The sequence below is a fragment of the Gossypium raimondii genome, chromosome 8, assembly GCF_025698545.1.
Source record: "Gossypium raimondii isolate GPD5lz chromosome 8, ASM2569854v1, whole genome shotgun sequence".
NCBI lineage: Eukaryota > Viridiplantae > Streptophyta > Magnoliopsida > Malvales > Malvaceae > Gossypium > Gossypium raimondii.
In genome coordinates, this window is record NC_068572.1 from 58,253,656 (window position 1) to 58,318,549 (window position 64,894).

Below are 64,894 nucleotides of genomic sequence, written 5' to 3' on the forward strand. Positions count from 1 at the left end.
TACCCATTCATTTGCTATGAAACCTAATAAGATGGTAACCTATTCTCTCCATTTTTTTCTAATTGATACTATTATCACGATCAACAATAGGACCGCCACAATGTCTTATATGGGCAAGATTCCCCCTCATGAAGAATCACCCTTACTAAAAGTCGAGTATATACAATACATGTTATATTCTTTAAGATCAAACAATACTAATGCTACCAGAACCACCATGTTGTAAGTTAACTCACTGCCGCCATAGCAACATCATCATTGCTTCTCTGTGATCTGTTCCTGGATGAATCTGCAGCAGAAAAAGACGGTGTCTTGTATGACCTCCAACTCTCTTCAAAAGGTGAGCCATCTCTTTGATAATCATCTTCCACCTTTGCAGAATTTCGTGCCGAGAGATTCCTCATAGGAGGTGTCTCAGGTGAATACTGAATTTGATTCTTAGAAACCTTCTCTTTATGTTTCTTCCCAGAAACTGGAGGAGGATAGTCCTCGACTTTCCTACTAACAGGCGGCACATCAAAGTCATCACTCTTAGTGTCTCCCCCATACATCTCAGTATCACCACCCAACTTCCTCTTTTTCTTAAGGCTAGCTCTTAATGCAGAATTGGCAGCCCTCCTTTTAGCCTGGATATAATGTTTTTCACAAACAGTTTTATCTGGCATAGACATGGCAGTACACCTCCATTGCTTCCCATCTGACCTTTTGCATCGCAAATCATCAGGTATCCCAACATTATCCTCACCATTCCCAGAACCTGATCTTGGATGCTCCATTCCACTTCTTTGCAATTCAAATCCACTAGTAGTAAAGCATCCCCAAATTCAACCTAAAAAACAGTAAAAAAAAAAAAGTTCCTAAATTCACCTACTAAACCAGTAAAAAGAATATCACCAAAAACAATCAACCAAAAAAAAATCCAAAAAAATAACTACAAACCCTTTATTGGAAATTCAAAAAATTGAACCAAAATCATAAACATAAACAAGATTGGCAAGACAAAAGAACAAAACCCAGATCATTAAACAAAGAATCAATCAGTTAAATTTTCAAAGAGAACCCCAGACTCTTAAACCCAGAAATAACTTTTAAAAAAAAAAGCAAATGTAAAAACAAAACCAAAACCCCCAATAAATTGAGGGGGAAAAAACAAAGAAAGAAGAAGAATGAAAGAACCTGAAGCTAGGGCTTTGATAGAGAGTATGAGACGGAGAAAAAAGGATATATATGGGGCGACCCAGAGTTTTGTAAAGCCAAATAAACAGTGGTTGGATCGAACTGTTACTTGACTTCACGGTTTTTCGCTTCTACTGTGGGTTCCTTTTTTTCTTTTTTTTGTTCTTTTTTTGGTTGCTGGTTATTTCAGACATGTCTTTGTGAAAGTTCGTAATAACTAAAGTACTGAACAACTGTTTAACTTCTGCCGTACCATAAAATCCCCAACATCATCAGCCCAAAACAAAAAAACTCAATATTTTGAATTTACATAAATCATCCCACACATTTTAGATTTATTTATTCCTCTAATTTAACTAACTTTGGATTTACATTTTAAATTTAGATATGTTTATTTCGCGATTTAATTTTTACATAACGAAAGTGTTTTTAACTTTTAATGATATAATGATGACATGGCTCATTTTAGGCTTCGAAATTAATGTGGATAAATTTGAATAAAATTTTGTTTTAGTCACCTAATTAAAAAAGTTATAATTTGACTATTACTATGTTCGAATGGAACTCTTTTAGTCGTTATAATATCAATTTTATTCTTCAAATTTTATATTTTTTAATTTTTATTTTTTAGAACTTTTCAGAATTTTCTAACTTTTAAAAAGAATTTCAATTTTTATTATTTTATATGGAATTAAGGTTAAAGTGACATAAAGTATAAAATTTTAGAATTAAAATTATTATTATACCGATTAAAAAGTGGCATTATTAGTCACTTCACCATAGGATCATAAAAAAAACATTTTCGAAAACATTACTGATCAAATTGTATTTTTTTTAGTTAAATAGCCAAAATGAAAACTTAACTATAACTGAGTGACTGATAAATCTAACTAAACCCCAAATGTAATAATAAAAGCTAACAAATCAAATTCATCAATTCTTTAATATGTTTTTTGTAATGCCCCAAAAATTTAAGAGTTTAATTGTGAGAATTTGAAGTAATTAAATTTTTGTATCTGTGGTTCTGTGCTCTGCTTCTAGGTCTAAGGTCTGGAGTTCGAGTTGTGTTATTAAAAGTTTTGTTATTTTTTAAAACAACCCTTAACCATGTGTTAGGTGGTTAAGTCCAATTCTGGGTAAATCAATGTTAAGAATGAGCATGTTGGTTCATTGGTTAAGTATCTATTTGTATTCTGTCTGGTTCTGAGTTTGAATTCCATCGTACGCATTAGGAAATATTTTTTTGCAAATGTCGGAAGGGGTTGGTTAATTTAAAATATTCTAAGAAAATGTTGTCGTTCTTTTTATTTTTTCTAAAATTTTAGTTATTTGTTTTCCTGTTCTTCCTTCTTTTATTTTCTCTTCTTTCTGCAATTGATTTTTATGTGAATTGGGAAGTCTTGTTGCCTGTATGGTCGATATTGTGTAAGTTCCATTGTGATTTCCTTTCGTTTGCGATTTCCGTTGTGTTAACACTTTTCTGTCGAAATGGGATTTTGCTCGTTTACTTGACGTTCTATTAAACACTCGATTAGTTACTTTGTTTAGGCAAGGATATTTCAAGAGACGTTAATCCAACATGTTACTCTGGTTTCTCCTGTTTCATGCGAAGTGAGTGTGCGAATTGAGTTGGGATTGCGTCGAATCTTCCGACATAATCTTAGCGGTGGGTTGATTTTGCTAAATATTGAAATTGGTGGTGTAATTGGTTGTTGAATGATTAATTAGGTTCCGGGTAGTCTCCATGTTATTTCCCCGTCAAAACAAAATCAAGTGCGTACCAGAAACTTTAATTTCGCAAGTTACGGATCACCGGAAATGGTGGCTGTCGACGCCACACTGTAACACCCCTAACCCACATCCGTCGTTGGAATAGGGTTTTAAAGCATTACCGATCAAACAGATATAATTTCAAAACATTTCATATCATATAATATTCAAGTCAAAACCAATCAAACGCATCCAAAACATGTCGTAACAATTATCCTAGGTGCCTAACCAATGTACCCTCATAGGTACCACAAGTATATCAATAAAATATATCAATAGAACGTCATTCAAATCCAACTTGTAAAAATGCCAAATTTAATCTATTTTACCTAAATCATGTTCATTTTAGCATTAACTTAAAATATGTCATAATATGACCTCAAACATAAACACATATTATATGTATATAACCAACCAATATTAAACTTATAAGCCCATTTACTTTACAATCAAACCACAAAATAATTATTATTTAGACACCCTAGGTACATGCCGACACAAAAGGATAAAACACCACCACGTTTAAGCTCGGGACCATTGTTGGATGCTGAATCGACGATCAAAATTAAGTATCTAACCTGCGCAAGGAAAACAAAACCATACGCTAAGTAAAAACTCAGTGGTATTTCTATAATCCGAATATTTAAAGGTAAAAAAATTATAAATATACGATTGAAATATTAACACATATTAATATTTAATCATTACAACAACTATATCATATTTCATTTGTTTCACAAATATTTCAATTCTTATACTTGCTATGTAAATAGCTTTTCACATTTCATTATACAATTGCATTATCCATTCCATAATTATTTCATGAGTATATAACTCATATATTCCATATATTTGCAACATATTTCACATTCTATTTTCAATTCACTATTTCACTTCCATTTCTCAGACCATGCCATTTCAATATCAATCATAAAACTTTATTTCATTTACCCCTATTAACATGACTCGATTTCAGACGGATACACGGATCCAACCAAACACACCAGTTTGGCACCCAGTGCCTCATCGGATAATTCAAAGTAATAAATTGACACCCAGTGTCTCATCGGTTAAACCGAAGTGAATTGGCGCCCAGTGCCTCATCGAATTAATCTGAAGTAATAAATTGACACCCAATGTCTCATCGACTCGAAGTCAAAGAAATCTCTGAACTCTTCCAATCCTATGGCATGCCATCTATATCCGACTCAGCCCGATACAATTGATAGGGTTTAAATTTCACAATTCAACAACAATCAATATCCAATATCAATTTTTCATATAATCACTTAATTACACATATAATTATTTCAATTCAAAAATCAATCCATTCTAAATATATATTTATCTACCAATTCAATTCATTCAATCAATTATCAAAATATCAATTACTCACATCAACACTTACCATATACATTAAATAAAAATTTCAACAATTAATAACTAGCTTCAAATTATAGAAATACAAACCAGAAATTTCGAGCTATTCGTCGTCGACTTTATCTTTCCCTTTTTAGTCGAGGATTCTGGCACGACATTAGCTACGAAATCAAAACAATTAAAATTTATCAATACAACACAATTCAATCTCATATTTAATATTTCAATTTTTACTCAATATTTGCCTAAATTCTAATTTAGCCCCTAAATCGAGACTAACTTTATTTCTTCACAATTAATCTTATATTTTCATACAAATTCTACTTTAAACTAAATTTAACTCCCTAATTTCACTTAAATTTCAAAATTTTCACAACTTTGTCCCTATTACTCAAAATTTACAATTTGTTATACAACTCAATCCTTTTGATTTCTAACTTAAAATCTATCAATTTAGTCCCTAATACTAAAATTATTCAACATAAACAAAACTTAAAAATTTAATAATTTCTAAAATTTTGACATGGGTCGGGTAGTATTTAATACCGAGATTCTAAAAATATAAAAATTACAAAAAAAGGGGACTAAAGTAACTAACCAATTGAGCTTTGAACAATTGAAAACCCTAAGCCTTCGTCTCCTTCTTTCTTTCTTTCTTTTTTTCTTTCTTTCCCTTTCTGTTTCGTTTTTGCTTATGTTTCTTTCTAATTCTTTTTCTTTATTTCTTTATTTCTTTATTATAATATAATATATAATATATAATATATATACTTAACATTTAAGTTTTGATATTATAATATTATAATATATATTTTAACTTTAAAATTTTATAATAATATACTTATGCTGCCTCATTTATGAGCAATGACATAATTGCTTTTTTAGTCCTTTTAGTTTTTTTTAATCTATAATTCAATTTTCACCCTTTATACAATTTAATCCTTTTACCTAACTACTATTAATTCATGTAATTTCGCCTAACCAAAACCTAATTAACTACACAACTAACGAGTCTAATTTACAAAAACGAAGTCTCGAAAATACATTTTTCGACACCTATGACTATCGGGTTGTTACACACACGGCCAGGCAGACGGGCGTGTGACTAGGCCGTGTGGGCCACAAGGGCATGTGGCAAGCCGTGTGATCGGTCGTGTAACTCACTGTTTACTGAATTGGGGCCACATGGGCGTGTGTCTAGGTCGTGTGTGGTCATGCTAGTGCAGAGTTCACACGGGCAACGAACACGGACGTTTGTTTGGGCCGTGTAACTCACTATTTATGGAACGGGACCACACGACCAAGGACATGAGCGTGTGCCTAAGCCGTGTAATTCACTATTTGTGGTATAAAAGCCTCACGGACAGGGATATGGGCGTGTACTCAGGCAGTGTGAGTCACACGGGCAAAGACACGGACGTGTATCAAAGCTGTGTAACTCACTGTTTATGCTTAAAAACCACACGGCCAAGGCACATGGGCGTGTGACCAGGCCGTGTGGTAGGTTATTGGGCCCGAGAACTATCTTTTGAGGCCGAGAATGTTACTTAACCTTGATATTGGTTTCCTCAATGTACGAATAATTGAGTTTGATTACATAAGAACTGTCTAATACACTGAGACTGATCAGTGAACAACATAATTATATGTGCACTATAATACATACTCTGTTATTGAACTGTCTTACGTAATTGTATAATGAGTTAGAATGACTGAACATATGTTACGGGCATTTGTGTTTTGCATTGGCGTGTGCTGGGATGTTGTGAAAGGGGAAGGAGTCTGTTCTGAAATCGTGGCTATGCCACAATGAGTATTACTCTGATTCTAATGCTTGTCACATATTAATCTAGCAGCTAAGCTGCGTTTCTGTGAAAGTGTCAATGAACACTCAAAAGGTGTGCAGGGTTGGGTGGGCATTAAATGTCCATAGTGGTGTGTTGGGATGGCCGAAGATGGTGTGTAGCAGATGGAAATAGGAATATTGCATCTGAATCTGATCTGAACCATATTTGAATTGAAATCGTATATATATACATATATATAACTCATCTGCTCTGAATCTGGACTGAAATTACTCCTATATCAACCGAATCTCTGAATTTGAAATTTCTTTATGAGCGAATATTATTGAATTAAATTCCTTTTACGCACTGAGTTCACAACTCACTTTGTTATTGATTGGATTTCAGGTGGTCCCCAATCATAATCGGGTCAGTGTTGTGGAAGCTCGGTCAAGCTTTTATTTTTCCTTTTAAGCATTACTACCAGGGATTGATGTTCTATGATGTTATGGTATTTATGAAGATTATATGTTTAAATAATTGTTGTGATGGATGTTATGTAATGAATGGTTCAATTCGACTGTGTTATGGTAGTAGGAATTTTAGTATGGATGACGTAACTCTCCAAACTCGGTCTGGACATCTAGGCTGGGTTTAGGGTGTTACATTTTTCAACTAAAATTTCAACTTTATTTATTATAACTTAAGAAAAATTAACAAATAAATATTTTTTGTTTATTTTGAAAAAGTTTTATTCTTTACAAGAAATTTTATTTTTATTTCTAATTTCAAGTTTAAATTTATATAGATTATCTAGCTATTTTAATACATATATAATAAATAAACATTTTTATAACGTTATTACACTAGTAACCAACTGACGCATTAATATGTTATATTACATTTTGCATATTACATTCTATCTGCATTAACAATTTTACCATTCTTTTTATCATTTAGATCAATTTTCCTTTAACCGTAATACATTTCATGTTTTAATAATAATAAAATTTCTTAGCTACTTATATCACCTATGCAACTTCAGTTTATTTATTCGAGAAAGGAGATGAATTTAATTTAGTAGAGAAATACATAAAATAAAATATTTTAATAAAATATGTTTTAGATAATCCTGAATTCCGTTAATAGAAAAATTACATTTTAATCAAATCAAAGATAGCGTAACATATTAATAACTTCAAATAATTTTACATTCTATTAATCTTATTACCAAAAATAATCATTCAATTAACTAAATGCTTCTAATAAAATATTAGAAATAATAAGTGTAACTTTTATGTGTGTTTTAAATTTTATCAATTTAATTATAGAATTTTTATATTTCAAAATTAAATATCAATAAAACATTTTTAAAAATTACAATTGAAAATATAGATAGGTCTATTGTTTTTTTGGTAAATAAAACAAAATTTAGAGAACTAAACTACACCGATTAGTTCAAGAAGCCTTTAGCCTTATCATTATTAAGGTCTTTGATTAAATTAAAAGAGTTTGTGTTAATACGTTGATACCTCTAAATCACTTTGTATCATCTTGACAATCCGATCTACAACCTAATTAATCTCCCTAACAACATGTATATGTATCAAGGTCTATTGTTTAAGTACTTTATTATTCATCTAAACATTGTTAATATCTCTTAATGTATGTATGACATTTATATTTAAAATTCTGACACTTTAATAATCAATGTTAGATTTACATCGTACAATTAATTTTAGAATAATTAATACACACGCATACTTTTGTGAATTAAGTTCTCTTTGATTTCCTCTTGTGCCAAAATGGTTTTCTTTGGAGTTATCTATGACCGGATCGGGTCAAGTAAAAAGTTTAGGTATAGGTTTAATCCGGCTCGAAAAATAAGCCTAAATTTTTGTCGAAGTCCGACCCTAATGAAAATGATAAAACTCGAATCTAGCCGGTCTGTATTAATTTAAAATAAATTTAAAAAATATAATACATCAAATACACTAAAACATTAAAATAACATTAATAGTGCAACTTCTAATATCTAAAGTCCATCCACCATAAAAGTCAAGCACAAAAGTGAAGAATGAAATCACGGCAATATGATATGAACAAATTGATTCACATTCACAAGTGTTAATCTTTACACTATCTGTAAAACATTTCAGGTCAATATTAATTTATTAGATCGTAAGATAAGATCCAAATAAGGTAGAAGTTGATATATTTGCAGAAAAGCCTTTACTCACCATTTCTGTAAGAAGTTGGGTTGCTTTCGAGGTATAGTTGTTTCGAAGAAATCCCTGGATCATTATATTATAACAGAATCTATCAAGTAAACAATCATTATCTCTCATACTCCTAAACAACTAGTATGCTTCATCAGGGAGTCTCTCTCTACAAAACCCATTAATCAATATAGAGTTTGTATAAACATCTGAGAGCTCATGAAATAATTCCTTTCCAGTTTCAATATTCCTATCTTTGCACAAGCCATCAATTAAGATATTATAAAGGACAATATTAGGTTCAAACCTACTGTCCGCATTGCTGGAAAAAGTTTCAATGCCTCTTCAAGTTTACATGTCACTAGATTTGAAACTTGTCCTGAAGTAGGGGTGTTCATTCGGTTAACCGACCCGAAATAACATTAACCGAATTAACCGACCTTTCAAAATCTTTAACCGTTAACCAAACCGAAATTTTTTTCAAAAAAATTAACCGAACCTAATTTTTTCGGTTAATTCTATCGGTTAACCGAATTAACCGAAAATTATATGTTTTTTTATTTTTGGTTAAAATTTAACCAAATTAACCGAATTAACCGAATTACCCGAATTACCCGAATTAATCGAATTACCCGAATTAACCAAATTAACCAAATTGAATCACTACATAATTAAATTATTTTTAGACTTTGAGACTTTAGTTTTAGTCTTAGTTTTAAAATTTTATTTTTATTTATTAAATTATTTGTAATTTAATTTTATGATTGGGTTGGATTGGGTAATTGGGTTGGGTTGAATACTTGGGTTTAGATTGAGTTTAGATGAATAGTGGGCCTATTTATATATTATAATTTTATTTATTAATTTTTTCGGTTAACCGACCAGTTTCGAACCGAATTAACCGTTAACCGAAAAATTAAAAAATAATTAACCGACCCCCGACCGAAAAAATTAGGTTAACCGACCGATTAACCGAATTCGGTCGGTTAACCGAATTTTTTCGGTTTTACCCGAATTTTGCACACCCCTATCCTGAAGCACACATCTTGACCAGAAGTTCAAATGCAGTAGAAACTCTCCCTAATTGACACATACTTTGCATAAGAGTGTTGTATGTCACTGTATCAGGAATTGGCCCGTCTTGAGTTATTTCATCAAAGAGTTCCATTGCTTTATCCATCCTCTTAGCTTTGCAATATCCGTTGATAATGATGTTGTGACTACGTATATCAAGTGCACAACCTTTTTCAACTGAATACTCTTTTAGCTTTACCCATTTGGTTTTGCAAGCAATCCCCGTCTATTAACGCACTATAGATAACAACATCAGGCTCAATGTCTTGCATTATCATTGTGTCAACAATATATTTAGCTTGAGAAAGCATCCCTTCTTTGTAACATGCATCGATACATATATTGTACGTGATAACATTAGGCTGCATCGATACATATATTGTACGTGATAACATTAGGCTCCATGCCATGCTTTCTCATTGTGTCAACAATTTCTACAGCTTCCGAAATCATACCCTCCTTGCAATGTGCATCAATCATTGTACTATACGTGAAGATATTAAGTGAAATATTGTTATCAATCATCTCATTCAAAAGCCTTGTTGTCTCCTTCTGGACTAATTACTCATAGCGTGAATTAAGCAAGTAAAGATATCTTGTCTAATGCCCTTAACCTTCACTTCGGAGAAGAGATTGAGAGCCTCATTTAGTAACCCGTTTTTACAAAGAGTCAATGACTGTATTATATGCTATAATATCGGGTTCAAAACCTCTTTCTTTAAACAATTAAATTAGGTCGATACCCATGTCCAATCATTTTATCAAACAAACTCACAGCCTCACAGATCTTACTTTGATTACAAAGTCCATTAATCAAAGTGAATAAAGTTACAACATCGGGTCCAACACCTAACTTCATCATTTTCCCCAAAACAGAAAATCGCCCGATCAATTTGACCTAAGTGTTCAGAGTACAAACATCAGGGGAAACTCCTAAGAATTCCATCTGCTTACACATAGAAACAGCAACGGCATAACGTTCCATTCGAAACAATGGCTCCTAATAATTTGGTAAATTCCACGACAGAAGGCATTGGGTACTTGTGAATCATCTTATTAAACAAAAACAAAGCATCATCAACATTATCCAAACTATCATACTTTTTTGGCTTTCCCCTTGCAGGCATGGAATTCTTACTTAAAGCATTGATATGGGTAGCAACAGAGTTAGAAGAAGAAGAGTGGAAATTAGAAAGATTACTTCCACCATTAACAATTGAACGGAAAATTAAAGAAGAATAAAGCTTACCCATATCTGGAAATGAAGCAAAATGGAAAAGCAGGAACTGAACTAGAAATGAAAGCAGAAATGGCGACGGCACTACCAGTACCAGAACAGGTTACTATGTCCTCAGTGTTCAAAAAGTGATACTCCTTATGGGCCTAATAACTGTGGCTGGTGATTGCCACTGGAAGATCACACCGAAGGAAACCAACTTTTTTTTTCCCTTTAGTTTGGACTTTGATTTTCAAAACTATTGGCTTTATGAGGTTTAAGAATACAAGCATCTGAAAGATAAAAAAAAGATTATATTTCATCACTCACACCAACTTTTAATATATGTATGATAGTTATGTTATATGTTCAGTCACAATAATTTTAATAATATAAATAGGTAAATTTTTAACATAAATGATTAAATTACTCTTTAATCTAATGTACGATAAATAATTTACTCCTTTTTCAAATAAAAAGACAAAAAAAATTTTGACTCTTTATACAACGGCATCTATAGTACTTTTATTATTTTAAAACCGTAAAATTTAACCATTTATTGCTAACATAAATTATTCTTAGATTTCAATTTTATTTTAATTTAGATTTAAATATATTTTAATTTTCACTCTCTTGTATTTTATGATGAATTTGTACTCCAAAAACTCCCAAAATATTTACTTTGCTGTATTCACTTATGATTGTAGAAATGACATAAGTTGGAAAAAAAATAATCATAAAATTTGATGATTAATTATAAGGAATCCAGTGTTGAGAGCATATTATGAGAGTCTCTTCTTGTCCTCCAACCTGCAGACCAGAATTACTTAAGGCAAGAGAGGGGCCAACACCCATTTTAATCATAATCATTTTTTTACATTATGCTTCATGATAGCCCACACCATTTCCTTCAAGTTTTGTCAACTAAATGTTTTGTATACATGGTTTAATATTTAATTTACGATTCGAATTTTTAATATAATATATGTGTTTTTTTAATACGATATTCAAATTTGACAAATAATATTTTGATATTTAAAGTTAATGTTATTAATTGTGATCACATGTCAATTTTTTTAAAAAAATGAATGATATAGTTATGCATAGCACATCTGTTGCATGTAATAAATGATTGTATGAAACAGAGACGCCACATCATTCTGTATCTCTTACCAAATTATTTAATGTTATTTCAACATTTTTTTCATGACACATTATTTTGGCATTTTTTTAACTTGAAATTAAACCTTAGACCTTAGACCTTAGACCCTAAACCTTTGATTCTGTACCTTGAAACCCTAGACCATGGACCTAGGGTTCATGTTAAAAAATTACCAAAATAATATGTCAATGACATGAAAAAAGACGTTGAAATGACATTAAATAATTGGTAAAATATATTGGATGATGTGGCGTTTTTGTTTAATACAATTCTTTCCTCGTTGCATTAATAGTTAATTTGTTGACGCCACGTCAATGTGCATTTAAAATTATATAAAATATTTATATATTTAATATTTTTTTAAATATTAGAAATTAGAAATTATTTATTTTATCTAAGTTTAGAGTTAGGGGTTACCTTTAAAAGTATACATCATATAATAAAATAAAATATATAGAAAATTTAGAAATACAAAATATATTATAAAAAATTTAAAAATTTAAATATATAAAACACTATAAGAAGGGAACATGCACTGTTGATTAGAGGTGATTATGGGCTGTGTCGAGTCTAAACAAAAATTTAGGCCCATTTACTAGGCTCGGGCTTGACTCGAAAAATGCTAAAATTTGGGCCCAATCCGGCCCACCCATATTAATTTTTTATATTATATTATTTTTACATACTTTTTAAATATATATAATACATCAAAAATACTAAAAATATTAAAATAAATATTTTCGAGCAAATTGATAATAAATTTTAAAAAATATGTATACTTAAATAATACTAAAATAAATGTAACTTAACAATAAAATGTCTCTAAAATAATAACAAAATTAACAATAAAACAAATATTATGTAATATATAAACAATAACAACAAAACAGTGGCAAAATAATAGTGAAATTGTAGCAAAATATGGAGAAAACAACAAGATATATTAAAATAACCAAAAAAATAGCAATTTTTTTTTGTCATTTAGTGAATTCGGGCCAGGCTCAAGCCAAAAATGTATTACACAAGTTTGTCCAAACCCTCATACTTTTTGAACGGATATTCAAGTCGGGCCGGGAGGCTCGGCCCATGAGCAGGTCTACTGTAGATGTACCCATCTTTATTTATTTATTTTTGGTTGGGTAATAAAAAAAAGAAGCAGGAGAACAATTAAAGAATTTTTTTTAATACTTAAATTTTATTATTATAAGTTTTTATGAATTTTTTGTGTTAAGATTTTCATATATTTATATTATGTTTGTGTAATTTTTTATTTTATTTCATCTTTATTTATTTTCTCCTATCTCATTTCGGCATATATTTTTGTATTGTTTGTTATTTTAGTTTAATTTTATAAATTCATTCACTTAAAATATTAAAATTCTTATTATTTAATATAATACACTTTAATTTTATAACTAAATAAATAAAAATCAAGACCCCGGCATTAGGGGGTTGATGAATGCTAGTATATATAAATTCAATACAAAATATAAAAAAATTATTTTATGGACCTTTCTCACTACATCATCCACTATTCTTTTTCAATTATTTAATAAATTTTTAACAAATTTTCATGTTATTAATACATAATTTTGGTAAATTTTTTACCCTGAATCCTGAATTCGAAACTCTAAACGTTGAACCTCGAACCTCGAATCCAGAATCTTGAACCATAAACTCGAACCCCCAGAGTTCACGTTTAGATTCGAGATTTAGAGTTTGGGATTTAAAATTTTGAGTTTCGAATTCGAGGTTCATGATTTATGATTTGAGGTTTAAGGTTATTGGTTTGAGATTTAGGGTACATGGTAAAAAATTACCAAAATTATGTATAATGACATGAAATGTCATTAAATAATTGAAAAGGGACAGTAAATAATATAGTGATAACGAGAAAGGTCCATAAAATAATTTCTCAATATTTCGACATTGATGATGTTAAGTATGTAAATTCTAATCCACAATTAATATTGGTCAACTTAGGTTAATTTTTGTTTTTGAATTTTATTTTATTTTTAGATATTTTGAAAAAATATGTTTTCTTTTAATTTTAAGTTTTTTTAGTTTTAATGATTTTTGGATTTTTAATTTTTTAAAAAAAGGTACAATTGGTTAGATTTTAATCAAGCCAAATTAGAATTAAGAAAAGTATATATATAATTAATAGGAAATATTGCAAGCCATGATTTGATTTGATTACATAACTAAATAATTAGTTGTGATTAAGACCCGTTTAATTAAAAATAATTATTGAAGGGGGAAAACTACAGTTTTGGACTTGGGAATTTTATGAAGCTCTACAGCGTCATCTCTCTTCCCATGGTGGAGGAGCTGCCCACCGATTGTTGCCCCACACCTATTATTATTCGGCTCCACTTTTCGATTTGACATTTCTTTTCATTTTTTTTTATGTCTTTTACTTATAATTAAGATATTATATATACGGTTAATAATTTATTACCAAAAGATATAATGATTTATTATATTTATGTTTTTTTAAAGATATAATGATTTATTTCTCCTTCAAAATTTATTAACAAAAGTCATTTTAGAATCGTGTGTATTGATATGATGATTAAGGTGTTCACTGTCTTAAGTGTAACCTGAGTTTGAGTCGTGCTAGTCGTGTTGTTATTAGGGCTTTGCCCTCATTGTAATTCACAAAAAGAAAAAAAAAACATCATTTTAACCCTCATTTAATTTTCTCCATCTATTAACCATTAAATTTGTATTATTTGTCAAATCATCCAAATTTGATGAAAAATTTAACTTTGCTGATGTGATATACACGCGGATATCGTGTTAGCATTTAAACAAATGTTTAAATATAAAAAAATTAAAAATATACAAATTATTAAAAATTATATAAAAAAATAATTATTTGCTAAGGTAGCATAGATATGGACTTCCATGTACATGTCACATCAGTAAAGTTAATAAAGGGTAATTTTTTGATCATGTTGAGGTGTTTTGACAAACAATACAAATTTAAGAACTAAAAGAGCATTAAAGGTCAAATTTTACTATTAATCAATGGTAGCGATTAAATGTGTTTGATTAAATTATGTTTTACTTTTCTATTATAAAAAAGTTGTAAATTTAGACCACGTTTCCCAATTGGGTCATTTTAGTAGCTATATATATATATATATATTAATTTCAAAATTTTAGTCTTAATGCAAACAACCATTATTAAATCTATTAATTAATTTTTTGTGTGAATAATATGTAAAATAACAAAACAAATATAGCATTACACATGTGATAATATATTTGACACATCAAATTTAAATTTTATAGAACTTAAATTAATAAATTTAATAATTATTATTTGGCTAGAACTAAAATTTTCAAATTCTAAAAATATTAGAATTAAAAATAATTAAATTAAAGTATAAATGTTAAATCTACAACTTATGCAAAATACAACGTGTAACATAAAACCCTAAATCCCAAATTTGACGAATATTAAAAGTATTAATTCTCTAAAGAATATAATTTTCTTTGAGGAATTACATTCCCTCAAATCCGGGAAAGTGATTTATCTGGGTAATGTTGGGAGGCATTTGGTATTACACGACATCTTGACTTTTTCTGAAAATGTAATTTTCATTTAACAAATACTTTTTTAAATATGGAATTTTTATATATCATTAGAAAGTGGAGACAAAGTTCACTTTTTTCTTAGTTATTTATATTCATTATTTTATGCAATGTCTTTTAGGGATAGATTTTAAAATTACATAAACTTTAATTTAATTTAATGTGTAAATTGATATATGAATTTTAATTCATGTAGTTATATATATAAAACTTTGATTATAGTTGAAATGTATATATGAATATTTTATTTTGATTCAATTGCACGCATTTAAAAAAATACATCGATTTATTTATATATTAGGTAAATATAATTATTTGTGCGTGCGATATGCAAATGTAAAATAGCTATATGTTGATGATTATGTTAGTAATTTGTGAAAATTGAATCAAATGAAAATTCCAGTACAAAATCAAAATTTATGTGTAATATTAGCATTTGATCAAAATTTATAAATAATTTTAAGATTTATTTGTTTAACCATCAAATCTTAAAAATATTTAATATTGATTATATAATAATTTTGAAAATAAATGTATTTTTATTAAATGAGGTTTGTGTTTTCTTCTTCGCTTTTTTTAAGAATTCATTATCACGTTTTAAAATAGGAAGATAAACGCACTTCATCGCACTAGAACTTGTGAATTCTTACACTAACAATAATAACAATGCCAACCGAACTAAGATTGAATCAACTTCATTATTACATTTTTAATTAAGTGTTTATTACACCAAACATATAAATCAAAATTTCTTCTAAATGTATTGAAGAATCATATTCTTTTAGAATATTGAGATGAGAAAGCATCTTAAATATTTCAAACTTAATTTTAATTAATCATACATTAACTTTGAGGCAAGTTTATTAAATTATTTAATTTTAAATAAAATGTATATTAAACATTTATGCATCATCTTTTTTTTGGTTATGAATAAAAAACTTTTATCTTTTTTTTGTTAATTTGTTGGCCAATTATCTTTTGTTATTCTTTCAAAACTTAAAGAGTTTGAATTAATTTTTAAAATATATTCTATAATATTTTTAACAAATTCATTATAAGTTTTGATAATATTTGTTATTTTTACATAATTTTTAGAATTCTTGGAGTCTCACTCTAATAATAATAATGACTTCAAGACACTCGAACCCATACATATCAATTTTCAATGAATATTTCCATAGCTAAATACATAATCAGCAAATAAAAAAGAGAGGAAAATAAGTCTAAAAAGTAAAAACTTTTCTACCAAAAAAAAGTAAAACTTTCAGCATCAAAGTTTTCTACTGCAGTTGTAATCGTATTTGTTATTAATATTATATTTTAAAGTTATTTATTATTTATTATGTGTATGTATATATATATATAAATTTGTTCCGTTTTCCCCATTTTCTTTATTCATCATCAGATTCTTCACTGATAGGTCACAAAACTTGTAGAAGATCCAATCAATGCTAACTTCGTTGTAAACTTTCTCTATCAAAGTTTGGGTTTTTCTCATATTTCAAGCTCTCCTTTTTAACCCTTCAATTTCCTTCCGAAATTGCTTACTAAAAGTCCCACTCTTTTATCTTCTCAAAGGTTTCAGTTTGTTAGGGTTTATTGGGTTCGATCCAGGGTTAAATTCTTGCTTTTGAGGTCAGATCAGAGCTCAAATTGTTTTTTTTATGGTCCTCTTTTCTTTTCATTTTTCGGGTAGGATTTTGGAGTCTGTTGGTAGCTGTTTGATTTATTGACTTTCGGGATTGAATTTGTTGATTTAAGGTGGTTTAGATTGGGTTTTGGGGTGCCACATGTAGGCTTATTGAAACTAGGTTAAATTTTAGAGGGTTCCCATTTTAAGAATTCGGGGGTTTTATGTCATAATCAGAGAAAAAAAAAGTGATCTTATTTTTCTGGGTATGGTTTTGATTTGGTGGCTTTTAATGTATAACCGTTAAGGGGTCCTCTGCTTTTCGTTGTAGAGGATCCCTATTTGAAAATTTCATGTATTTTAAGTTATCAATCTCGGAAAGGTCAGGTGAAACTTAGCAAGTACTTCCAATTGCTTGAATTTAGTGCTTTTGTGGTGGAAAAAGGAGGAAAAAAAAATCAAGTGGGAAAATTGTTGTATTTGTATTTGGCATCTCTGAAAAATTGTGGAGGAGATGTTCGGTTCTGGTCCAGATACCGGCCATGGCAATAGTGGAGTTTCAGGGCCCCTTTTGATTCCAATGCGGTTCGTTTGGCCTTATGGGGGAAGAAGGGTGTTTCTTAGTGGCTCCTTTACTAGGTGAGAGGCTGATTTTTGTTTTGTCCATCACTTCCTAGACTTAATTGTTAGATTTAAGGGTTCCACTAATTTAGGTTGGGCATTGCAATTGTTTGTTTCATGTTGTGCACAGGTGGTTAGAGCATATACCTATGTCTCCAATGGAGGGTTGCCCTACTGTATTCCAAGTTATTTGTAGCTTAAGTCCTGGATATCATCAGGTTATTTGTGTTTTTATGATCATTATCAGTACTTTATTTGTGTTTTGGCGGGAAAGTGTTAGTGAACAATTTGATTACCATTTTAGCTGCATGCCAAGAACCTAGTAGCCAAAGTGCTATAAGTATGGATGGCATTCTCCCACCACTTATATGATATTGTTTTGTCCTTTTGTCCAGCCTATTTTATATGGAAGGATTGTGCTTGTCGCTTAAATAGCTCTTGTGCTTCGTTATAATATGTGTTGAGATTTTGTTATCAAATGTAACCATTCCGTAATAGTTTCTCTTTGAAATATTTTGAGTGATGAATCCAAGAGTAGAGAATGCATGTCCATATCTGGTATCACGTGGATGTATGTATAGTCCTGACTCTGACATGCAAACATTTTCCTAAATTGGACACTTATATTAATGTTTTATTTCCTTTTACTGGCAGTTTAAGTTCTTTGTTGATGGTGAATGGCGGCACGATGAGCACCAGCCCTTTGTAAACGATAATTATGGTATAGTTAACACCATCTTTATAGCTAGGGAACCAAATTTGGTTGCTCCTAGTTTTAATCCTGAGACCCCGGGCAGATCCAACATGGATGTTGATGATGCTTTTGTTAGTTCGGTATGCTTCTTTTTCTTTTTGAACACTTAAATCTTATTCTCCTATGATTTTTGCCTGAGTCCTTTATTCACTTGTGTTTTAGCAGTCCTTTTTAAGGTGCTCTTTGCAAAGGGATCAAGCCTTTGTTAGAGTTTAGTTGGATAAGCACTTATGTTCATTTTTGGGGTGACTTGTAGGAACCAGTTCCAACCGTATCTGATGCTGATTTAGAGGCCTCTCGTAATCGTGTATCCGCTTTCTTGTCTGGACACACTGCGTATGAGTTGCTTGCGGAGTCAGGCAAGGTTTGAATATGGATTACCTTTCTCTGCGAGCTGTTTCTGTGTCAACTTATTCTGGTGCCTTGAGACTGGTTGTATCTGACTCTGGCCGCTGTTGCAGGTTATTGCCTTGGATGTTAATATAGCTGTGAAGCAAGCATTCCATATTCTGTATGAACAGGTGAATCTCATTTCTAAACTCAGGAACATGTAGAAAGGCAAGATATGCACAATCACTCCTCATAAAAGCCCCACTTCATGTATTTCCTGATTTTTGGCATCTGTCATCTAGAGAGAAGATAACCTTGTACTGCATTTGTTTTATTTTTTGTTTTTCCCTTTTACTGCCTCCTCTTTTTATGTTTTAACTTTATGCATCCTATTTGAAGTAATTATTCCGTCTGTAGTTTCTTCTTCTTTTTCTTTCTCTTTATTTTTTTATGTATCAATTTCTTTTTGTTTAGACTTTTTCCTTGCTACAAGCATGTGCAATTTATCTAGGCTTTAATATTCACCTTGCTGATTTTGAGTTCAAATATCATCTTTGTTGATTTATACAACTTTCAGGGAATTCCTGTGGCTCCTCTCTGGGATTCTTGCAAGGGCCAGTTTGTTGGAGTTCTTAGTGCATTGGACTTCATTCTTATCTTAAGAGAGGTGAGCTTGGAAGAAAAATTACGGTTTTCTTCAAATTCTATCTAAGCTGTGATAAGTTTATGTTTAAGGAAATATTTATCTGTGTTTGGAATAAAAAATTGCAACTTCAGTAAAGCCGAGGCCCTTCTAGAGACCCAAAAATTTGTGAATTAGGGAAGTAAATTTTCATGGAATAAATTGTGGCTGTTACTTTAATGGGACTTTTGGCCTGGAAACTAACCATGCTTCTTTTATGCTGACTTAGAGGTTCATGGTTGTCAAGAGAGAGAAAGAGAGAGATGTTTAGGAAAGGAACACCGGAATATGCCTAGCAATGGGTAGCCTTCTGGTACTTGTACTAAGAGGTTAAACATAAATAATACAGTTAGTGTATATCTGCTTACTTAATACACCCTATAAGAGTGATGGCTAAGATGTATCTGTCTGATAGATGATAGTTTGAGAAACAATTTGAAGTTGTTCTTCATTTTAAAAATATTGGTTAACTTTTAAATATTTAGCTATTTAATAATGATTACAAGTTCTGTGAGTAAACAACTCTTTCTGTTCTCTGTGGCTAACTGTATGTCGCAAAACTGTAAAGCAATAGTTAACATAACATATTTGTATAGTTGTAATAATGAGGCGTTCTTAAATTTTCTCATACATGATACAAGTTGAGATGTGGAAATGTATGTTAATTTCTCCTTATCTGCAACAATGTTCCTTGAGTATGTTTAACATATTTAATCCTTTGAAGGACAGCTTGGGAATCATGGTTCAAATTTGACTGAGGAAGAACTAGAGACACACACGATATCAGCTTGGAAGGAGGGAAAGGTGTATCTTGGCAGACAGATTGATGGCAATGCTAGGTCATATCCTAGATGTCTTGTTCAAGTAAGTGCTTCAATTTCCAGGATTATCTAGCATCTCTATTTCATCAGTCATGTCTCAGCCTCTGATTTGACTCATAAGGTGGTTAAATTTCCTCACTACTGACTTCATGCTCTGTGTGTTAAATGAAACTGTTAAAGTTCATCTAATGTTTTTGGCTAGAATGATGAGTTGTAACTATTGAGATTATTAGGATGAGTTGTTTTGACCATATGATCTTGAACCTAGAGTTTTTTACTAGAGTTGTTGAAGTTCATCTAATGATGAGTTGTTACTAGAGTTTTCTTGAACCTATTCATGAAATAGAGAATGATTTCTTAGTCTTCGTTGCAATTCTACATTTTGGAAGGATGATCATTTGGAATCTCTCAATACTGAGGTTATTCAATCTTGATGCCTCTCCCAAAATTTAGAATAGAATAAATGCCTTTCCTTTTAAGCTCTCAGAGTCTTTCTTTCATGGCCCATGCTTCTAAACAATCTTCATAGTACTTTCACAGCCCATGCAATCATGCCTTCAGTCAAACTTGCTTGTTTAAGTTAGGTAATATATACTTCTTTTGCTAATATTTGATCAGTGTCGGACTTCACTGAAGTTGAAGCTACCTTTTATAAGGCTTGGCCTACCTTTGCATCAGTTCTGTAACATTTATGACCATTGTTTGTAGGCTGGGCCATATGATTCTTTGAAGGATGTTGCTCTGAAGATTTTGAAAAGTAAGGTAGCTACTGTTCCTATCATGCATTCTACGTCACAGGATGGTTCATTTCACAGCTGCTACATCTTGCCACCTTGTCTGAAATACTAAAATGTAAGCTTTTCCTTCTGTCGTTGAAGATACTTGATTTCTTTCTCGTTTGATGAGGGCGCATGAGGTCTCACTAACCAGAACCTTATTTTCAGGTATTTGCAGACATTTTAAGCATTCTGCTAGCTCCTTGCCTATCCTTCAACAACCAATTTGTTCAATTCCGTTGGGAACTTGGGTACCAAACATTGGGGAACCAAATGGTCGGCCATTGGCAATGCTGCGACCAACTGCCACTCTTGGTGCTGCCTTATCATTGTTAATTCAAGGTAACCCTTAGCTTTTGTGCCACTCTTTGCATAAGCTGTCCTGTTCTTTCACCATTGTCTATTTGCCTTCCCCACCTTTCTTGTTGTTAATCATCTCATGATTTCACACCTTGTTTTGCAGCTGAGGTAAGTTCGATACCAATAGTGGATGAGAATGACTCGTTGCTTGACATATATTCACGAAGGTAATGCCTTTTCTTATCTTCAAATGAAAATTGACAGAAGAGGTTGTAGGATGCCTGACTTAATTATTTTTGTTCTGTAACTAAAGTTCTTTTCTGTTTGTTTGCTTGACAGTGATATAACTGCTTTGGCTAAGGATAAAGCTTATGCACAAATTCATCTTGATGAAATGAGTGTTCATCAGGTAATTGTGAAATTTCGTTTATGTGCATCTATTATGTTAAATGCAAGTAGCGAAAAGGCTTTTCTTACTAGCCAAAATTACCATGCCCTTAAAATAAAAATGGTGATACTCGACTCTTGCAGGCCTTGCAACTGGGTCAAGATGCAAATTTTTTCAATGGACAAAGATGTCAGATGTGTCTAGGATCGGATACTTTGCACAAAGTGATGGAGCGGCTGGCAAATCCAGGTATCATTTTTAGTATCATATAATGCAGTTAGTTCTCTTATGGTTATTTCGTCAATGTGATTTACTCTATTGCTTTGTTGCCTGTGTGGTCTGGCAGGGGTTAGGAGACTTGTGATTGTGGAAGCCGGCACCAAGCGTGTAGAAGGAATAGTTTCGTTGAGTGATGTCTTTAGGTTCTTGCTTGGTGTTTAGCTCAAAAAACCCTTTGAGGGTCACTACATTGGACATCGTGGAATATCCATTAATGCCATCGACTTTGGTTTTCCTCATCCATCCATCCATCCATCTCTCATATGGTGTCTTCTTATCTGTTACTCTTTACAGTCTTTTGATTGGCAGGGCTTCATCACTCTGAGCCCAATCCTTTTTTTCTTTCTTCTTTAGGATAGAAAGTTTCAAAAAGCAAGAAGTGAATTTGTAAATTGTGAGAAGTCAAAAATTTTTCCTTTCATTTTAACTCAACCATGCTGCCAAAACCGCAGCTCTCATGTCTATGCTAACAGAAAAGATTGAAACCCCAAAGTGAGGGAAAGAAAAAAATAGTGAAAGGGGGGGGGGGGTTAAAATTGAATGGTGGTGGTACCCTGTGGTGGTGTTGTGATGTAGCTAAAAAAGTGGGGAGTTGCTTTTAGCTTTCTGATCTCCTTTGCTTCTATACAGTCTTCCCTGAAAACATTCGACATCTAAGGTAATGGTTGCATTTTCATGTTTATGTTGGTTCAAGGCCATTTCTATACTTGATAATTTTGGATAAATACAATTACAAAATAGTTAAAAATGATGCAAAACGTTAAACTTGAATAAATTTAAGTAAATTGTCAACTTATCCATTTCATCAAATATGTATATATCAATTATATAAAACCTTGTAACAAGATGACAAAAGTAAAAGCAGAACAATGTCTAGATATATCGATTAGCAGGTGAAATAAACATGTAAAATTTCATTCCTTTAAAGTTTGGCTGAATCATCAGTCTCTTGCGTTTTATCCAAATTGCTAGCGTAAGATCATTTAGAAGATACGTAATTAATCTTATCCCTAAATGCCTACTCATAATCTTTCGTCTTCTAAGTTAAGAATCATCTTTCCCATTGAAAAAAGAAAACTAAGCAATATATTAAAGGGTAAAATACACTATAGTCACCTAACTATTAGTAACCGTTTTTTGGTTATCTAACTATGAAAAGTTAGGAAATTATCACTCAACTATTTGATTTTTATTTTTGTTTGGTAAACAGAGTTTTAGGCCTTTTTTAGCTGATGGGCCCTATAAACTTGTTGAGCTAAAACATTCAAAATAAAAAAAGCTGGGCACAACTAATTGAGAATATGTGAAATGACATATTTAAATATGCTTATTCAAAAATTACTTGATAAGTATATACTATTTGAAATATGTTACTTAATAAATTTATTCAGAGTATGACATAATTATCATTAATTTACGAACAGCACATCATCATTTTTGACCTTTTTTTACCGTTATTACCACTGTTCATCATCTTATTCCCCTCCACACCACTCCTGCTTCCACTATTCGTCTTCTTCCTTTGCACCCTACTTCTAGCCATCGCACTGGACTCAGCAGCGAGGGGAGGGATGAACTCAGTGGAAGGTTTAGTGACTCAAATCCAGGGATTATCAAGCACTGCTTCTGATGTTTTAATGCTGCTTCTGACGAACTCAGTGGAAGGTTCTTCATGTCGAATCGACTCGCTTGTTACCTTTTCTTGACCAACTTGCCCATTGCAAGCACTCTCTCGATTACCTCTATTTCTTGTGAATTATTTTCAATTTGTCTCTTCACAAAAGTAAATAAATAAATAAAGACTATGTTATTCTACGTGAAATTTTGCTTTTCTTTTGTGATCTCTTGGTCTTTTTTAGAATTTGCCGTTTGGTTGCTGAGAAATAAAAAAATATAAATTTATTTTAATGCTTAGGATGAAAAATAATTGTTAAGAATTTCATTAATGGTTGAACATTAAAGCATGCACTGCTGGTCTGGTTACAAAAGAGCAAGCTAGTTCATATGTGCTAATCATTGCTCAGATCATGTATTTTCGAGCAAATTCGACTGGCTTCTCAACAGTGTATAACTCTTTCTTTGAATCAAATTATATGTTAAGATTATTGAATCCCCTGCTTGTTTCATATTGGTACTGTTGATGTTGATCTCAACATGACTGCTAGTTATATATGTTTGTACGAGGTTCAAGGACCAAATTCTGTTGCCCAGAGAGCCCTTGCGCGGGGTTGCTCCGATGCTAACCGCTAGTGCTTTATAAAGCTTTTCAATTTTATGGTTAAGGCTTCATTGAGTTTGATTAGGTTTTGAAGATCATATAGTGTTGTTAGAATCATATCGAATAATCAATTAAGGATGAGATTTAAGTCAATTTCGAATATGACCCACATAAATAAGCTTTTTAACTCTTTTTTTTTTTTAAGTTCATACGTGTGTATATCTATGAAAAATTACACTCTCATATCCATGTCTAAAGAAGATGTATTACACAAGAAAATGAAGAATCAAAATACAACATAGATTAAAACCATATGCACTGAGGACAAACATAAGTAATAACCATTATTATGGTGATGCTTCATTTTAATTTTTGCAGATGCAACAAATGTACTGAGATGATATAGCTACCATAATGAAATCAAGCAAGAAGTAGAGTCTTGGGAAAGCTCTAGTTCACCAAAACTTTTAACTTTTGATTTTATGGGATAAACAACAATCAAATTGCTTCACCTTTCCTACCCTGCATTTTTCATTATCACAAATGCTTCAACTTCTAATATCTAAAGTCCATCAACCAAAGTGAAGAATGAAGTCAGGGCAGTATAATATGAATAAATTGATTCACATTCACAAGTGTCAATCTTTACACTATCTGTGAAACATTTCAGATCAAGATTGACTCATTAGATCGTAAGATAAGATCCAGAAATAAGGTGGAAGTTGATATATCTGCAGAAAAGCCCTTACTCACCATTTCTGTAAGAAGTTGGGTTGCCTTCGAGGTATAGCTGTTTCGAAGAAATCCCCGGATTGTTGCATTATAACAGCAGCTATTAGGTAAACAATCATTGTCTCTCATGCTCCTAAACAACTGGTATGCTTCATCAGGCAATCCCTCTCTACAGAACCCGTTAATCAATATAGAGTATGTATAAACATTGGGTTTTAAACCACTGACTGACAGTTCATGAAATAACTCCTTTCCAGCTTCAACATTCCCAGCTTTGCACAAGCCATCAATTAAGATACTATAAGAGATGATATCAACTTCCAATCTACTCTTCTGCATTGCTCGACAAAGTTTCAATGCCTCTTCAAGTTTACCACTTTTGCATAAACCATCCAACAAAATCGAACATGTCACTAGATCTGGAACTGGCCCAGAAGCAAGCAACGTCCTCAAAAGTTTACATGCAGTAGCAACTCTCCCTAATTGACACATACCTTGCATAAGAGTGTTGTATGTCACTGTATCAGGAATTTGTCCGTTTTGAGTTATTTCATCAAAGAGTTCCATTGCTTCATCCAACCTCTTAGCTTTGCAATATCCATTGATCATAATGTTGTAACTACGTATATTAGATGCACAACCCTTCTCAATCATCAACTGAAATACTCTTTTAGCTTTATCCATTTGCTTTTCCAAGCCAAGGCCGTCTATTATTGAATTATAGGTAACAACATCAGGCTCAATGCCTTGCTTTATCATTGTGTCAACAATATCTTTAGCTTTAGAAAGCATCCCTTCTTTGTAACATGCATCGATACATATATTGTATGTGATAACATTAGGCTCAATGCCATGCTTTCTCATTGTGTCAACAATTTCTACAGCTTCCGAAATCATACCCTCCTTGCAATGTGCATCGATCAATGTATTATACGTGACATATCAAGTGAAATATTGTTATCCACCATCTCATTCAAAAGCCTTGTTGTCTCCTTATGCTCGCCCAAATTACTCATAGCGTGAATTAAGCAATTGTAAGTAAAGATATCTGGTCTAATGCCCTTAACCTTCACTTCGGAGAAGAGATTGAGAGCCTCATTTAGTAACTCGTTTTTACAAATACAGTCAATGACTGTGCTATATGCTACAATATTGGGTTCAAAACCTCTTTCTTCCATCATCCTTAGAAACCTAATAGCTCGATCGGTATTCCCGGTCTTACACAATCCATTAAGTATGGTAGTGTAAATAATTAAATCAGGCTCATACCCTTTTTCGATAATCCCATCAAACAAAGTGACAGCCTGAGAAATCTTACTTTGATTACAAAGTCCATTAATCAAAGTAGAAAAAGTTACAACATCGGGTCCAACACCTAACTTGAGCATTTTCCGCAAAACAGAAAACCCACAATCAATTTGACCTAATCGACAAAAGCAATTGATCAAGATGCTCAAAGTATAAACATCAGGGGAAACTCTGAAGAATTCCATCTGCTTACACATAGAAACAGCAACGGCATAACGTTTCATTCGAACAATGGCTCCTAATAATTTGTTGAATTCCACAACAGAAGGCATTGGGTACTTGTGAACCATCTTATTAAACAAAAACAAAGCATCATCAACACTATCCAAACTATCATACTTTTTTGGCTTTCCCCTTGCAGGCATGGAATTCTTACTTAAAGCATTGATGTGGGTAGCAACAGTGTTAAAAGAACAAGAAGAGTGGAAATTAGAAGGATTCCTTCCACCATTAACAATTGAACAGGAAATTAAGGAAGAATAAAGCTTACCCATATCTTGAATCGAAGCAAAATGGAAAAGCAAGTGCTATGAACTTCAGACGAAACCACAAATGGCAAGCTTAAGTCCTCAGTGTTGGAGAAGTGATGTTTTGAGCCAAAAACTTTTGAAATGAGAAGCTACAAGATAGATTCTCTTAATATGAGAAAATGTTAGTTTCCTCAGAGTTGGGCTGACGAATACAAACTGAGTTCACCATGTTCAGTGCTTCGGCCTAAAGCTTGATTCTTGCAGGCAGAGCAAAGCTCTTCTTAGCCATTAAAAAAAACCAAAATGCGATTAACAATTAACTTAAAAAATCGACAAAAGATTTTCACTTCATTTATATATTACAACTGGTTTTCTTAATATATTTTTATTTAAGTGTTATTAAAAAAATTAACACTCGTAATTATAATAAAACAAATTATATTTAAAATTTTAAAATATCATTACAAACATACTTCAATTAGGAACAAAATCCAAAATTTATGGAGAAAAACACAGTAAAACTTTAAACTTTTGGTTCTAACGTCACGGATTGCTTCCATCTTGACAAATTTTTAACGAAAGTCAAATTTTTATTTCTCATATTATTACCCCAAGGATTACGGAAGATGCAGTTTTGAATATCACTTAAAACTAAATCTCATAGAATAATATACCTCTTGTCTTCTATTAAGAGTACCGATCTGTTGCATGATGTTATAATTATTTAAATGCACCCCATAATTTAATAATTTATCTAACTAAAAATTAACTTCACCCAATTTATAATCCAACATAATAACAACTTTAATTCTCAAACATTTATAAATTATGTTAATTTCGTCTTGATTCTAAAAATGTAACCCTTAACCTTTACACATTTTTCCTTTTGCAGTTTTGTATTTTTTTAACATTGAGGTTAATTTTAAAATATCGAGAAAAGATGAAAACTGTTATCTTGGATTTTTAATGTTTTCATTTATTTTTTTGTATATTTTCAATCTAATTTAGTTGATAAATTTATTTTTTAACTTTTAGGTGAAAGAGAGTCAAAAGAAAAATAAAAGTGAAAAAAGACCGAATTACAAAATGTGTAAATGTTGAGGGTTAGGTTTTTTAAAATCAAGATTAAATTGACACAATGTATAATTGTTGAGGGTTAAAAGCTAACGGGTGACCAGAAAAAAATAAATTTAAATAATTAAATAACCATTTTATAAATTTTCATAATTTTCATAGAAAAAAAATATTAATAATTAAACGAGTACTAATATACTTGATATATTGAAAGATGAAAATGAAAACAGTGGCCTGCTTTCTTTCTGGATTCATATTTACTTGGGCTAGAAAATGGAAAAGAAAAACAAAAAACATATCTCATCTATCTACAGAATTGCCGAAACCCAATTTTCTAAATGAAGTCTGAAACATAAAGAGATCCAAATTCATTTTGGGCTTTACTGGGTTTGGTTACGTCTCTGACTCGACCTAGGGTAATGACTGTTCTCCTTCCTTGAGCTATAAAAACCTCAAGTTGGAGTGTGTTTCTTCCTTTTCAGCTCTGCCGCCTCCCACAAGCTTTGAGGTGTTTTTTAGGTTGCTCTTGGAACATCTAGCAGCCAACCAAAAATGGTCTGTTCAAGATCTTTTTGTTTTTGTTCTTTTCTTGTTTTGCTATGTTTTTCTTTTAATAATAATGTTTGATTTAAACTTGGGATTATTATTAGGTTCTCCAAAACGATATCGATTTGTTGAATCCTCCAGCAGAGCTTGAGAAGAAGAAGCACAAACTCAAACGTCTTGTCCAGTCTCCAAATTCTTTCTTCATGGTAATTCGTTAAACCCCCTTTTGATCTATATTTGATCCTTTAATATAAATTTCTGGGGGATTAACACTGTTTATTCACTCTTTTTGGTTTGATATGATAAAAAAAAAAAGGATGTCAAATGCCAAGGCTGTTTCAACATGTAAGTTCACATATCTGAATTTACCATTGGATCTTAAAAAGAAAAAAAGGGTTCATACTCATTGAATCATGCATGAAAAACTCATTTTCATCATTACAAATTCTTGTGTTTGGCAGAACAACAGTGTTTAGCCACTCTCAAACAGTGGTGGTATGTGGGAATTGTCAGACTGTTCTTTGTCAACCAACAGGAGGACGAGCTAGACTCACTGAAGGATGCTCTTTCAGGAAGAAGGGTGATTGATCTCATATTTTGCTATTTTATGATTCACAAAAACAAAAGAAAGTAATCTTTGGATCAAATATGGGAATCATATGAGTAATCTTTTTCATGTGTTTCAGTTATGACATATGTTTGAAGTTTATTTTTGTAGTAAGTTTGTTCCTAAGCTTTGATACTTGATGATAGTATTAATCAATTATGGATTGTCTTTGTAGTGGATAAAGTTTATTTTTTTATGATATGAGTATTTGGATTAATTTTGATGGTTCATTTACCATTGTTGTAGATATCTTGTAAGGTAGATATATATATATGCATTTTTGTTGGAGATATTTTATCTCAAATCATATGGTATTTTGTGTCATATATGTTGCTTAGTAGCATCCAAATTTTGGAATATAGAAATTTGGTATAATTTTGAATTTCATCCTTGTACTTTAGGGAACTAAGATGATAGTCTTCTTAATTGAACTTGTTAGAATATGCTTGTATTTTTCATAAACTGAGAAGATGGTTTTGAGGGTAAATTTTAACAGTTGATTTTTGTTAATTTATTGTGTATATATATTTTAATTATTGATTTTTGTTTTTACATGTAAAATGTGGTTTAGACTATTTTTCAATTTTTAAGATAAAGTAAAGTGGTTTTACTTCTATATTTTTTATATAATTAATATTTTAATAAATCAATAATTATATTTTATGCTCAAGTTCATATATGTTTTATATCAAAAATTTAGCAATATAAACTATTTTTAAATTTAATATAATAAAATATTAGAAAATTATGAGAAGATGTGAAATCATTGTAGTTTTATACTAGTAAAATGAATTTCTCTTAATTTAATATTTTAAACAAATACAAAATAGTATGATAAAACTGATGTTTAAAACATTACAGATTTATTATTTAAGATTTTGAGGTATTTATTAATTTTATTTCAATACACTGAAATTCTAGCAGTCCTCCCTTTTCCTATGTATTGAATTACGTAATTTCGTTGTTTTTTACTTTGCAATAACTCGAGATTTAATCCCATAGAGATGATAAATTTGTCACTTGTAAATTCAATACAACGACTTACATTTCAATGACATTGAATCGGATCTCGGTTAACAAATCAATTCACTGTTGAGGACGTCTTTTATGTTTGTAATGTTATATTTTAGTCACGTTATCGTCTAACCATTTTGTTATTAATGGTGTACCGGTAGTTTACCCGTACTCAAAGAAATAAGCTATTTTTCTGAAGTAAACCAACCTGTTTAAAAGAACAATATTTAATATGCCATTTCAGAAGTATGGGATGGGAAAAGAATTAAATTAAATATGCCATTGAAGAAGTAAAGGGAAAAATATCAAAAATGGTGTTAACAATTCAAGTAATTTATCTTTGAATAACACGCCTACTATTTCTAAATTCAGAAGGATCATGATCCACCTCCTTACCATATTCACGAGACTTTCCCCAGGGCCTGTTTCCAAATCCTCCAGGATTCCTACCACCTCCCTTCTGCCTACCATAGTCATCTTCTCCGACCCCCCTACTATCACCCCTGGACCCTCGATGTGATCTGTTAAAGTTGTTGTTCGAATTGTTTCTTCTGCCATCTGTCTTGGCATTCGATCTAGAATGTGAATTTTTTCTGAATTTGTAATCATTGCTGCCAGAGCCACGAACACTGTTTCCTCGGCTGCCTGATCCTGTTTTACTCCCTCTAGACACAATTCTCCTGGAATGAGGACCATTGTTTTCATAGTCCGAACCGGAGAAGGAACCACCTTTAAAACTAGAACTTTCTCTGTTCTGAGATTTGCCTCTACCATAACTCCCTTTGTCCTCTTTCCACCGTTTAGACCCGAAATTGTCAAAACCATCATCGCCATCGGAATTCAAATCAAGGTCTTCTGAGTCAAAACTCAAGTCCTTCGACGCAATTCTACCTTTATGCTTCGAATCAGCCACATGACTCGATTTCCAGTTAGGATGAGCTGAAAGTTCTTCATCTGAATCAAAATCTAAGTCATCCTCAGAGCCGGATAAAGCTATATTTTTACGCACGAACTTAGAGCCCCGACTTCTCTCTGGTTCAGGAAACACCTCCTTGTCAACATAAACATTCGAGGAAGCTTTCTGCCTTGGATTATTTTGCTGAGAGTCTACCTCGTAACTATTGATATCATCTTCATCATCAAAGTCATCAAACCCTAGTCCATGCTTGCTACTATTAAAATCTGAATACATTCTTTCCTGGACCCTCGATGCTCGGCCAACCATATCAGATTCATCTTCAAGCTCCCTAAAGTCCCCTCCACTCTTTACTGAAGTGTCTGCATACTCAAAGGCCGCAACATCTGCCCCATCTGATTCATCATCATCAAAGTCAAAATTCCAGGCATTGGAGACCTCTGGTCGATTGGCAACTTTCTCCAACCTTGTTCTCGGACCAGGTTGCATTTCTTGTATTTTACTCCCCATAAATGCATCAGGTGGACGCTTGCAATCACAATGAAAACATGCCATGTTTCTTCTATAATTTAAGAAATTGCACCTGCCAAGAACAAAAACAGTTCAACATATCAAACTAATATAGAGGAACAAATGCAATTCCAGAGTTTATCCTCGATAAGTCGGAGTCATCTTCGTCGTTTAGAAGATCACCGAGAAGCAACAACATCAATATTTCAAGACTATCAACTTTATATTCATAACTCTTAACCAACACCCCAACCCCGGAAAAATATGTACTGAATCGACTTGTAAAAAGTTAAACCCACAGTTTTAGACCGTAAACTTACTCAGGGCATTCCCATTCCCCAGGAAGCAGTTGTCGCTTAGGTCGCTTAGCGTCACACTGTAGACAGATGGTATTCTTTGCGAAATTCATGAAATCACACCTGAGACCAACGTTAAATGCGTCCAGAGATTAAAGTATGTTTGAATTTCTAATAAAACTAACACGAAGCATCACAAAAAAGGGTTCAAAACTTTTTTTTCTTTTAAATAACTATCCACTTGAAACTTATTTATCATACTTGGGACAAAGCCAATCGCCCTTTTTCATCTCAATGTCATCACGCCCAACTCGCTTCTTTGGAGGAGGAGGTTGTTTCACTTTTGGTGGTGGCTTCTTTATCACAGGTGGGGGAAGATTCGGATCTATAGGAATAGCACTCAACTTTACAACCTCATAAAGCAACTTACGGGCGACAGTTTTTACAGACTTTTTTTTCAGAACGGATTCATTTACCACTGAACCATTCACGTAATCAAAACCATAGGCCAATAGGACACGCATAACATCAATAGTTCGCGCCTCATCCTCTTTGTTCGTCAGAAGGTATGCTCTCTCGCAAGAATTCCTCAAACTGCAGGAACTACAAACCTGATTCACAAAACAATTTATCACTATCGGAAAACAGAAAGAAAGAATGGCAATCTTCTGCATAAAAAAGCTGCAAAATTGAAATATGAAGAACACCAAAAAGAAAGCAACATTATATACGAGTAAACAACAAAGGAGTAAAAGAATCAATACTTACATCTCCTTCATCAAGGTGGACACGTTTCCTCAAGAGTTTTGCAGAGAAAACCAGCTTCTTGTCGGCATTCGGGCATCCAAAACCGACCAAAATTTGAATATCCTGTCTCGATAATGACCTGAAATCAACTTTCTATTTCAGAGCCAAGCAAACTAACACTAATCAAAACAAGTGGTTCAAAATAAGTCCTTCCATAAACAATTTTTTCAGAAATTGAACATATTAATTCAGCCAAAGAAGCAGAAGACTGCTAAAGAGGGACCAACATTAAATTGTAACAAGTATATATTTATGCCAACAATCTTCCAAACCAAATTCGAATTCAAGTAAATATGCAACATAGCACTACAATAACTAAACAGAATCATTTCATTATACATACAATACCAATCATTATAAACCAAATATCATAGCTGACAAACAAACCTCAATATATCAAATCGGTCCTTTCCAAAATTGATACAAGCAGTTTGCACAGTCTTGTAGTCCTTAAAATCAATTCCAGCATCATCCTTGACTTCCTCAACAACATTAGTCATATCAAATCCCAAGTTTTCCACCATCTTCTCATCATCTCTTCTTTTATGATCAAAGTAATTTTGCTGCACTAATCTCTCCATCAATTCTATCCACTCAGGCCATGGGTGCACCACCTCCACCTCCACCTTCTTCCCCTTCTTCTGCGTTTCTGACTCGCCCAACTTGGTCACTGAATCAGTACTCAAAACACCAACTTCAGCCTCACTTTTAGCATCCTCAGCACTTTCGTTATTCTCCCCATACTTGAGTTCCCTCCAAGCATGAATCCTCTGGAAAGCACCTCCGTTGGGTAAGTCAGTTAACTCGGGTGAATCAGACAAAGCGGCATCGTTTTTGGCACTACCAGAATAAGAATCTGGGTTTTGTTCTTTGGATTGAAATCGCTTCTGGGTTGCTTGAGATTCCTTCTTGGATTGACGCCAAGCTCTTATACGCTGCAGGGTGTCGTCGTTTTCGAGCGACTGTTGTTGCTTCTGTTTTTCTATTTTATCAATTTGTTCAAAAACAAAGCTCATACGAGCCGAGAGAGAATTCCGTTTCGGCGGATCTTCAGTGGCGGCACCCGCCGGCTGTGGAGAAGTAGAAGAGAAGGGCCTTACAAAAACGGTGGTAAAACCTGGAGGAGAAGATAAATGATGAGGCTTTAGACGGGATTTATAAGAGAGGGATAGGCGTTTTAGGAGAATGAGAGTGAACGGAGATTGCGCCATTTTTTGGTAAGTTATAATAAACAAAGTCATAAACCCTCCGCCATGGATGAACAAGAAATCAGCAGGAGGAGGTCAGGAAGCTTAAACCCTTGCGGGGAAAGAGAAGAGGAAATGAAAATTCAAGCCCAAAAGAGAGGAAAATCTCATTTAGGGTGTTTTCAGGCCATATGAGAGCCCATTATTCATAAGGGAATTTCATTTAGAAATAGGCATATACATTAGTCGGCCCAAAATTCGTATTGGACCATTATTATTTACTTCTTATATTTCCCATCAACTAACCAAAATTTATTTATATATGCATGGTGGCATGAGTTAATCAAATATTAATTCAGATAAAATAAAAAAATTATCTTTAAAATGTAAGAAATACCATTATTATGAAAATATTTTTATTTTTAAATAAAATTGAGAACTAAACTTCAAATATCAAAATTTTTGAAGTATCGATTTTGCCATCCCAACTAAACACCTTTTTAACAACCAATCAAAACTTCAAATTTTTCAGGTAACTTTTTATGAATATAATTTTATATAAAATTTTCACTAACATTATCGATGTATCAATAAAATTTATAAAATACGATATTATAAATGTTTCGATAAGTATATAAAATATGAAAAAAATTAAAATAAATTGTCAGTTTTTTACAATGTTGTTTAGATTGAATTGGTTGGATCAAGTTTTGGTTAGGATACCACTCTAAAGGGAGGGGCTAGATCGGCTAATCTATAAATCGCTTGGAATAGTGCTAAGAAATTGGTTAAACCGACGGTTGAACTGTTTTTCTCTATTTTTTAATTTTTTATGAATTTTAATAATTTATTTAATTAAATCAATTAGACCGATCGAACTAATTGAATAAATTGTCTATTTGGCTCAAACACCGATCCAAATTTAAAAACATTGGTTTTCTAATCCCAGAAGGAAAACTACAATACAAGAAAAAACAGAAACGAAAGGGAGTAACACGAATAACTAATAGGCTAAATTTGTTAGCAATATAATTCATGGTACAGGGTAAGAAGAATGTTGCAGAACATATGATAGCAAGACAAACTCTTTTGAGATTAAAGACAACCTTAAGTTCAATAAAAACCAGTAAACAAACTAACTAACTAACTAAACCAAGTTTTGGATCAAGTACACACATTTTAACCGAAGTTGCATTAGACGTACACAAGTACCCTGTAGCTCTGCTTTGCTTTTGTTGCAGACAGCAACTCATCATCTTCCTTAACCTTAATTCCTCCAAAAAATTTCTCGTTTCAAATGAGACTGTGTTAGACATGATGAAACCAGGTGGAAGACGAGGCTGAAACACTTTTTCCTCTTGAAAATATGGTAAAAGATTGGGATGAGTTGTAAAATTGTGGGAGAAGATACCTTTGGTTTGAATCTATAACAAAGAATTCCCTTAAGAAATTCTTCCTCAACACCGACATGTCTTTTCGGGATGGTTGGTGATTCTCCCTTCTACAGTTTCTCTTAAACTCTCTCTATCATGAATGGCTCATGGCAGTCTTCCCGTAATCATTTGAACCAGGATGCAACTTAAAAGACCATACATCCATGCACTGGTAACTTCCCCCACAATTGATTCAGGGGATATGTAATATCTTATACCTCTACACCCAAACTTTGTATCTTTTGTCCTGTATTGTTTAACTAACCCGAAATTGGCAATTTTTAGGGTAATTAAACCAATATCATGCTGAAGAGAAAAAACAGATATTACCTGGTTTTAGATCATAATGAATGAACCCTTTTCGATGAATGTACAAAAACCCTTCAAGTATCATCCGGGGTATAGTATTAGCATCTATTTTTAGTATTTTACTACCAATCTTGTTCATCAAGTCTACTAAACTACCTCTTGAAGCATATTCAAGAAACATATTGTAAACATTTTTTTGGTCTCGTTCAACGCTCATAATATTAGGACAATCATCAAATGCACCACACCATAAGTACCTTCATCCTAGCTATTTTTAGAAACTATAGTCTTCACCAAGTGCACCACACCATAAGAACCTTCATCCTAGCTATTTTTATCTCCAACTTTTTTTCCTTAACATGAAATATCGATTAGAATATTAAGAATACCGTAGCTCCTATATGTATATGTATATATATAAGAATGGCGTAGAGTTAAAATAGGTTTCCTAATTCTATTTGAAAAAGGTGTAGAGTTACTTTGACGATAAAGTAAGGATAAAAGATGACTTACCTTTAGAAACCAAGGCGGTTTAAAGTTCTTTTATTATACTATATCATTACTTAGTAAAATATTGTTTTGGTGCCTCTCAAAATTTAAAAATTTCATATAAAAATATATTTTAAGTCTTTTGTAATATTAAATAAATATATTTTATAATTAAAATTAAAAGGAAACAAGGGATATGTGGCACATGTTCGGAGCTTCATTGCAAAATATTGGTTCGATTAATGTTACTCGAGCTTTATGAGATGAATAATCAATGCTACACATATAGAGACACTAAGGCAATAACTTCCAGGCTGAGGAACTTTTCTTTTCCCTATCACTATTATTTTTACATCAATTCATGAGGAAATAAACAACAAAACCAACCAGGCAGAGTGCTACTGAATGTTAATTTTACTTTACAGTTTTACATCAGAAAATATACAATAATTACAATTTTACTACCGTGTGTAAATGCAAAAGAGTCAGCTATATGAAACCTGAGAACGTGTTAGAGAGAACCCTGACCTTATTGAGTTCATGAGAGAAGAACTGAGTTTAAAACCACTCCACCATACACTTGGGATACAAACCTTTATCAGTGGCAACGGCAGACAGACCTTGAAGTTCCTTCTGAACTTTACGCCTCTCATAGAAAACCGAGCACGCTAGTGAATGGCACTTTACCCCACTCTCCACAAGCCAGTCCCCTCCTCCACAGTGCCGGCATATCTGCCCGAGAATCAATAACCATGGTAAAGCAATGCAATTGCAAGCATCAATATTATGACATTCAATATGGGAAGTTTAAACAAACAGAAAATCGGGTAAATGATATGAGATTAGAAAGGGAAACATGTTACTCACAGCAACAAGGTGCTGCATTTCTCTCTCTAGTTTCGATGTCCTCCCAGTTATAGCAGCTACAACTGCAGTTTTGTTTTCAGAACATTTACTACACAGATGGGTTGATGCTTGAACCAATTCACCGCAGAGTATACAATGTTTTGAAAGATAATAGTAATCAATTCTTGTTCGCTGTGGATTTAGAGCATGTACGCCACATTTACCAAAAGCTTCCCTGGCAGGGCGGGGCATTTCTGAGAACCATCGGTTCAAGTCACCACCAACAAGCCCAAAAACTCTCTGCAATGCTGGGATTATCTGTTTGTTGATGTAATACAAATCATTTAATCTGTATGGGGAGTTAATAGCCAAAATTTCCAATGGATCAACCACCATGTCAACCAGGCGAGCCCCAGGCTCCCCGTGGATAACAACATAGGGTACTCGCTCTGCATATCGTGGTTCTGCTCTGGGATCTGCTCTCATTGCTTTAGCTGCCACAATTGCAGCTGGTGGTAGAGAACTTACTTTTGTACTATAGGTTCCCAAGCGAACTTCTTTTGCAAAAACAAAATCCTGAAGCGAAACCCTACCCGACAAAATCCTTGTCCATTGACGATGCAAATATGCTCTAACCTACACAAAACAGCAAAATGTAAATTTCATTATCTATGATAAAAAGAATTTTCCATCTCTTAAGGCAAACTATCATATGGCATTCACAGTGATGGGGTATAGCTTCATGGTAATTTCGAAATTGGGGGGCTTACTTTCCATAAATTACAATTTATCAGGTATATCAAGAGGCTCTGGCTCCACAATAACCAGACTGGCACTTAACTTAAAGCCTGGTTGCCAGCTTGATAGTTCTTCATTAAACCAACTTGTTAAATAATTAAGGCCAATCATTTTCATGTGGATTATCAGCTTAGAAGTAAAGCATAATATATAAATAATAAAACTTAGATACCTTTGATATATCTTGATGCTCAAAAAAGAGTTTCAATGACTGTTCCAATGTCTTCGCAACAGCACCACAAGTATCTCTGCGAACCGTCTCAATGCCTTTAGCATCAAAAATAGGTTTGACTTGGCCGGGGCTCTCATAACTATAGCCAACATAGCGCTTCTTAGTAAGGAGAAAACATGGGTGATAGACTTTCTCCATTTTCAGTGTAACTGGATATGGGTTCATTGCAGTTATTGCAGTTGCAATCTCGCGCCCTATTTTGAATGATTCCTCGACAGTGCGCCCCTTGAGGAGGACAAACATGCTGCAATAGATTAAGTTCTTTAGTCTAACCCTTCCCTAAATGCATGATGGAATTAAAAATCTAGTATTATATTTACCATGCACAATAAAAGATATTAAAAAGATTATGAACCTACTCAAATCATTTATTGTATATCACTTGTAAAACAACATGCATCACAAAACCTTTTTGACTTGCATTTCAACCCACTGCAGTAACAAGGTTTGACTACATACCTGTCAGTGTCACCATATATGACATTAGCCATCCATTTCTCATGTGCATTTACGTAGGAAATAGCTTTTTCAAGTGTGCCACGACCACATTGAACAATACTGTCTGCAAGCTCCGCACAAGGCATGCGACCACTAAATCCAGCAGCAGTATAACCATATGTTACATTTGCTATCAGCTTCAAAGCAAGCTGTCTTGCATTGAATATCTGGAAAGAACATAAAGAAAAGCAACCTATCATATTTATAAATGGGCCTAGATAAAGCATCAAAATAAGAACAAAGCACGTCAAATGTTAATTTATCCAAACAAACTAGGTTGTTTCACATTAGTTCCAAGTATATACACATAAAATCGAAAAAGTTATAAAATGGTGTACATGGTTAAATAACCAAACAAACAAAATAAAATACATATCAAGAACTGTTTCTATTGGATTAACTCAGAAAAAAGTTATTGAACTTCTAGGAGGGTCAAGAATATTTGGTGGAGAGAAAAGAAGGTGAAAAAGGATAAGGAATGATCTGAGCTAAGCAAGACACTGCATCAGATAATTGGCAGCTTGAACTCCCAGAATATGAGTAATGTAATTATTCTGATTCTATTTTAAAGAAAAATATGAAGAAACAAAATTATTAGGAACAAAAATACCCTCTGAAGAACTTTCTGTGAAGGAGTCAAATTCTTCATTGCTTGTTTCACCATTATTCTGGTTGATAATATTTCCTCCAGTAAGCGAGGAAGAACTCCTTTGCGTACCTATAGAACAACAAAAGTGGGCATAACTGAGTATGCAGCATCCTCTTTATCTTCAGAAAATAAAAGGAATTTATACTATAGAAATGATAATTACCTTTGAAGGCACATACATAACACCATTTGGTGTAAGCAGCAGTTGGTCTTTTAAATCCCGCAAAACAGTTGGATCTGGTGCATATGAACTAACCCCAAGAGTATTTACTTCAGAATTTGCAATTTTTCCAAGGCATGTACAAAAGCAAAGATTGTAAGCAATTATCATCGATGGATAAAGAGACTGAAAGTCCAACACAACAACTGGATCTGCATAGAAGCCGGATTCAGGTTCCATCACAAGAGGCAAACACTCCATCGCAGGTTGACAAGCAACCTGTATAAGAGAAAAACTGAATCAATATTCGATCTCAACCTTTGCTAGTGCAAAATGCACAGTACAAGATGATTACAAAGAGAAAGATGAAGAAGCACAAGCAGTGTATATCATGGTCTAAAAGTCACCCAAGATGAAGCAAGGATGAAAATCATTAGCAACTGGAAAGGAGGAAGGAAAAATGATAAGCAATAACCTGCTGATTTCCAGGAGAAACAGCAAGATAATTCTGCGTATGTGCCAACCTCAGAAACATGGATTCAACACGAAACTGAGAACCTCGAGAGAGAACAGAAAAGAAATCGATGCCAAAAACACGAGCAAGTTCTGATGTTCGATTTATCTGTAAATGCCAATATGATCACAATGTAAAACAGGATGAACTGTAAAACCCGGGAGATTGACTTATCTTCATAGATTCACTGTAGACAACATGCACAGCAGGCCAATAAGGACAAATGAGAGCAATCAAAAGAATAAGTCATTTTTGGACAAAGAAAATGCTAATAGTCCAAGGAGACAATAAAATTTGTCCCAACTGGCATTCTGCATATAGAATTGAAGAAAAGTGTTCAGTATCATACCATATCAAGTTGATTCATCATCTCTAAATTCAACTTTGCCCTTTCAACAACATATTCGACACATCTGTACCTTGCCTGTGCAGGACCACTTGAAAACCATTTTGTCAATACTTTACAAGGAATTGATGGAATTTTTCGCCCCAAAACAGATTCGGATACAGCTTCAACTGTATACATATTAAGTTTAACTTCACTACGCATTAACCGCCAGACATTGAGGACAATTCTGCCACCAACATGGACACCACTTGCATGAGTTCGGCCCCATTCATCCTCTATTATTGCATCTTCAGTCACAATATTATCAGCAACCAATGGCTTAAGCAACAATTCATCTTCTAAACCCTCTTCAGATATGCTAGTTTCTTCAGCTTTTATCTTGGTTTCAGATGGTGTCCTAGATATTTTATTAAGCAATCCTATGCCGAGATATGAAGCTCTTTCAGCTAGAAAACCAAGAGAACTACCTTGTACATCCCAACCCATTAAAATATCAGGATCAAGAGAACATAAAACCTTCATAAATTGACCAAATAAGTGCTTTTCCTCATCAAAAACAAACACTTTAAACCCAGATATTCCATCAAGACTCCTGCAATAATATCAAGATGAATTATGAAAAGTTAAAAAGGATGTACACTTGTTACATGAACAAAATAGCACAAGAAGTTTTTGGTGAAATTGATGTTGCCATCAATAGAAAGTAGAAATTAAATAAAACTAAAAGATGAGAATGACATGCAGAAACAAACTATGGAACACCAAAGGATGCAGAATAAACGAATCAAAGTGCATCACAAGCTAGCACACCTCTGACAGAATCCAGTGTTACTATACAAAAGCACATAAACTTCAGTCACATAATCATTGTCATTCTGAATTGCAAGAGCTATGACAGTAATGGCATCAAATCGAGGATCAGGTCGTAGATCTCCTCTGGATTCTGTGTGAACCTGCCAGAAAGCATTGCAGTCGTACAGAGATCAACCTCAGAACTTTTTCAAACCAAGAAATCATAATCAGTTATTTTATTTCAGTAAGGATATGTAATTTTCAAGCAACAACAAGAAATAATGCAACAACAAAAATTTTCATGACTGATACCTCCAAGCTTAACACCGTAAGCTGCTGCCCAGCACCGACACTTGCAGGATCTCGAAATCCAATTTTGCTTAGCGGAGTGGGCAAGGATTTTCCATCTGGACCTGAAATCTGAGACAGATCTTGTGAGCCATCACTGCATGAATTAACTTTCGTAACTTTTCCCTCACTTAGACACGTTGATTCATCACAGCAAGGCTTCACTTCTGAACCAAGGACCACATTCTTCTCTGGATGCCCTTGTTCCCAGATTGATCCCGTGTGATATTTAGAAGTGGTTTCAATCAAATCCTCATTATAGTTAACAGGCGAAGAGTTTTCTAGGGCAATCAGACACTCAGAAGAGCCTGCAAAATGTTCTAACTTATTAATATGGTTTATCCGATTTTTCTTTCTACAGAAGAAAAGTCATTAACTCTACCTGTTAAAGATGGAGACTCTGCTGATAGTGCATTTCTCTGTTTAGAAGCTCCTAGAAATAAAGAAAAAAAATTATGGATAAGAAATTGAAAAAAGGGTAGGAAATAAAGAGGCAGCACTATAAACAAATCTGGCCAATACCTTTGTCAACACATGACAGCCATCCATACACAGAATTTGCAGAAGGGGGTGAAAATACAGGTGTTAACAGGTACAAGAAAGACCCATCATTTTGATAGTGAGTAGGGACGCCCAAGGCAGCTTCTTGAAATTTAGAGTTCTTATTTTCAATGAAGTTGTTTTGACTTTCCGTCTCTTCTCTGTCCCCTGAAAAAAAAGGGAGAATCTCATCCAAAGCTCTCCCTTTTGAAAAGAATAAAATACACAAATTGGTCAACAATAAATGCAAGCAATCATCATAACTATAGCTTTTCCTAAGGGCCTTAGATATAATTCTTTTAAAAAAATGCACAGATGAAAGCAAATTGCCAAGAGTATTATACACTTTACTCTGACCAATACAAGCTGCCCAGCCAGTGACATATTGACAAATTTTTAACAATAAACCATAACCACGTGACAAAAGAAACCTGTTTTTCAATTTCTTTACAGACAAAACACACTTCCCTTTCTTTTCTTTCTGTTTTTTATACAGAGGGGGAGGAATGTTCTTGATACATGGTAACAAGATACATAATTGCCTATGTTAAGGAGAAGTGGTTTTAACCAAAGATAAAATGCAATGAAATGTTACAGTACAAGATTTTAGAGAAACACAAAATTCACCTGATGCTACTTGATAATTCCCCTCAATAAAAACTGGAGGCCAATATCTGGTAGTATGTGTATGTGAAACATTTTCAGTAGTTCCTTCATTCCAATCTGCTGCTGGGGGTCTCTTGCAGAAGGTCATGCCAACTAACTCCACAGGTCTTTCCTCATTGTCAACAGCCAAGCCAGTATGGGGACCATGTTGTCCACCAGGACCAACACCACAATCTTCATTCTGCAAATCTTTTTTGTCAGTCATTGCATCCATGAGCACAAGTTTGTCAGTAGATAAGGAAGTTCCACTCGCATTGTAATCTTTGAGAATGTAACCATCCATTCCAAGCACTTCATGCTTACATGAAGACGCTGACAAACACCAAGAGCCACTAGTCCCTGTTTGCTGCATTCTCTCATCAGGAGAAACTATCTCCTTATGGGATTGTAAAGTGTCTGCATCAGGAGTTACGGGTTCTACAGAAGCTGCTAGAAAGTCAAACTTTTTACTGTTACAAGTTTCACAAGGGCTAATAGAAATTGCTGAGTCATGTTTCTCCGGGTAAAGCTTCACTGTTGACGTCTTACCCATTTGTTCAGGATTGCCTGTGTTAGCCTGTGGTGGATTATAAACGCCAGAAATCCAGGGTAGAATACAATCTGTCGGATCAGAATGGGTAGGTTTGAAGCCAACGGCCTCGTGAAGTTCTTCTTGTACATTGGTAATTGATGGCCTATGGTTGAGAGAACCAGGGGCCCTCTTGTCAAGCTCATCATGTAACTCATGAAAATCTAATTGTTTTGGGCGAAAGAAAATAGGTGTTTCCTTTTCGCCCTTCAGATGAACACTTTCACTCCTAACAAATCCACAACCAGCAGACCCAATGTGGCGGCTTCGCTTTTTTCTCATCAAATCCCGTACAGAGCATTCAACTAATGTGCTTGCTTCTGTTTTATTGCAATCGTTGGCATCTATATTTACATTTAAAGGATTTGAAGTTTTCCCCAAATTATTTTCAGCTGGGAAACTTGTGCCTAAATATTCTTTAATTTCATCTGCACATGCTTCAGTAATGTTGAAACCAACACTATCCAAGTTATCCTTCCCCTTTTCTGTCACGGAAAGAGGTAAAGAGCCCCATAAAGATTTTTTCCTTTTGCGTTTGATACTTAATGTTTTATCACTATCCTGTGAAGACTTCTTATATTCAGTTTTTATGTCACTTTTCGATGAATTTGTAACTGATCCTGCAGAAGGTGATAAAGGTAGATCATCACTGGACCCATCTATTTGGGGAATAGTTTTGCCTGATGAGACTTGGGTTTGATCAAAAGAATTGTAAGTACTATCCTTCAGACCCTCAAAGTCGATTAAATCCTCAACTGAATCAAGAATATCCTGACATTCCTTCTGTGATTCACTCTCATAATCTATACTGGCTTTCTCTAGCACCTTATCAATGGTTGTTGCAGGTAACAAAGGAGTCAGAATAGACTCACGAACAAGCTCATCATCTGAGTTTATATCTTCAGCAGCATGAGAAGTGGCAAGCCACCTCAAAAGCCCCAAAGCTTCTGTATCTGTAGCCTGTAAATGATAGGACAAGTAGAAGAAAGTGAAGCCCAAGTAAGCAGTTTCAAATAACTTCAATAGCTCATAAGGCTAACCATAATGCTCTATGAATCCACTAAAGTTTATTCATCCACAATTCACAACTATGAATCCAGAAATGAGAACCAGACAAAGAATATTAACCTTACTGGCATTAAAATGCTAGTAGAACTAACCCCAGTATGAAAAAGATGCTTGCATAGTAAATACCTGGCTATGGTATTCCATTGCAGATTATATGGTAACTTAAAAACCTAAAAGGAATTTACTTGGGAAGAAATTTATAAATGCCTCATCTAAGAGTTAGTAGGAGTGTTCCATTAAGCTATTCAATCGAAGGAAAGATGAAAAATGAATTCAAAAGCACCATGCAACACCTTTCCAGATAAGGTATAAAATTCTACCAACCACTAAAAATTATCATGCATTGAACTTTAACTGTTCGAAAAATAAAATTTATATCACCAAAAGACCCAAAACATGTACCTGATGCCTCTATGGAGAGAGAAGGAGAAATTAGGAGGGCCAATGAAGCAGTCAAATGGCTGCTTCTATTACCCAAAAGAAATTCAGTAGCTAATGGCCCAAATATACATCTCCAATACTTATAAATGCATGCAAATATAAATGGTCAAGAAATGAAAGCCAATGAAGAGTAAAGAAACACTAGCATTCAGGAAGACAAACACAAATTATACAAGAACTACCTTTGAGTTAGAGGGCAGTAGCGTTTCCGATGAATGAATTTCACCAACAGACAGTAGTACAGGAGATACATCTTTGTCTTCAGATAATGCAGTATTCATCTCCTTTTCACATGGCTTACAGTGTTGAGGGAGAGATCCTAGCTGGTTTTGTTCTTTCGAACAACTCCAAGCTTGTGGAACATTGTGCTCTGAATTGATATGTGTATGTCCAACCAAATTTCCATCATCAGCAGAAGGCAGGACTGAGTGTTCAAATCCCAAGTCACTGCAAGGCAAATTTTCAACTTTGCTGCACAATTCCTTTAGTTTGTTGTCAAATCCAAGACCAAGTGAGAGAGCTTTTAGAACATCTTCAGGAAGTGGCTTGTCAGGGTCAGATAGTAGAACTCTCTCATGCATCCTTGTCCTTTTATACTCCTCCTATAAGACCAATTGTAAAGTTTAACGAAGGAACAGAATATTCACATGTAGAACAGCTTACAGGTGGGAAGAGTTCAAACCTCCCAAATCGGAATAAGTGACTGAACCATTTTCACATCGGTAGAGGTCTGTGATAGAGATGTATATATTTTGAATTGGTGGTTAAGAATGTCTGAAAAGTAAAAGTAGAGAAAAATTTTAGATAGGAAATGAAGACTATATGTTGCAAGCATTGCAAGGAAAAGGCATACAGACCATCTATAGTAGTATCTCCCTCAAGTTCACATAAACTTTGACGTTTAACATTGCAAATGTCTTGGACTGAAGATTCATCAAGTTCATTTGGAACATGCCACATCCATTCACTTGGAATTGTGGAAGATATCCAAATTGGAGAACTTACGCGCACATCAGAACTTGAATCTGCCTAATTGCAATTCATATCATAAAAGCGAATAAGATTTTACACAAGAAAGGAAATTCAAGACTTTATGAAGCATCAGACAACAAGGGGGAAGGAAAGACAGAAGTGACCTGCAAACCACCAGAACCCAATGTCAAGTCATCCACCTTCTGCTCCTTTTGACCATAGCAATTAAATTTTCTTGGATGGAAAAGATCAGGTATGGGATTACGAAACTTCATCCCTGATAAATGAAGATGACCCATCCCATACAAGTTGTAATCCACCTAAAAGGAAGAGCAGAGATGAGATATTGAAAATGCCATAAAAAAGAAGAGAAGGATTGAGGAAGTAGTGTGATTGAATATTCCAAGGAGAATGGTTTGCATGAAGCATTTAAAGAAATAATAAGATTACTTTCAAGATGAATAGAAGTGCCACCATAAAATTTTCACAACCATTCCGCTCAATGGCTGCATTCTGAGTAGCCAATGACGAGAATTAGAAAACCATATTTAAGTTACCGGCTATTAAAAAAATTACATTAACCATTTGACAATAGAAAATACAACACAGGCCCACAATTAAGCATGTGGTGAAGTACGGTAGACAGATATAGTCAATTTGCAAATAAAAAATAAAATAGAAAGTAAATACCTACAGCCTCCCAATATAACAATTCTAATACATATTTCTGCTGTAACATGTGCATGCCTAAATCTGTGAAGCAATAGTATAAAACCATTTACCTATTGCTGGTATTTTAACAAATCCACTATTACAAAGAACTGTTTGTCACTCAAATTTGTGGAATATTAGTGTCTGACAAACAAAAGTAAAGTTCACAACACACACACACACACACACACACACACACACAGAGCAATAGTAATTAGTGATTAAATGCAATACTAAGATTCACACAAAAGAAAACTATATGCACTTACAAGAAACTGGAGAATAAATGGAATGTGCGATTCATGAGGCTGTAAGATTTTATCCAGCACAGCACCTGCCTGAAAAAGCATAAGCAATAACCTATGAGTTCGTTAGGTAAAATTCTAGATCAAAACTGAATCTGAGTCTACAATGTAATAGCATAAGCAGAAAGTGACAATCAAATGTCATATATGTATTTCTAATTGCCATGCAACTCAGGGAACAATTTGAAATTATACTTTTAGAATATCTAAACAAAGAAAAAAATGAATAATTGAAATAAAGAAACATCAATTGACATGCAGAATGTTCTAATTAATAGGTATGCTAAACATAATATACCACTTCTTATGACTAAGATTATCTACAAGTCAGTGCTGATGTGAGATCAGAAGGTAAAAACTGGCATAAGCATATAATCAAGAGTGCAAATGAAAACAAGATGGTTACAATGAGAATGGAAAAAGTCCAACGCATGAAACAATGAATGAAAGCAAATATGAAAATCGATGAATGATAGTGAGAGGAAAAATGTTGAATAGCATTAACAAGTCCCTACCAAAAGAAGATTGGCAGCACGAGAGACATCATGTGGATAGTAGCTTGGATCATGTCAAGGTCCTCAATATCTTAGTCTAATTTATGAATGCAAAAAGTTCTTTGTTTCAAAAGAAACAAGGAAAAGAAAAAACAACTATCAGATAATATAATATATGGATACAGGTGAATCTTCACAAATAGCTCCTCAGATGAATGATAACCATAAAATTTCTTTGCTCGTACAAGGCTGCAGCCATGGACATGCTGCCGTTTCGAACCAGCACCACCTTTAAGCTGCAAGTTCAGTTCAAAACAAATTCACACCATAACTGCTGCATCAGTGACAAGGAAAAAGAGACCAAATGCACAAATCAACAATAATAAATCCATGAATTTAACCAAACATACCTTCAAGGCTTTTTCTAAGGCAAGAGCTAAGCCATGTGTGCATTCATCATCTGCTATAAAATAGACAAGGAGTGCAATTTATTTCAAATACTATCCATATAGACAAAGGCAAAGAGTACCAAACATGCTCAGTACCTTCTTGGAGTATACGAGTGCTCTGAGGTAACATATCTGCCAATGGAACATATAAATAGGGCAAAGCCTAGGAGAAAGAAATGCAACAATCAAGCCCTCGTAAACAAGAAAGTAATTATAGTTGTCAAGTTTACAAATAGTATAAGTCATTCTTTCCATTCGTACTTAAGAGGCTTAGTTAATAATACTATGCAAACACATCGGTGTAAGCTAATAAGCTCCACTTGCTTAACAATCTCGAAATCCAAAACACATAACAGCTCGAGTGCTGGACCATTCATAAAATACAGCAACTTTCTAAACTAACTACAAATCCAAGCCAATAATCAAGAAAGAAAAGAAAGTAAGAATCGTACTCTATGAATATGCAAACAAGTCTTCTGACCAGCCGGTGTCGAACCATAAATTCGAATAACAGGAACTTCATTAACTTTTTCACCTTCAAATTTTCAACAATTGAATTTAAAATAAACTCGAAGATTCAAAAACATTTTAGCTTCATCACAAACAACAGTAGCTAAACAAACGTTCTAGATATAGTCGACTATTAAAAAAAAAATGTAAAGGAAATCGTACCTTGAAAGCTACTGTAGCAAACATCGAAGCCAGGGATTGGCGGTGCCATGTAATGATCGATGGACACGATTCGAACGCTGAAAACGCTCGAATCTGACTGCGAATTCAACATTTCGATTTCTCCTTTTTTATGAGAAAAAAGGGAATTCAGAGGGAATGAGGGGTTTTGATTGTTTCGTAACGATAGTAATAAAGAAAACAAACGAGATGAGTAATAAATGAAATAAAGGTTAAAATCTGCTATCAGTCTCTGTACTTCTACGAAATTTCATATTTAGTCCTTGTACTTAAAAAGTTAAAATTAAGTCCTCCAACTTTCTAATTTAAAAAATCTCAGTCCAATCATTAACATTGTTAGTATTTTTGGTCAATTTTTCAACTTGACATAATAATTAAATTGCCCTCATAAAATGTTGTGTATAGTTGACGGATAATAAACTTGTTAAGTTGACTAATTTTAACGGAAATTAGCAACAACAATAATGATTAGACTAGGATTTTCAAACTTAAAAAGTAAGATGATTGAATTTTAACTTTAGATTAAATCTCAAATTTTTAGAAGTATAAAGACTAACAACATATTTTAACCTCAACTAAAATATTAATGCCTCCTTTGCTAGGATAGTAGATTAATTTACGCATAATGTCAAATTTAGCCATTAATATTTATATATTTTGTCAATTTGGCTCTTATTCATTTTTTTAGTTAAATTTGACCATTAATCTTTCAATAAGAGTCAAATATTTTTCTTAATTATGTTAGTGTGGTAACCCGCATGATAATCTACCTACATTTCATGCTGACATGACATTATTTGTCTTATATGTCACCTCAAAAGATAATTCAAAAAATATATTCAAAAAATTAGTATGAAGTACATGTGGATCGCCATGCAAGTGTCATGTTTAAATTTTTAATATTTTAGTTTGTATCCTTGTTAAAAATAACAATAACTCTTTTTTTTTGAAAGATTGAAGGTTAAATTTGACTTTTTAAAAGATTGGATCAAATTTAGTTAAAAAGAAAAAGGGTTAAATTGATAAAAATATATAATATTGAGGTGAAATTTAATATTATTATCTTTTAAGAAAAAGTTTTATCATTATATAAAAATAATTAGTATAAATTTAAAATAAAATTAAAAAATACTAAAATAGGCTTCTCTAAAATAAGTAAAATAACTTTGATGCTTTTGATAAAAACAAAATCGTGGCTAAAAATATAAGATTAACTCATATGTCTATATAGTAACTCTATATATTAAAGGAAGGCTCCTTGTGACACACGTTAAATACCTTTTATTCATTCTTTTTGCCATTATAATTATAATAGTAAATTTTCAGTTTTGGTCCCTCTATTATAATAACATTTAAGATTTAATTTTATATTTAATTTAACGTGGTCTTTAATTAGTTTAAATAATTAACATCCTTAGCTATTTTAATTAAACTTTTATGTTGAATTTTAAAAAAATACTACTCTAATTAAAAATTGTTTTAACATTCATGTCATCTATAAAAAATATTAAGGAGGCTAAATATTTGGACTAACTAATGACACAGCTTCATTTTGGTCATTATAATATAATGGTAAAATTGTAGTTTCGATCTCTCTACTATGCTCACGTTTGAGATTTAGTTATTATATTTTAATTTGACTTAATTTGGCCATCTACTTTTCTAATAGTATTAATTAGTCTAAATAATTAGAATCCTCGGTTAAAATTATTATGTCAATTTCTCTTAAAACACCTTTTGAACCCAATATATATTGCATGAAATTGGATGGATATTTTAAGAAAAATCAAACTTAACATTTTGACCGAACAATTAAGGGTATCTACTATTTCATCTATCTGATGACATTATGTAGAGGAACCAAGTTATATCAAATTGAGGTATAGATACAAAATTCTAAATTTAAACATAGCAGAAAGACCATAACCATTATTTGATCTAAAACAATTTATCTAACATAATCATTTACCATTTAATTTAATAAAAGAAGCTTGATATTTTTATAAAAAAATCTTTGTGAATAGAATTTAATTATAATAAATTATTATATGTTTACCAATAATAAATTGGGGATAATAAATTAGTAATAAAATTATATATGTATGTGCATAAGAAATGATAAAAAGAATTATGTTGGAATGAAACTTGTTAATATTTTATTAATAATATTAATTACTTTTGGTACATATCGTAATTATTTATAGAATTTTAAGAGAGAAAATATAAAAGAGATTTTCCCGACGAAGCTGGAGAAAATATAGAAAAGATATCAGATAAAGACCAGGGTCAGTAAGTAACATACCATGAAATTTGGGTTCTATGCTCGAATTTTACCTTTTTGGACTGCGACCAAAATCCAATAGTAAAATTATATACTATTTACTGAAAAGAAAAAGTGTAGTAGTCTATTCATTTGAGTTTTGATTTTTTTAAATATATAATTTATGAATACATGTTAAACGAGAATCACAATCAACTTCGCTCTTTATCTTATCCTATAAATCACTTTTATATCGGAAAAGTTGTAAATTTGTTGAGGTACTTTTGAAAATTGTGAAATTAATGGTTTATGAAAAATGATTAGGAGTTGTTTGTATCCCTAACATCTTATGTCTCAATTTGTTAGTGCTTTTCTTTAGAAATTATTTTGAGATTTTAGCCATTTTTGGGTGATATTGAAAATGAAGGTGTAGAGGTTTGTAGACTGATGAAGGTTGATCAAATTTATTATTTATTTATTTCCTTTAAGCTAAGGTTTTAACAATGAATAAACTAAGCAATTAAAATATTTTTATTATATGAAAATTTGGGCTCAATTAAGATATTAAATCAAGAAAAAAACCCTGTAAATCAAGATGATACATTTGTTGGGCTCAATTTTAAAAATTCAGAAATATAAATCAAGAGTTTAAATTTTTTTTAAAAACGGTCTTGTTTTTTGAATTATTATGGTATGAAGATAAAAATTTTAACAAAAAGAGGTAAAGTTTGTAGGGTAACAAAAATAGGCAGAGAGAAAAACGAAAAGAACAATGGAAGAGAGAAAAGATTTACCTGAAGTAGGCTTCGATGAAGGGGTGGAGTACTAGCAGCAGGAGGTGAAGGAAGCAAACTCTACTTAAACGGGTAACAAAAAGAGGTCGAAAAATTTTTAGGGTAAAAAAAATTGGCAAAGATGAAAATGAAAGGAACAACCGAAGAGAAAAAATGTTTACTTAAAGGAGGCTGTGATGAAGGGTAGAAGTGCTATGGTCGGAGTTGAAGGAAGCAAGGGAGTAGCTGTTGGGCTAAGTGAGAGTGTTTTTTAGGTGAGAAAGTGGGGAGAGTAAAATGGATTTCTTAAGCACCGAATCAGACATTCAGTAGAGAGGAGACAATAAAAATAAATAAATTTACCTACATAAGCTCGTAATGGAATACACCCGCAATAGGACATTCCATTGCACCAAATAGTTGTTTGTGGTGGGCCCTCAAAATAGAGTTGTAATGGCGTAGCATTACATTGAACCAAACATGTAATATGAGTTCAAACAAAAATATACCACACAATACACATTGTACTATTGAAGTACTCAAGCAAATTACAAGAAGCAGAGTGCATATATATAAATCTCAAAGAAACGTGCAAAACACACCCAGGAAGCATAAAGAACATGACACTGACTAACACAAATTTGGGCAGCAATACGATGATGTGTTGTAATGCCAGCAACACTTATTTAGTATAATGATGCATGCCACTTAGCTCAGTCTATTTAGATTGATATGCTATTCGGAATTCCCTTGCCAGGAAGTCCAACTTCACCGGTTGGAAACAACAAAGTGTACGGCACCTTGACCGGACCTACACGATTCTTCCACTTCCCGTCCTCGTTCATGCTTGTGATTTCATCTTCAATTTCAGCAAGTCTGTCGTGAAATGCCTTGAAATACGACAATGGTTCTTTATCTGTCGTCCAATTATCTTCTCGTGTTCCAAGATACACCTCTTCTGATGATTGTTGTGATAGAGTTTCTACCAATGTCATCCCTTGGAGGCATGTTAGTTGTGGAGTTATTGTTTTGAGGAAAGCCTTCTCTGGGTTGTTCGCAAGCTCAGTATATTCAGGGGTACCTTTCTCAGGCATGAACCGACGGCTCCCTGTTGGACGGTTCGGAGAGTAGCCTCCGTAGGCGTATTGTCCGAAGTTGACAGCTGCATGGAAAGCAGAGGCTAACCATATGATAATAGTGCAAGATTCTATCAGCTCTTCACGTGTTTGCATTTTAGGCCACCAGGGTTCATCTTTCTTGTCACCATGACCTACCTCTCGAAGTTCTTTCCACCATGCTTGAAGTTCAGGGTCTTCTTGGACCATTCCATCTACCTTGTAATAGAAGGAACAGTAGTCACTGACCCACTTTTTAATTGCAAACCATATCTTCAACCCATCCACAGCATATGGATAATCTTCTATTACTAGTTTGTCAAGGTCTTTGAGGGAGTTTATATCACCATCTGCAATTCCTCTGAATATAGAAAACAAAATACGACTTGAATGAGTATATGATCATTCATAGTATTGTAATTGAGATTATTTTAAGGGTGAATTACGGGTAAGTTTTCATTTTGGTCATTTAATTAAAAAATTTATAATTTAATCATTAAAATATTCAGAAGTTTTTATTATCATATTGCAGCTAAAATCTTTTTTTTTTCTCCTTCTCTACTATAGTTCAAATCTTTTCATAAAATAGCTTTGGATGTCACAAATCTGTGAACCAAAATTCAAATAACTTTTTTCTCCAATCTCCGACACTGACCGTTAAATCGACTTGGATCTAAGATATGTTCTTCTACTCATCGATGTGTGCCAATCCACTGTACCAATCATCAAATCATTGCGTGGAGCTTGCTAGCAGAACTTTAAAAAAAAAAGCTTAATAGTCCAGTGAGTTAATAAAAACTTTCGAATAGTTTAGCGAGCAAATTATAAGTGATCAAAACGAAAACTTATCCATAATTTAGTAATTAATGGTATAGTTTACCTTTATTTTAATTACCTTTTCTTGAGATCATTAGGAAGTGATTGCTCCATGAAATTCCAACTTCTATAAATTACCGATGACATCTCCATGGAATATTGCCCTGTGTAAAATGTTGTCTCTAACACTCCACCTGCATTCACTAGAACTTCCCTGGCTAACGCATTAATAGCCATCGTGTCACGATAGTGTGGGTGCAGTAGTTTATAAATTGGATGAACCACACTCAGCTGCCTGTTTGTTGCAATAATGAATGGCTCTATAGCTGCATGACTGTTCAACCTGAGATCCCCAAAACACACCTGATTAACACACACAGACACACACATATGTTTTTACTTTGAATTTGATGGAATATCCTTAATTAATTACCAGTGGCTTATTAGTTGATGATGACCAGTATCAACCACAGCTACATAGGCTTTAGCTAACTGCCAAATATGACCCTCAACTCCATCTTGTGTTGGAGTGTACACCTTACTAACAGCACCAAACTTATCTCCTTTTTCATTCGGCAAGCTCAACTCGATCGCCACCGGTTTCAACGTGTTGTCGTCTCTCAAGAAGAGAAGTGTCCGTGATGCATAAGTCTTTGTTTTAGTTTCCTTGTTTATCTTCCGAAGATACGGCATCACCGAATCATGATGATCCAATATAAACAACCTCTTGTTCTTCAGTGCCTGTGCAATCAAATATTCCCAACTTATAAATATCCATAATAACAACTCTAGGTTAAGGATAATTAAGAAATAGTATCATTACCTGTTCAGCACTAAGTCCATCCAAGTTAGACTGGATATCCTGTTTTGTAATACAACTGTTTTGATTACCATAAAATTCAGGATCTAGCTTGCTAAGTGGAGGGAATTCATGTTCCTGTAGTTAATTTACTGATTATGAGATCACATGCATGTAAAGATTTAATATATGTAAAAGAATTGGACTTGCTTTGAGAAGACGAATGAGAAGAGGGTTCAAACCGGCAATCATTTCTCTAGCAAATTCTTCATCCCTACCCCATGCAGCCCGGTCCTCTGCTTCCATAATTTTTTATATATTAACGTTAATTAAGTCAAAGATTTTTAGCTCTAAATTTAGAGATCATATATATAAATAATACCTTTAATGACTTGAGGCAATGGAAATTTTCCTTTGCGAGAAATAGCCCTGAAAAAGCCACTGGTGAAAGAATCAAAAACATTAGAAGTTCCATCGTCGTACACGTTATTTATTTCTTGAAAAGATTCGAACTCGTCCCGAATGTAAGCTTCAATTACAGGAGACACTGCATGAATCAAGCTTTTCCACTTATTATCTCGGAATTCCGATTTCTTGTGCCGGCTGAATTGTTCATCTCTAGGGACGTAAATATTAAACTGATCGTATTTAAAGTTTCTGCTCTCCGTCTTTTCCTTGTGATCTACGTAATTAAACATAACAAGAATTAATATATTATAAATATAAAAAAATTAATAAAAGTATCATGGAGGTCCCTGCAGTAAGAATCTCATTGCATTTTGTCTTTTTTACCCAAAAAAAGAGGTAAATTAGTTCATTTACATTAAATCAAAGAGCAAATTGGTCATTTTATTAAAATTTTTATCTATTTCTACTATTAAAAACTTGTCACCATATGTCAGCATGACATACACATGACGTGTTTGGCTATTCTATCAGGCACGCCAATTTTTAACGGTGCAAATAGGATAAAATTTTAACAAAAATGTCTAATTTGCTCCTTGATCTAATGTATAGGGGCTAATTTGTTATTTTTTTGTAAAATGGACAAACTGCAATTTAACTCTTAACACAGGACCACTATGGTACTTTTACCATAAAAAATCTAAATTACTTAATATATAAATACAATAATTTGTTTAACCTAATATCGGCCGACCGGTTCTTCCTCTCCTAGGATAAGGATACTCATGGGAATCTCCGAGAACAGGGAGCCTTCCCAAATCGTTGTACACAGCATAATCATAAACTCGATCCCATACCTCAAGCTTTCCTTCTCCATTTCCTCTCAACATTCTCAACTCTTCTTCTCTACACTTACGAAGTGCTTCTGGGGTATCACGTGGAAGATATGCCTATCCAAATATATAAACTTAAACATATATATATATATATATAGACATATATAATGATTGAGATAGTTGGTTGGAGTTACCTTGGTAGAGAAGAAAATACGGCTCCCTTGGTTTTGGTAAACCCAAGAATTACAAAGGAAGTGGATGGGACCTCGACCAGGAACATCTTGAAGAGTGATGGTTTTGAGGTAGAATTCACTTTCATATGGATTATGGACCAAGACAGCTCCTGGTGTTCCAAAATCTTCGTCCCACTCAAAGTAAACATGGAATGTTCTGTCTTCCAAGTAAGCGCTTCTGTTATTCCATCCTTTTAAGTGAATCTCTGATCCTATCTTTCCTCCATATTTATTTTCTACAAACAAAGACAAATCCAAAATTACTACACCTATGTTGATTATTTAGTACTATTATCATTAATTCTTCATTCGTGTGAATCTGTTTAATTTAATAAAAATAGGATTAATTCAAATAAATGAATTCGTGTCAACTCTAGTTATTGCTTAATAAAAAATTGATATAATGATAAATTTAGCTTTTAAGTTTACATTATTTGTCAATTTGGACTTTACATTTTTTAAAAGTCAAATTTGATCATCAACCTTTCAAAAAAATTAAATTATTGTTTTTTAAAACATGACACTCACACGCCAATCCATATGTACTTTATTGTAATCTTTTATGAACTTTTATAATTTTAAAATTATTTGTTGACATGGTATATAAGACAAATATTGTCATGTTAGCATGTAGTACACGAGACTACCACATAGGTTGTCATGCCAACATTGTTAAAAAAATAATGTTTTAGTTAACATTTCCATTAAAATAATTTGATTTTACTCTTTTTGAAAATGTTAATAGTCAAATTTAGCTCAAGAAAAGAATAATTGTCAAATTGACAAAAAAATATAAACATTGAAGATTAAATTTATCATTATGCCAAAAAAATTTGTGAATCCCCGACCAAGGTATATAGGTCTGTATGCATACTTAATATTATGCATAATACTGACATTTTTCCCGTGAGCTTGCAGGTTGTATCTTCACCAATAAACCCGTTTGGACTCTCCTTAGAGTACGGGAGGCAAAAACCCACCATGAGGAGAACACCTTCGTTCAAGGGTCTGATCGATTATTCGGCAAATCGTACTTTAAAAACTTATCCGAAAAGAGAACCAACCCCTCAACAAATATTATATAATGATAAATTCCTTGATTTATTTTACTTACTAAAATAGTGTTATAATTTGAAAGAAAGTAATTAATCATTAACCAATACATGTTTTTAAGCACTTGCCAAGGAGTTGGGCATTAAATTCCTTAATTTTTAACTGATAGGAAAAGAAAAGAGAGAGAGATGGAAGAAGTTTACTAGGGTTGGAATCGACGATATCAGCACTAATGAGCTTCAAGGAAACCTTTTTCTGAAGAAACAATATTTTTCCGGCATCGTGCAAGGCTGACCATTTGTCATCAGGGTCGTTGAAGTCCTTTTCGGTCTTCCTCATTAATACTACGGTGCTCGGAATCTTCATGGCTACAAATATAAAGAGGATCTGTTTACGTATGTTTTGGTCGTTGGCTTTGTAGAATGTGGGAACATTGCTGTGGTTTTTATAGACAAAGATTGGCTGGTCTGGCTATAACTACAAGCCAAACTCTACTTCTTTTTATTTAAAAATAATAATATATAATTGGTTAAATTCTACTATTAGTATCTGTATTATATGTAATTTGTAGATTTAGTCTTTATACTTTAATTTTATCATTTTTTGTCTCTATTCTTTTTAGAATTTTAAAATTTTAGTATTGACTAAATGGTAGGGTTAAAGAGGAAACAGCTCCTCGAAGAGAAACCTTTAAACTGTCGTCCTCTGAGTAGTCAACTCGGATCTCAACAATAGAAAATATTGTCCCTGTGTCAGGGAATTTTTTCCCAACTTCAATGGAGAGTCATATATGGTTCATAGAGGGGGAGTGCCTCAGTTGGTGGAAGTAAGTACTTGCAAGACTTAGGATAGGTGTTAGTATTGGATGTGTGAATAATAATGGAGGTACTTGGGTGCATCGAAGCACCTATCCCTAGTTCAAGGACTAAAATAGACCTAGTTGTCAAGTGGACAAAAATATATATATAAATACAAAAGTGAACCTAGTTGCCAAATTCAAGAGTCAAAAATTATATTATCCCTAGAAAACAATATATATATATATATATATATATATATCAAATTACTATTTTATGTGCAAGATGAGATAATTGTATTACTAATTAAAATTATTAAAATACTAATCACATGAAAAATTATAAAATGTGGAAAATTAATTTAATTTTACAATAATTTAAGCCATTCCTTTCAGTATTCTATCCATCTCCATCTCTTAACTCATATCAACCCTTACTAAAAATTAAGCCAAAAAATCTAACTTAATTAACCTCGAGGATGAGATTAAAACTAGTAAAAGAATATTTGTTTTAATTTAAATGCAGGTGTAGTAGTGAGTTGAAATTAGTGAAAAGAAAAATTGTAGTTAAAGATATAAGAAGAAAATTAGATTATTTAACATATATGAAATTAATAAATAATTACAAAATCATGTAATTATATTTATGTTAAATAGTGGTCTTTTAATAAATAATTAAAAAGTAATAAAATGATAGTAATATATCAAATCATATTTTTATTTATTTCAATGAAAATAAAAAGTTAAGTGATAAAAGATGTATTTTATAAAATATTTAGTACACTATTAATGGAGTTTTAGACTCCACAAGAATGACCAAGTGATGACAAGTGTCCTATAATGTATAATAAAATATTATATATATATAAGAAATGAGACATGTGGTAATTTTTGAATATGCTTGTGGAATTAAAAATTTGCACTCAATGTACCAAATACTAATCCCTATCTATATAAAAAAATTTATTTTTATAACCAAGAAAACCTTAAATTTTAATATATTATAAATGAAATAGATTTAATAAGTTTATTTTAAATTTTAAATATAAAAATACATCGAAATAAAAGAGGTTATTGATATAGCTTATATATATACATTGTTAGAAATTGAGTTTCTTGTCATACATTGATGTCTAACAATGCTTGTTCAATGACTTGATCACTGATAAATTTGATTAGTCTAAATACGAGATAACCTGGGCATATTTATATGTTGGTTTTTTTAACGTCAGTCTTATTGGATGCTTTAAAAAGCAAATGGACTTGTTGGACATTCTCATTCCAGTGGTCAAGGCTAGAATTAAAGTAGTTGTATTTGTGAAGAGTTTGGGTATGTTAAAGAGTTTGAGTTCGACTTGAGTTTATGGTGAGAGTTTTTCTCAATCTCAAAAGCGTATTTTTGACTATTTTCAAGGAGATTACTTCTAGTTTAAAAGGGGCATCATTAATAAACAATTATTCAAAGATTATAATCTAAAAAAAAGTCATGGTCAAATTTGGAGTTTTAAACAATGGCTAGCTTAAACTTGTTAGTACAAATTTCTGGTGAAGAAAATCTCGAACACACGAATGAAACTCAAACAGAAAAAGAAGAAATAGGATAAGGCTCCAAGGCGTGTATCAAGTCACTATCTTTAAAGTTATATTCGCCTCCACCTATTTTCGGTGTGCAAATGAGTTCCAAGCAAATTAACCTCGAGGATACAATGAAGCCAATGACTATTTACGTCTTGCACTGACGAGAATTACTCTCTACACATTGAGCTATGTATGACAAGAAACTCAATTTTATAAAGGATTTCTGCAGTAATACTTTATAAAATAATCTAATAATATATTAGAAAACGAAGGAATGAAAGAAAGAATATTAGAATTTGTTGGTGTGTTTTCCAAATGAAATCTCATTCCTATTTATAAGAATTTTCATGCCCTTCATAGAGACATCTTTCATCAATAGGTATCTTTTGAATAATAATGTCTTTAAAATAAACACATAATTATTCATTTAATATAATAATTATTCAAATAATATTATTTAAATAGTTATAATTATTTTTCAAAAATCAAATAATATAACTTTTGATTAATTACACTCATTCATTTATAGTTATTGGAACATTATAAATAATTGAAAATGTTCCAACAATCTCCCCCCATTTTCAAAATATTTTAGATTTTGATATTCTTGGAAATCAATTTGCATAAATGAAGGTATCTTACGATTGAACATTCACTTAGTGAAAACATGTTAAAGTTAATCGAAATTGCATGGTAAACTAAGCTTTGAACCAATTATTACATTTGATTAACCGAACACATCTCACACAATGATTTCAACATCGATCAATGTATAGTATCTAGGGACACTATTATGGCCACACTTCCACTCACATAGGTAGATCCCATCAAGAGTATTTCTATAATTATAACACTCTAACTTATTTATGTTATGGGTCTATTAAGAGTACATTACTCATCCTTCCCTTATCATTACGGGTAACTAGCACTTTAATCTTAGGATGGATTTATTTATAATGCTAACAGTCACATACTAATGATGTACTTTGTCTCATTGAACTCAAGACTTGACGTTATACCAAAGCGTTGAGTCGAGTTTCCATCATAGGTGACTCTAATTAATAGGCTTGAGTCCCATCCCTCTTGAGGTCCTTTTTACTCATTTCTAGCAAGGCTTTTTATTAAAAGATCCGCCAAATTTTCACGTGACCTCACATAATTAATACTGATTACTCCATCAGAGATTAATTATCACACATAACTATATCTTAATCCAATGTGTCTAGACTTTCCATTATATACTTGGCTATATGCCATTGCTAGAGTAGTCTCACTGTCACAACAGATAGAAATAGGTGAAATTGGCTTAGGCCATAAAGGTACATCATAAAGCAAATTTCTTAACCATTCTGCTTCTTTAGATGCAGTGGCTAATGCAATAAATTCTGCTACCATGGTGGAATTAGTAATACATGTTTGTTTCTTGAAACCCCAAAAAATGGCTCATCCACCAAGAATGAAGATCCATCCATTATTAGATGCATGATCTTCCAAACTTGTAATCCAACTAGCACACGAATACCTTTCTAAAACTGAAGGATATCCATTATAACACAATTCATAGTCAATAGTTTTCTTTGAGTACCTAAGTACTCTATTCAAAGCTTGTCAATACAAACTACTTGGATTACTTGTGTACCTACTCAATTTTCCAACAGCATATGCAATATCTGGTCTTGTACAAGTTATTATGTACATAAAACAACCAATTAAACTTGCATATTTCAATTGATCAATTTTCCTACCAACATTAGATACTAATTTTATTTGAGGATCCATGGGTGTAGATGCTGGAATACAATTGAAAAGATCAAACTTTTTAAGCACATTTTTAATGTAATGTGATTGTGATAAAGCTATAATGCATTCATCTCGGGTTATTTTAATCCTAAGAATAACATCTGCTACACCCATATCCTTCATAACAAAGTTGTTTGACAAGAATTTCTTTTTGTTTTCTGTTTGTTTCAAATCCGTGCCAAAAATGAGCATGTCATCTACATATAAACAAATTATGACACCTTTTCCATTTTCAAATTTGCTATATATGCACTTGTCAGAATCATTTATTTTATAGCCATTAGCTAAAACAATCTTGTCAAACTTTTGGTGCCATTGTTTTAGTGCTTGTTTAATTCAATATAAAGATTTAACAAGCATGCATACCTTTTGCTATTGTCCTGGAATAACAAATCCTTCCGGTTGCTCCATGTACACTTCCTACTCTAATTCACTATTTAAAAATGCAGTTTTAACACCCATTTGGTGAACAACCAAATTATATATAGAGGTAAGTGATATAAAGAGTCTAATTGTAGCAATTCTTACTACTGGAGCATAGGTATCAAAGTAATCAACACCTTATTTTTGTGTAAAACCTTTGGCTACCAACCTTACTTTAAATTTATCAATGGTTCCATTGACCTTCATTTTCTTTTTGAAGATCCATTTACAACCTATTAGTTTGGAACCTAGTGGAAGATCAACTAAGATCCAAGTTTGATTTCCCATTATTAAATCCATCTCATCATTCATTGCTTCTGTTCAAAATGCAGAGTATTGAGATTTCATTGCCTCTTCAAATGTAATAGGATCAGATTCTGTATTACAACAATAAGGTATCTTATTGCATATACTTTCACCTTTTCCTTCTACAAGAAACATAATGAAATCTGGTCATGCAGATTTGTTGGTGTGTTTATAAAGGATTTCTGCAGTAATACTTTATAAAATAATCTAATAATATTAGAAAATGAAGGAATGAAAGAAATAATATTAGAATTTGTTGGTGTATTTTCCAAATGAAATCTCATTCTTATTTATAGGAATTTTCATGTCTCTTCATAGAGACATCTTTCATCAATAGGTATCTTTCTGAATAATAATGTCTTTAAAATAAACACATAATTGTTCATTTAATATTATAACTATTCAAATAATATTATTTAAATAGTTATAATTCTTTTTCAAAAAATCAAATAATATAACTTTTGATTAATTATACCTATTCATTTATAGTTATTAGAACACTATAAATATTTGAAAATGTTCCAACAAAACTTTGTGGATAAGGCTCGTTTGCACTTATTTTGTGTAACGACCAGATAGTCACGGGTGTTACCGTAAATCAAATTCGTTAATATTTATAAAAAAATTTACAAAGCTAGTTGTGTAGTTAATTAGGTTTTGGTTAGGTGAATTTACTTGAATTAAGAGTAATTAGGTAAAATGACAAATTTGCATAAATGGTGAATCTTGAATTATAGATTAAAGAAAAATTAAAGGAACTAAATAACAACTATGCCAATGGTCATAATTGAAGCGGTATAAGATAGATATTTATAAAACTTAAAGTTAAAAATATATATATTATAATATTATAATATTATATCTTAATTATTAAGTATATATATTATATTAAATATTATAATAAGTAAATATAATAAATAAAATAAACAAAAGGAAATAGAAAAGAAACAAATAATAGAAACGAAACAGAGGGAAAAAGGAAAGAAAAGAAAAAGGAGAAAGCTAGGGTTTTCAAAGTTCCAAGCTCAATTGTTAACGTTGTGTCGAAATCCTCGATTAAAAAAGGAAAAGATAAAGTCAACGAGGAATAGCTCGAAATTTTTTGTTTGTATTTCTATAATCCGAATCTAATTATTAATTGTTTTATTTTGATTTAATGTTTATGGTAAGTACCTGAGTTGAGTATATGACATTTTGATATTGAATTGAATTGAATTCATTGTACATATGATTATATGGAAAATTGATATTTGATATTGATTGTTATTGAATTGTGAAATTGAAACCCTATTAACTATATCGGGCTGAGTCGGATATAGATGGCATGCCATAAGATTGGAAGAGTTCAGGGATTACTTCGAATTTGAGTCGATGAGAAATTGGGTATCAATTTATTACTTCGGATTAATTCGAAGAGGCACTGGGTGCCAATTTACTTCGGTTTAGCCGATGAGACACTGGGTGTCAAATTATTACTTCGAATTATCTGATGAGGTATTGGGTACTAAACTAGTGTGTTTTGGTTGGATCCGTGTATCCGTCATAGTCCGAGTCGTGTTAATAAGGGTGATTAAATGAAATAATACTATGATTGGCATTGGAAAACATTGAATGTGAAAAGCTATTTGAACAGCAAGTATGAGATTTGAAATAGCAGAAGATGAGAATTGAATATGTTATAAATGATGTGTTGATGAATTGATTAATTGAATGATTAATGTTATTGAGTGATTAAATGTATATATTAAATTATCTTGCCTTTAATATTCAAATTATAGAAATACCATTGAGTTTATACTTAGCGTATAATTTTGTTTTCCGTGCATAGGTTAGGTACTTGATTTTATTTGCCAATTCAGCATCTAAACAACGATCCTGATCTCAAATGTCGTGATGTTTATTCCTTTTGTGTCGGCATGTACCTAGGGCGTCTAAATCTTAACTATTTTGTGGATTGATTGTAAATAATATTATAAATTAATATTGGTTGGTTATATATATATATATATATATATATATATATATATATATATGAGTATATGTTATATTAAGGCTCTAATATGGCATGTTTTAAATTATTGCATAAATGAACATGATATAGAAAAATTAGATTGAATTTGGTATCTTTACAAATTTAATTTAAATGATGTTTAAATTAATATGTTTTGATAATGTAATTGCGGTAACTATGAGGGTACATTGGTTAGACAACTAGGTTGATTATTTTGATATGTTTTGAAGATATTTGATTGTGTTTCGAATTGGTTGAACGATTGATTTTTGAGTTGCTTAGTGTCCAAGATTGCAAGGAATGGTAAACTTGATGTTTAAGGTACATATTGATTCCACACGGCCAAACACTTGGGCGTGTGACTGGGTCGTGTAAGACACACGACTAGCACACGGGCGTGCGGCTTGGCCGTGTGACTCAAGTTAGAGAGTTATACGGGCATAGACACGGGCTGGGACACGGCCGTGTATCCCTATTTCGAATGCCCACACGGCCGTGTGAACCCTGCAGCTTTGAAAAAAAATTTAATATTTTGTAAAAAATTCTCTAAGTTTCCGAATTAGTCCCGATTTGTTTCTATCATGTAGTTTGGGCCTCGAGGGCTCGAATAAGGGACAATATGTATGAGTTTGATTGATTTTGACTTGAATATTATATGATATGAAATGTTCTGAAATTATGTCTATATTATATGATATGAAATGTTTTAAAATTATGTCTGTTTGATCGGTAATGCTTCGAAATCCTATTCTGGCGGCGGATGTGGGTTAGGGGTGTTACATCTTGACAGATTTATGGGCTAATTTTAAGGAAATTAAATCTACTTTATCTTGGATAATATTGGAGGCTATTTATCTTGATTATTTATTGAAGAAGAGTTTATATTAAACTATGATTATTGAATAAACTGTTGTATTAAGCCTATAATTAGGTAGCTAATTCACATGGAATACGCATCTTTTGGGAAAGAGTGTTTTGCGGAATTTTTTATTATTTTTTTATATTTTCCGTTGTATTTTTGCACTTGTTTAATAGGCAATCTTAGTGAGAGATTAAACTTATGTATGTGAGGTTTTGGATGAGTGATTGTAAAAAGTTGGGACTAACTATTGGAATTATAATTACTTCTTTGTGTAAAAGTATATTAGATTTTAACTTGTAGACGGTTGGATCAATTGTGGAATAAAATCATTAATTGAGTGGGGCTTTACAAAGAAAGTTTACTTCCGAACTATGTTAATAAATGGTTGTGTGGAAATCTCTCTTTACTTATTTGTTTTTCATTTCTGTTTCACTATCTGATCAATACTGTGAGCAAACACAACATAGAACATACATACCGAACTTGTATCAAACTGACGTGTTTTTTCATATATATCAACATTAAAATCTAGCTAAATTCATAATAAAGTTGCATTGAACCCTAGATTACAAATTTTTTCTAGCATTGTTTTTTTCTGCCCAAAACTCAAACTTGAAATCTTGTTTAAGGTAATATTGAGTTCATTATCAATTATTATTTGATCCAACTTGATATATTTTCATCTATTTTATATTCATATTTAAATTATTATTTATTATATATAATTTTGATATATTAGTTATTTGTGTTATATAAAATATAATATATATTTTGTGTTGTGTTGTGTTTATATAATATGCATATTTTATATGGGGTTCGTGTTATATATAATTGAATGGTAAATTATCAAGACTAAT

At 32.5% G+C, this 64,894-nt stretch overlaps 7 protein-coding genes and 1 pseudogene across 12 annotated transcripts in view; 2 read left to right on the top strand and 6 right to left on the bottom strand.

The window, feature by feature from the left end:
* The window catches only part of LOC105792513 (E3 ubiquitin-protein ligase JMJ24), a 5,828-nt gene extending 4,423 nt beyond the window's left edge, over nucleotides 1-1,405 (bottom strand). The window contains exons 1-2 of one of the 2 annotated variants that reach the window (XM_012621121.2): nucleotides 1,177-1,405; nucleotides 237-829 (exon numbers count right to left, since the gene is read on the bottom strand). In XM_012621121.2, coding sequence (XP_012476575.1) covers nucleotides 237-776 — 540 coding nt within the window. In that variant the 5' untranslated portion in view covers nucleotides 777-829; nucleotides 1,177-1,405. The remainder of the gene's footprint in view (nucleotides 1-236; nucleotides 830-1,176) is intronic. The other variant, XM_012621122.2, reaches the window with a different exon arrangement.
* A 7,951-nt stretch (nucleotides 1,406-9,356) lies between these two features.
* Nucleotides 9,357-10,656, bottom strand: LOC105792516 (pentatricopeptide repeat-containing protein At3g22470, mitochondrial-like). The gene is made up of 3 exons (XM_052634899.1): nucleotides 10,358-10,656; nucleotides 9,797-9,887; nucleotides 9,357-9,629 (listed from the first exon to the last, which is right to left on the bottom strand). Exons 1-3 carry the CDS (start codon nucleotides 10,654-10,656, stop codon nucleotides 9,357-9,359), a joined length of 663 nt encoding a protein of 220 aa, XP_052490859.1.
* Nucleotides 10,657-16,765: 6,109 nt separating this feature from the next.
* On the top strand, nucleotides 16,766-22,658 carry LOC105792514 (sucrose nonfermenting 4-like protein). The gene is given in 14 exon segments (XM_012621123.2): nucleotides 16,766-17,653; nucleotides 17,766-17,853; nucleotides 18,290-18,469; nucleotides 18,646-18,753; nucleotides 18,851-18,910; nucleotides 19,297-19,386; nucleotides 20,131-20,265; nucleotides 20,931-21,030; nucleotides 21,033-21,074; nucleotides 21,167-21,340; nucleotides 21,462-21,525; nucleotides 21,638-21,707; nucleotides 21,830-21,935; nucleotides 22,033-22,658. Coding segments are annotated over 14 exon segments (1,437 nt in total). The 5' UTR covers nucleotides 16,766-17,528; the 3' UTR covers nucleotides 22,128-22,658.
* Nucleotides 22,659-24,518: 1,860 nt separating this feature from the next.
* LOC105792517 (pentatricopeptide repeat-containing protein At1g63330-like) lies at nucleotides 24,519-26,995 on the bottom strand (annotated as a pseudogene).
* Nucleotides 26,996-28,154: 1,159 nt separating this feature from the next.
* On the top strand, nucleotides 28,155-29,137 carry LOC105792518 (40S ribosomal protein S27-2). Its single transcript, XM_012621126.2, has 4 exons — nucleotides 28,155-28,322; nucleotides 28,418-28,519; nucleotides 28,630-28,658; nucleotides 28,775-29,137. The coding sequence occupies exons 1-4, from the start codon at nucleotides 28,320-28,322 to the stop codon at nucleotides 28,899-28,901; spliced, it is 261 nt and encodes an 86-aa protein (XP_012476580.1). The 5' UTR covers nucleotides 28,155-28,319; the 3' UTR covers nucleotides 28,902-29,137.
* A 1,053-nt stretch (nucleotides 29,138-30,190) lies between these two features.
* LOC105792519 (hypothetical protein) lies at nucleotides 30,191-33,787 on the bottom strand. The gene is made up of 5 exons (XM_012621127.2): nucleotides 32,851-33,787; nucleotides 32,425-32,542; nucleotides 31,918-32,267; nucleotides 31,681-31,779; nucleotides 30,191-31,433 (listed from the first exon to the last, which is right to left on the bottom strand). The coding sequence occupies exons 1-5, from the start codon at nucleotides 33,702-33,704 to the stop codon at nucleotides 30,269-30,271; spliced, it is 2,586 nt and encodes an 861-aa protein (XP_012476581.2). The 5' UTR covers nucleotides 33,705-33,787; the 3' UTR covers nucleotides 30,191-30,268.
* Nucleotides 33,788-36,188: 2,401 nt separating this feature from the next.
* Nucleotides 36,189-48,127, bottom strand: LOC105792520 (DNA polymerase zeta catalytic subunit). Of its 5 annotated transcripts, none has more exons than XM_012621132.2 (24): nucleotides 47,954-48,127; nucleotides 47,734-47,816; nucleotides 47,378-47,444; nucleotides 47,243-47,292; nucleotides 47,016-47,128; nucleotides 46,854-46,896; nucleotides 46,303-46,371; nucleotides 45,487-45,642; nucleotides 45,208-45,379; nucleotides 45,033-45,124; nucleotides 44,533-44,952; nucleotides 42,235-43,801; nucleotides 41,590-41,811; nucleotides 41,450-41,500; nucleotides 41,032-41,375; nucleotides 40,738-40,880; nucleotides 39,928-40,519; nucleotides 39,540-39,686; nucleotides 39,068-39,343; nucleotides 38,866-38,973; nucleotides 38,217-38,422; nucleotides 37,698-38,001; nucleotides 36,749-37,363; nucleotides 36,189-36,613 (listed from the first exon to the last, which is right to left on the bottom strand). In XM_012621132.2, the coding sequence occupies exons 1-24, from the start codon at nucleotides 48,063-48,065 to the stop codon at nucleotides 36,440-36,442; spliced, it is 6,126 nt and encodes a 2,041-aa protein (XP_012476586.2). In that variant the 5' UTR covers nucleotides 48,066-48,127; the 3' UTR covers nucleotides 36,189-36,439. The 5 variants fall into 5 exon arrangements, with proteins under 5 accessions (XP_012476586.2, XP_012476587.2, XP_012476582.2 ...); XM_012621133.2 differs by having other exon boundaries at nucleotides 41,590-41,775; nucleotides 47,243-47,295; XM_012621128.2 differs by having other exon boundaries at nucleotides 47,243-47,295.
* A 3,383-nt stretch (nucleotides 48,128-51,510) lies between these two features.
* Nucleotides 51,511-56,694, bottom strand: LOC105792522 (probable linoleate 9S-lipoxygenase 5). The gene is made up of 9 exons (XM_012621135.2): nucleotides 56,465-56,694; nucleotides 55,170-55,444; nucleotides 54,879-55,089; nucleotides 54,117-54,416; nucleotides 53,945-54,030; nucleotides 53,759-53,872; nucleotides 53,369-53,676; nucleotides 53,015-53,278; nucleotides 51,511-52,480 (listed from the first exon to the last, which is right to left on the bottom strand). Exons 1-9 carry the CDS (start codon nucleotides 56,625-56,627, stop codon nucleotides 51,727-51,729), a joined length of 2,475 nt encoding a protein of 824 aa, XP_012476589.1. The 5' UTR covers nucleotides 56,628-56,694; the 3' UTR covers nucleotides 51,511-51,726.
* Nucleotides 56,695-64,894: the final 8,200 nt, after the last annotated feature.

Excerpts from the sequence above, each read along its gene's own strand:
- LOC105792518 (XM_012621126.2), top strand. Across the intron at positions 28,520-28,629 it reads CTCCAAATTCTTTCTTCATG|GATGTCAAATGCCAAGGCTG; the intron begins GTAATTCGTTAA and ends AAAAAAAAAAAG. Across the intron at positions 28,659-28,774 it reads TGCCAAGGCTGTTTCAACAT|AACAACAGTGTTTAGCCACT; the intron begins GTAAGTTCACAT and ends TGTGTTTGGCAG.
- LOC105792516 (XM_052634899.1), bottom strand. The coding sequence starts at position 10,656 with ATGGGTAAGCTTTATTCTTCTTTAATTTTCCGTTCAATTGTTAATGGT. Across the intron at positions 9,888-10,357 it reads TGCCGTTGCTGTTTCTATGT|TACAATGATTGATGCACATT; the intron begins GTAAGCAGATGG and ends CTTCACGTATAG. Across the intron at positions 9,630-9,796 it reads AGCATGGCATGGAGCCTAAT|ACGGGGATTGCTTGCAAAAC; the intron begins GTTATCACGTAC and ends GTGCGTTAATAG.
- LOC105792522 (XM_012621135.2), bottom strand. The coding sequence starts at position 56,627 with ATGAAGATTCCGAGCACCGTAGTATTAATGAGGAAGACCGAAAAGGAC. Across the intron at positions 55,090-55,169 it reads GTATTTTCTTCTCTACCAAG|GCATATCTTCCACGTGATAC; the intron begins GTAACTCCAACC and ends ATATTTGGATAG. Across the intron at positions 53,873-53,944 it reads TTCTCATTCGTCTTCTCAAA|GAACATGAATTCCCTCCACT; the intron begins GCAAGTCCAATT and ends AATTAACTACAG.
- LOC105792519 (XM_012621127.2), bottom strand. The coding sequence starts at position 33,704 with ATGACTTTGTTTATTATAACTTACCAAAAAATGGCGCAATCTCCGTTC. Across the intron at positions 31,780-31,917 it reads GGCGATTGGCTTTGTCCCAA|GTGTGATTTCATGAATTTCG; the intron begins GTATGATAAATA and ends CGTTGGTCTCAG. Across the intron at positions 31,434-31,680 it reads GGGGAATGGGAATGCCCTGA|GTGCAATTTCTTAAATTATA; the intron begins GTAAGTTTACGG and ends TGTTCTTGGCAG.
- LOC105792520 (XM_012621128.2), bottom strand. The coding sequence starts at position 48,065 with ATGTTGAATTCGCAGTCAGATTCGAGCGTTTTCAGCGTTCGAATCGTG. Across the intron at positions 39,344-39,539 it reads TTTCTCCTGGAAATCAGCAG|GTTGCTTGTCAACCTGCGAT; the intron begins GTTATTGCTTAT and ends TCTCTTATACAG. Across the intron at positions 36,614-36,748 it reads AAATGCAGCACCTTGTTGCT|ATATGCCGGCACTGTGGAGG; the intron begins GTGAGTAACATG and ends ATTCTCGGGCAG.